At 67.9% G+C, this 66,054-nt stretch overlaps 4 protein-coding genes, 1 long non-coding RNA gene and 2 other non-coding genes across 10 annotated transcripts in view; 4 read left to right on the plus strand and 3 right to left on the minus strand.

Annotated features, from left to right (window-relative positions):
- Positions 1–3,685: 3,685 nt before the first annotated feature.
- On the minus strand, positions 3,686–28,190 carry KCNC3 (potassium voltage-gated channel subfamily C member 3). Of its 2 annotated transcripts, XM_044988867.1 has the most exons (6): positions 27,546–28,190; positions 16,999–17,938; positions 12,460–12,654; positions 9,617–9,725; positions 7,545–7,587; positions 3,742–3,807 (listed from the first exon to the last, which is right to left on the minus strand). In XM_044988867.1, the coding sequence occupies exons 1-4, from the start codon at positions 28,146–28,148 to the stop codon at positions 9,640–9,642; spliced, it is 1,824 nt and encodes a 607-aa protein (XP_044844802.1). In that variant the 5' UTR covers positions 28,149–28,190; the 3' UTR covers positions 3,742–3,807; positions 7,545–7,587; positions 9,617–9,639. The 2 variants fall into 2 exon arrangements, with proteins under 2 accessions (XP_044844804.1, XP_044844802.1); XM_044988869.1 differs by lacking the exons at positions 7,545–7,587; positions 9,617–9,725 and having other exon boundaries at positions 3,686–3,807.
- Positions 28,191–39,012: 10,822 nt separating this feature from the next.
- On the plus strand, positions 39,013–40,793 carry LOC123350029 (cilia- and flagella-associated protein 251-like). The gene is made up of 2 exons (XM_044988362.1): positions 39,013–40,507; positions 40,624–40,793. Exons 1-2 carry the CDS (start codon positions 39,328–39,330, stop codon positions 40,791–40,793), a joined length of 1,350 nt encoding a protein of 449 aa, XP_044844297.1. The 5' UTR covers positions 39,013–39,327.
- A 1,541-nt stretch (positions 40,794–42,334) lies between these two features.
- On the minus strand, positions 42,335–50,624 carry NAPSA (napsin A aspartic peptidase). The gene is made up of 10 exons (XM_044988363.1): positions 50,560–50,624; positions 49,652–49,796; positions 48,233–48,356; positions 47,659–47,777; positions 47,260–47,459; positions 46,086–46,205; positions 45,175–45,343; positions 44,686–44,784; positions 43,762–43,968; positions 42,335–42,475 (listed from the first exon to the last, which is right to left on the minus strand). The coding sequence occupies exons 1-10, from the start codon at positions 50,622–50,624 to the stop codon at positions 42,335–42,337; spliced, it is 1,389 nt and encodes a 462-aa protein (XP_044844298.1).
- A 2,314-nt stretch (positions 50,625–52,938) lies between these two features.
- On the minus strand, positions 52,939–62,134 carry LOC123349736 (protein kinase C and casein kinase substrate in neurons protein 2-like). The gene is made up of 10 exons (XM_044987901.1): positions 61,984–62,134; positions 60,097–60,164; positions 59,697–59,853; positions 58,707–58,942; positions 58,212–58,367; positions 57,469–57,644; positions 55,986–56,106; positions 55,227–55,327; positions 54,595–54,689; positions 52,939–53,275 (listed from the first exon to the last, which is right to left on the minus strand). Exons 2-10 carry the CDS (start codon positions 60,154–60,156, stop codon positions 53,163–53,165), a joined length of 1,215 nt encoding a protein of 404 aa, XP_044843836.1. The 5' UTR covers positions 60,157–60,164; positions 61,984–62,134; the 3' UTR covers positions 52,939–53,162.
- Positions 62,135–64,801: 2,667 nt separating this feature from the next.
- LOC123349738 overlaps positions 64,802–66,054 on the plus strand; it is a 1,709-nt gene continuing 456 nt past the window's right edge. Inside the window, exons 1-3 of one of the 3 annotated variants that reach the window (XR_006573629.1) lie at positions 64,802–64,952; positions 65,404–65,584; positions 65,848–65,957. This is a non-coding gene — a long non-coding RNA (uncharacterized LOC123349738). The remainder of the gene's footprint in view (positions 64,953–65,403; positions 65,585–65,847; positions 65,958–66,054) is intronic. The other 2 variants (XR_006573631.1, XR_006573630.1) reach the window with 2 other exon arrangements.
- On the plus strand, positions 65,250–65,340 carry LOC123350693. Its single transcript, XR_006573801.1, has one exon. It is a non-coding gene; the product is annotated as a small nucleolar RNA SNORD88 (small nucleolar RNA).
- Positions 65,659–65,749, plus strand: LOC123350692. Its single transcript, XR_006573800.1, has one exon. It is a non-coding gene; the product is annotated as a small nucleolar RNA SNORD88 (small nucleolar RNA).

A 66,054-nucleotide genomic window follows, 5' to 3' on the forward strand; every position in this document is an offset into this window, starting at 1 on the left:
GGAACCCCCCCCCGGCTCAGACTCGGTGCTGTTGCATAGTGTGACGGATGAATTTCCGGGGGGGGGTGTCCACCCTGCAAAGGGGTGGGGGGGGTCAGTCTCTCCCCAGCTCTAGGCCATGCAGCTGCTGGGGGAGGGGCTCCAACCGCTGTGGGGGGGGGCTGAGTGAGGAAGAGTAGAGCCAGGCGGGGGGGGGGCAGACGTGTGCCCCCCCACCTCAAACGGCTCCCCACAGCCCCCCCCCCCCGCATCCCCTCCCGCAGGGGAGGAGGGCAAACCAGGTGCTAAGGGACAGGGGACCCAGGATTTGCGGGGTCCGGCGCCGCCCCCCCCCAGACTGGGGTGGTGGTGGGAGGGTTGCATATAACACGAGCGGATTCACATGCAGACACATGCTGGCTGGCACAATGCAACTTGGAGATCAGCTGGGGGGGGGCGGGCGGTCCCGATCCTGCGCCTGCAGGGAGGAGCCCCCCCCTACACACACGCCGGTCCCACCTCCGGCCGCTGGGGCCCTCCGTTCCGCTGGTGCCGGCGTCCGGCCCTGGGGCGCAGCCGGGAGGGGTCACAGTGACGGGCCGCGCCAGGAGGGGGGCACGACCCCCGGGCAGGGGAGGAAGAGGAGGAGGAAGGGGTTGGGGGAGCCGGCAGCCCCCCCTTCACCCCACGCCGGCGCTCCTCCGTCCGTCCGACCCGACGGTCCGCGAAGTCTGTGCGTCCTGGGGCCGGCGGCATGCAGCCGGAGAGGCCAGCGTGGAGCTTATTGCTTGTGTGATCCATGGAAGATCCATGCAGGAGAGAACCAAGCGGGCGGGGGCTCCGGGGGGGTCCTCGAAGGAGCAGAGTCTGTGAGTCCAGAAACCGGAACAGAGGTTGTGTGTGTGGGGGGGGAGACAGACAGACTAACGGGGCGCACAGGGATGGACGGACAGAATGGTGCATATGGGGACGGACAGCCGGAGGGGTATGTATAGAGACAGACACCTGGAAGGGTGCATACGGGGACAGGCAGCTGGAGCGGGGTAGGTGAGGACAGACAGTCGGAGGGGGGTGTATGGGGACACACAGCCAGAGGGGGGTTGATGAGGACAGACAGACAGTCGGAGGGGGGTGCATGGGGACACGCAGCCGGAGGGGGGTAGGTGAGGACAGACAGTCGGAGGGGGATGTATGGAGACAGGCAGCCAGAGGGGCGCTGATGAGGACAGACAGTCGGAGGGATGTGTGTGGAGACAAGAGGCCGGAGGGGGGTAGGTGAGGACAGACAGTCGGAGGGGGGGGTGTATGGAGACACACAGCCGTAGGGGGGTAGGTGAGGACAGACTGACAGTTGGAGGGGGGTTGGGTCAGAGGGGGGTGTATGGAGACAGGCAGCCAGAGGACGGTTGATGAGGACAGACAGTCGGAGGGGGGTGTTTGGAGACACACAGCACGTGGGGGGGTAGTTGAGGACAGAGTCGGAGGGGGGTGTATGGGGACACACAGCCGGAGGGAGGTTGATGAGGAGAGACAGACAGTCAGAGGGGGGTGTATGGAGACACACAGCCGGTGGGGGGTTGATGAGGACAGACAGACAGTCGGAGGGGGGGTGTATGGGGACACACAGCTGGAGGGAGGTTGATGAGGACAGACAGACAGTCGGAGGGGGTGTATGGGGAGACACAGTCGGAGGGGGGTTGATGAGGACAGACAGACAGACAGTCGGAGAGGGGGGTGTATGGAGACACACAGCCGGAGGGAGGTAGGTGAGGACAGTTGGAGGGGGGTGTATGGGGACAGGCAGTCGGAGGGGGGTTGATGAGGACAGACAGACAGTCGGAGGGGGGTGTATGGAGACAGGCAGCCGGAGGAGGGTAGGTGAGGACAGTCGGAGGGGGGTGTATGGGGACAGGCAGTCAGAGGGGGGTTGATGAGGACAGACAGACAGACACAGTCGGAGAGGGGTGTATAAAGACACACAGCTGGAGGGGAGTAGGTGAGGACAGACAGACAGGCAGCCGGAGGGGGGTAGGTGAGGATAGTCGGAGGGGGGGTGTATGGGGACACACAGCCAGGGGGAGGTAGGTGAGGACAGACAGTTGGAGGGGGGGTGTATGGAGACACACAGCCGGAGGGGGGTTGACGAGGACAGACAGACAGTCGGAGGGGGTGTGTATGGGGACACACAGCTGGAGGGAGGGAGGTGAGGACAGACAGTTGGGGGGGGGTGTATGGAGACACACAGCCGGAGGGGGGTAGGTGAGGACAGACAGTCGGAGGGGGGGTGTATGGAGACACACAGCCGGAGGGAGGGAGGTGAGGACAGACAGTCGGAGGGGGGGTGTATGGAGACACACAGCCGGAGGGGGGTAGGTGAGGACAGACAGACAGACAGTCAGGGGGGGCGTGTATGGAGACACACCTCCGGATGGGGGTTGACGAGGACAGACAGTCGGAGGGGGGGTGTATGGAGACACACAGCCGGAGGGGGGTTGACGAGGACAGACAGACCGTCGGAGGGGGGGTGTATGGAGACACACAGCCGGAGGGGGGTAGGTGAGGACAGACAGACAGTCGGGGGGGCGTGTATGGAGACACACATCCGGATGGGGGTTGACGAGGACAGACAGTCGGAGGGGGGGTGTATGGAGACACACATCCGGAGGGGGGGTTGATGAGGACAGACAGACAGTCGGAGGGGGTGTGTATGGAGACACACAGCCGGAGGGAGGTAGGTGAGGACAGACAGTTGGAGGGGGGGTGTATGGAGACACACAGCCGGAGGGGGGTTGACGAGGACAGACAGACAGTCGGAGGGGGTGTGTATGGGGACACACAGCTGGAGGGGGGGTAGGTGAGGACAGACAGTCGGAGGGGGGGGTGTATGGAGACACACAGCCGGAGGGGGGTAGGTGAGGACAGACAGACAGTCGGGGGGGCGTGTATGGAGACACACATCCGGATGGGGGTTGACGAGGACAGATAGACAGTCGGAGGGGGGGTGTATGGAGACACACAGCCGGAGGGAGGGTGGTGAGGACAGACAGTCGGAGGGGGGGTGTATGGAGACACACAGCCGGAGGGGGGTTGACGAGGACAGACAGACAGTCGGAGGGGGGGTGTATGGAGACACACAGCCGGAGGGAGGGAGGTGAGGACAGACAGTCGGAGGGGGGGTGTATGGAGACACACAGCCGGAGGGGGGTTGACGAGGACAGACAGACAGTCGGAGGGGGGGTGTATGGAGACACACAGCCGGAGGGAGGGAGGTGAGGACAGACAGTCGGAGGGGGGGTGTATGGAGACACACAGCCGGACGGAGGGAACGGACCGAAGGACCCAGAGGTGCAGTGTGGGGCAGGGGGCTCCTGGTCCCCCCCCCTGCAGTATTTGGATTCTCAGAGCAAACCTCCCTCCCACCAAAAATACAAACTCTGCCGCCCCCGCAGCCCCAGGTCAGGCCTCTCCCCGGAGGGACCCAGGTGTCCTGCTCCGGGGGGGGCAGGGGCGGGACTCATGGATGTTCCAGAAAGTGCCGTGTAGCGTGTCCTGTAGCAGCCGAAGGGGGGACGGGACCCACGTTGCCCCCGGCGACGAAGCCCCCCTGGTTGCCCCCGGCGACGCCTCCTCTCTTCTGCCTTGTTCTTTTGCTTGTTCTTTTTTGCTTAAAAAGTCGGGGGGGGGGGCAGAGTCCGGGGCCCCCGGGCTATAGGATGGAGGGCAGGGGGGGGCGGGGGCGCCGGGGGGCGCCGGGCGAGCCCAGGGGGCTGGGGGCGGGCGAGAGGCGCAGCCCCACGATGCTGTTCAGACTCCGGGACTTCTCATAACCTTCGGGGGCACCGGTGGGGAGAGAGAGAGAGGGGGGGTGTGAGTGGGGGGTGAGGCACCCGCCCCCATGACCCACGGCAACCCCGACCCACGGCACCTCCCACCCTGTTATCCCCCGACCCACAGCACCCCCGACCCACTGCAACCCCGACCCACGGCAACCCCCGACCCACGGCACCCCTGACCCACAGCACCCCCAGCCTGTTATCCCCCGACCCATGGCACCCCCGACCCACGGCAACCCTGACCCACGGCACCTCCCACCCTGTTATCCCCCGACCCACAGCACCCCCGACCCACTGCAACCCTGACCCACGGCAACCCCAGCCTGTTATCCCCCGACCCACGGCAACCCCGACCCACGGCAACCCCTGACCCACGGCACCCCCAGCCTGTTATCCCCCGACCCACAGCACCCCCGACCCACTGCAACCCCGACTCACTGCAACCCCGACCCACGACACCCCTGACCCACAGCACCCCCAGCCTGTTATCCCCCGACCCACGGCAACCCCGACCCACGGCAACCCCCGACCCACAGCAACACTGACCCATGGCACCTCCCACCCTGTTATCCCCCGACCCACAGCACCCCCGACCCACTGCACCCCCAGCTTGTTATCCCCCGACCCACGGCAACCCCGACCCACGGCAACCCCTGACCCACGGCACCCCCAGCCTGTTATCCCCCAACCCACTGCAACTCCCGACCCACAGCAACCCTGACCCACGGCACCTCCCACCCTGTTATCCCCCGACCCACAGCACCCCCGACCCACTGCAACCCTGACCCACGGCAACCCCAGCCTGTTATCCCCCGACCCACGGCAACCCCGACCCACGGCAACCCCTGACCCACCGCACCCCCAGCCTGTTATCCCCCGACCCACAGCACCCCCGACCCACTGCAACCCCGACCCACTGCAACCCCGACCCACGGCAACGCCCGACCCACGGCACCCCTGACCCACAGCACCCCCAGCCTGTTATCCCCCGACCCACGGCAACCCCGACCCACGGCAGCCCCCGACCCACGGCAACACTGACCCATGGCACCTCCCACCCTGTTATCCCCCGACCCACAGCACCCCCGACCCACTGCACCCCCAGCTTGTTATCCCCCGACCCACGGCAACCCCTGACCCACGGCACCCCCAGCCTGTTATCCCCCAACCCACTGCAACTCCCGACCCACAGCAACCCCGACCCACGGCAACCCCCGACCCACGGCACCCCCAGCCTGTTATCCCCCGACCCACGGCAACCCCCGACCCACTGCACCCCCAGCGTGTTATCCCCCAACCCACGGCAACCCTGACCACTGCACCCCCAGCCTGTTATACCCCGACCCACAGCACCCCGCCCCACTGCAACCCCAGCGTGTTATCCCCCGACCCACGGCAACCCCCGACCCACAGCACCCCCGACCCACAGCACCCCCAGCCTGTTATCCCCCGACCCACGGCAACCCCCGACCCACAGCACCCCCAGCCTGTTATCCCCCGACCCACGGCAACCCTGACCCACGGCACCCCCAGCGTGTTATCCCCCGACCCACTGCAACCCCGACCCACGGCACCCCCAGCCTGTTTTCACCCGACCCATGGCTACCCCCGACCCACGGCTACCCCGACCCACGGCAACCCCCGACCCACAGCACCCCCAACCCACTGCACCCCCAGCCTGTTATCCCCCGACCCACATCACCCCCTACCCTCTGCACCCCCAGCCTGTTATCCCCTGACCCACTGCAACCCCGACCCACGGCACCCCCAGCCTGTTATCCCCCGACCAATGGCTACCCCCGACCCACGGCAACCCCCAGCCTGTTATCCCCCAACCCACTGCAACCCCCGACCCACAGCAACCCCGACCCACGGCAACCCCCGACCCACTGCACCCCCAGCCTGTTATCCCCCGATCCACGGCAACCCCCGACCCACGGCAACCCCCAGCCTGTTATCCCCCGACCCACGGCAACCCCCGACCCACAGCAACCCCGACCCACGGCAACCCCCGACCCATGGCACCCCCAGCCTGTTATCCCCCGACCCACGGCAACCCCCGACCCACGCCACCCCCCAGCTGTTATCCCCCGACCCACGGCAACCCCCGACCCACGGCACCCCCCAGCCTGTTATCCCCCGACCGCTGGCAACGCCATACCCACGGCACCCCCGTGCCTGTTATCCCCCGTCCCACTGGACCCCCCGACCCACGTCAACCCCCAGCCTGTTATCCCCCGACCCACGGCACCCCCGACCCACGGCAACCCCCAGCCTGTTATCCCCCGACCCACGGCACCCCCGACCCACGGCAACCCCCAGCCTGTTATCCCCCGACCCACGGCAACCCCCGACCCACAGCAACCCCGACCCATGGCAACCCCCGACCCACGGCACCCCCAACCTGTTATCCCCCGACCCATGGCAACCCCCAGCCTGTTATCCCCCGACCCACGGCAACTCTGACCCCCAGCACCCCCCAGCTTGTTATCCCCTGACCCATGGCACCCCTGACCCACGGCACCTCCCACCCTGTTATCCCCTGACCCACAGCACCCCTGATCCATGGCAACCCACAGTTCCCCCCGACCCACGGCAGCCCTGACCCCCAGCAATCCCCAGCCTGTTATCCCCCGACCCACAGCAACCCACAGCCACCAGGGGCCTGTTATCCCCCCACCCATGGCACTACACCCCCCCAAGGCCCCCATGACTCACAGTACCCCATGCCCCGAGCACCCCCCAACTCACAGCACCCTCTAATCCACAGCACCCCACACCCCAGGCAGCCTGTGACCCTCTGACCCCCACAACACCTAGGCCATGCCCCAAAAATACCACAGCAATCCACACGCCTGTGCACCCCCCAGCCCCTCCCCACTCACCTCCAGCCACTCAGCCCCAGCCCCCCAATGCAGCTCCTGTCACCCCCACCCCCGAGCATCCCCCAAATTGCAACTATCCTCCTCCAGTTGCCAGGAAGCTCTGCCCCACCCCCACTCTCCTCACGCCAGCGCCGGGCTGCGAGCGGGGCGGGGGGGGCGCCCGGGCCCCCAGCTCTCATCCGGTAACTCGTCCTCTTTCTCCCCTCCCCCCGCCCCAAAGGGTGTTTGGGGTGTCCCCCCCGAACCTCTCAGCCCAGCCAGCCACTGGAGAACCCAGGAGTCCTGGCTCTCAGCCCCCACCCCGGCTCTAACCCACCAGACCCCACCCCCCTCCCAGAGCTGGGGAGAGAACCCAGGAGAACCCCCTGCTCTACCCACTAGACCCCACCCCCAACCCCAGAGTCAGCCGCATCTCAGCGCTGTGCCAGGGATCGCCATATACTCAGCCAGGTGAGGGGTCCCCTTATAACCATCCCCTGCACCCCACCCCAGAGCCAGCCACATCTCAGCGCTGGGGGAGGGGTCCCCATATAATCGGCCCCCATGCCCCACCCAAGAGCCAGCTGCATCGCAGCGCTGGGGGAGGGGTCCCCATATAACCCGCCCCCGCGCCCCGCCCCAGAGCCAGGTTTTTGCCCCGGGCGAACAGTGGGAAGGGGCCCAGAAGCCCGTGTGAGCAGTGGGGGTGGGCGGTTAGTTCAGGCGCCCTAGGCTGGTGGGGTGGGTCGGGGGATATGGGCGGGGGACACACTGATCTGCTCAGAGTGGTGGCGGGGGCTTCTGGGAGGGAGATGAGGTTTTGTGGGGGGCGTCTGTGCCCCATGGGGCGCCGGGGCAGGGTACGTACCTGGCTGACGCAGCCGGGGCATTACAGGGGCACTGGGCGAACCCTACAAGACGTATGAAATGGGGTGTTAATTGAGGTCAAATATTGGAGCAGCCCAGGGTGAATACGAGGGGAGTCCTGAGCACCCCGCACTTGCACCCCCCACCATCATCCCCCAATACCCTGACCCTGAAACCCACCCCTCACCCCCCCTGCACTCGTCTTCCTGTCTCCCCCACTACTCCCTGCACCTCCCAGCCCGTGCCACCCCCATTCCCTGCACCCCATCTCTTCCCCTCCCGCCCGTGAGATGCCAACCCCAGCTCCGACCCGCCCCCCAGGAGGAATATGGAGACCTGCCACCCCCCATGTGACCTGCCCTTGGGCGTGGCCTCCGGCCTTGTCTCCCTTTGGGGTGGGGATGGTATTTTGATTGACCACTGCGTGTGCCTCGGTTTCCCCACAGGCCGCGTGGTCAGCGGGGGTGGGAAGAGGCTGTTTGCTCGCCGCACAGACCCAGGTGTGACCCACGGCGGCTGGATGGGGCCAGGGCCCCCCATGCCCAGGGAGGGGCCCAGAAGACAACGGCCCCCCCACTGCCCAGCCGGTTGGCACCCAGCAGCTAACGCCCGCGGGTGCCCCTGGGCAGGGAGCCGGGCGGGGGCGACCAGCTGGAGGACGAGGGGCCGGGGGGGGGGGTTGCTCCGTGTGGGGCTGGTGGGGGGAGCTGGGGGCACTGGCACTAAGGGGTCGGGGGGCTCTGGGCCCGACCCAGCCGGGCTTGGCTGTAATTTCTGTCCTCGGCGCTAACCCAGGACTCTCCGCGCTGCGCCCAGACCCCCAACAACCCCCCCACGGTCCCCCCCCGGCCGATTCACTCCTGAGCCCGGAGCTGGGGGGCCCGTCCGCCCCCGGGGCCCATCCCAGGGCACTCGCTGCGGGGGGCTCCCGGCCTGACCCCGGGGGGGGGGCTGCAGGCTCTGAGGGGGGGTCCCAGGGGGCAGGAAGCCGAGGGGCTCACCCCACTGAAAGCGACCCCCAGGGGCTGCAGGGGTCCCCCAGGGTCCAGGCCAGAGCTCTCTCCTTCTATCACAATGGGGGGTTCCAGGCATCGTCCCTGGGGGTCCCCAGCACCCCCCAACCCAGGGCAGGGACCCTTCGTATTCACCCACTGGGGGCTGGCCCCATATTTGCCTTGGAGATGGAGATGCAAAAGCAGCAGGTAAAAAGCAATGGACTGGGGGGTGGGGTGGGGGGGCGCTCGGGATGTGGGGGGGAGGCCCTGGCGAGGGGCGGGGCTTGTGAGAGTCTGGCGGGCGGGGGTGGGGCCTAGGGAACCAGGGGCAGGGCTTGTGGAATGTCCCGGGAAGGGGGTGGAGCCTAGCCGCCAGGGGGCGGGGCCTGTGGAATGTCCCAGCTAAGGGGCGGGGCCTGGGCGCAGTAGGGCGGGGACTGGGAAACCCCAGGCTGGGGAAGCACCAACCCCCAACCCCCAGCCCAGGGCTCAGTTAAAGGGCCAGTGTCCCTCACCACTCCCCCTTCCCCCGAACCATCCTCACCGCCTCCCCACTGCAACCCCGCTGCACCTCCCCCACTGCACCCTCCCCATTGCTCCCCCCCACTGGAAATTCTGACCCCCCAAGCGCAGCTGAGTGGCTGAGTTTTGGTAGGACCCACAGGAATGGGTCTGAGGGGATGGCTGGGGGTTTGGGGCGGGGGGGAATCAGCCAATCAGGAGGAAATGGGGAGTGGGGTATCAGGCAGGGGAGGGGATTGGGGCTACACGGGCGGGAGGGGGGATCCTAGGAGACCCCACTCCCCTCCCAGAGCCAGGATGGGACCCAGGAGTCCTGGCGGCCAGCTAGGCCTGGCTGTGTCTTTAGCCTCAGATGAAGATGGGGAGGGGGCTGGGGGGTGGCGGGGCTGGGGGGGTGCACGGGGCGGGGCAGGAGCAGCCGGGGCAGCTCAGATGACAAAGGGGGCAGGGGGCCCGGGGGTGTGTGCAGCGGGAGGACGTGGGGGATGGGCGGGGGTGCAGCACAGGATGCAGCAGGGGGGCCCCACGTGACCTGGGGGGGCAGGGGGTTACTCACCCTTCCCCAGCATGCCCTGCATTCTAGTGCTGGCTCCAGGAGGCGGCAGTGGCATTGAGGCCATGCAGGCACCAGGGGGCGGCGTCCGTGGCCGGCAAGCGCAGCGCGGCTATGGGGGGGCCCGGGCGGAGGGGGGGGGCACGGGCGGAGATGTGGAGGGGGGAGATAAACAGACAGAGACGCCACGTGAGGAGGAGGCGCTGACGGGGGAGGGGAAGGGACCCGCCACCCAATGTGCCCCCCCCAATGTGTCTGCTGGGTGCGTCGTCCCGGCCGGGCCCCCCCTGGTTCCCCCCGCTGCAACCCCACTGCACCCTCCCCCACTGCACCTTCCCCCGAACCATCCTCACTGCTCCCCCACTGCAACCCCGCTGCACCTCCCCATTGCACCCCACTGCACCCCCACGAACCATCCTCACTGCTCCCCCACTGCACCTCCCCCTGCTGCATCTCCCCCCACTGCACCCTCCCCGCTGCACCTTCCCCCGCTGCACCCTATTGCACCCTCCCCCAAACCATCCTCACTGCTCCTCCACTGCACCCCACTGCACCTTCCAACCACTGCACCCCCACTGCATCACCCTCCGCACCTTCCCCCGAACCATCCTCACTGCACCTTCCCCCGTTGCACCCCCGCTGCACCTTCCCCTTACTGCACCCTTCCCATTGCACCCCACTGCACCCTCCCCCACTGCACCTTCCCCAAACCATACTCACTGCAACCCCACTGTACCTCCCCCCCACTGCACCCTCCCCCACTGCACCCTCCACGAACCATCCTCACTGCTCCCCCACTGCACCTTCCCCTGCTGCACCTCCCCCACTGCACCTCCCCCCTGCTGCACCTCCCCCCCACTGCACCCTCCCCCACTGCACCTTCCCCTGAACCATCCTCACTGCTCCCCCACTGCACCCCACTGCACCTTCCAACCACTGCACCCCCACTGCAATCCCCACTTCATCACCCCCTGCACCTTCCCCGAACCAACCTCACTGCATCGTCCCCCCACTGCACCCCTTGCTACACCCCCACTGTACCTTCCTCGCAATGCAACCGCACTGCACCTTCCCCAAACCATCCCCCTGCACCTTCCCCCAAATCATCTTCACTGCCCCATCCACCGACAGCACAATCACTCACTGCACTTGCCTCTGATGGCACCATCTCCTACTGCACCCCACCATCCTCACTGCAAGGCCCCACTGCATCCCCTCCTTCACCCTCACTGCACTTTCCCCTCAACTTCCTCACTGCACCTTCCCTCCACTGCACCTCCCCACGGCTCCCCACTGCACGATTGCTCACTGCACCCCCCACTGCACCCCCACACCATCCTCACTGCACCTTCCCTCCACTACACCATCTCCTACTGCTCCCCCCAAAGCGCTCCCCATTGCACCATCCCCCACTGCACCGTTCCTCCACCACACCCCAGACGGCACCCCACAACAGCACCATCGCCTACTGCACCTTCCCCACACTGCACCCCCGCCACCGCACAATTCTCCCACTGCAGTCCCCACTGCACCACCACCTTCTGCTTCCCCGATGCCCCTTCCTCCCACTGTACCTCCCACTACACCCCCATCACCCCCCCCCCCAGTGCCTGCCCCATCCCACGACTCACCTGCTCCTCGGTGCCTAGCAGGGGGAGGATGGGGGGGGAGGGGTTTGATAGATTTATTGACTGGATGGGCTCTCAGCCCCCCCATTAGCCCTGGACCCCTCTTAGAGGTGGGGTTGGGAGGGGTCTGACCCAGGAGTGGGGTTCAAATGCTCCCCGCCCCCATCCCAAGCCCTTGTCTGGAGGGAGGGGCCTGGGCTCCTGCCTTCCTCAGCCCCCCTCCTCCTGGTCAGGGCTGTCACCCCCATCTGGGCCCACCCCATGGTCTGCCCCCTCCCGCAGGCCCCAGCAGCTGCTCCTAAGGAGGCTATGATGGTGTGACAAAGTGGGGGGTTTCTAGGTTTTTCCATGTTTCCCAGGGGGTTGCATGCGGAGGGGGTGGGACTCAGTGTCCCCGGGTGTTACGGGGTAACGAGGGGAGGGGGGAGGGAGTTTGTGGGCACAGAGGGCCGCAGAGGGAACTCGGGACCCCGGCCGCTGGCCTGGAGGATGGAGACCCCAGCGACTGGTGCCCTGGTGCCCCGGAGACCCGGCTCAGGAGTCGCAGCCGGTTCTGGCCGGGGGGAGGACAATGGGCTGCGGGGACGGGACCCCGGTGACCTGACCAGCCGGGTCCAGCCAGAGGGGCCAGAGGACGGGAGGGGAGAGGAGACCCAGGCCGTCCTGTTTCCCTGGAGAGAAGACAATGGACAGAGGGGGGCTTGGGGCCGGGGGTCTCGGATGCCCAGCTGGGAGCAGGGGGCTCGGGGCTGGAGGGGGGGGCAGGCAGAGCCCCCCTGGCTGCAGGGGGACTGGGACGTGCTGGGCTGAGGGGGGCCAGGCCTGAGGCTGGAGAGTTTCCTGTGCTGGGTTCAACGCTCAATAACCCTCCTGTGTTACGCTGGCTGAGTCGCTCCGGGCTAGAGAGCAGGGCGGGGGGCGGGGGGGCATCCGCCCCTTCGGGGGGGGGAGACCCCGGGGGTCCGAGCGAGGGGACTCCCCGAGGGGCCCACGGCAGAGACAGACGCGCTGAGGCTCAGAGAGGGGCGGCTGCAGGAGGTGGAGGGGCCGGACCACGAGGGAGAGCGGCCCCCCGAGAAGGGCTGTCGCACTGAAGGGGGCACCCCCCCCACGGACCGCACGGGGCCACGAGGGGGAGGGGGGCTGCAGAGGGAGCCAGGCTGCCCTGCGGGCTGGGCAGGGGAGGGGGGCTGCAGCGGGGGCCGGCCGGGGGGTCACCTTTGCGGATGTTGCCGTCGGGCGCCGGCCCGAACTCGCCGGCCGTCAGCAGGAAGCAGGCGCGGTCACGGCTGTAGCGTTCGTGGGCTGCGGGGGTGACGGGCGACTTCTCCTCGGGGGACAGGGCCTGGTCAATGGTGGGACAGTCCTCGTTGGCCAGCGCCGCCTTCGCCGCGTCGCCGTTCTGCTTGGAGTCTGCCAGAGACACAGCCCGGGTCAGGGGAGCCGAGACCCCTCCCCGGGGGAGAACCCAGGAGTCCGGGCTCCCAGCCCCCCCCTGCTCTAACCACTAGCTCCTACTCCCCTCCCAGGACCAGGGAGAGAACCCAGGAGTCCTGGCTCCCAGCCCCGCCCGCTCCCCTCCCAGAGCCAAGGAGAGAACCCAGGAGTCCTGGCTCCCAGCCCCCCTGCTCTAACCACTAGCCCCCATTCCCCTCCCAGGGCCAGGGAGAGAAATGGGCCCTCATCCCTCCGGACTGTTACCCAGGTAACGCAGGGTGGGTTGGTTACCTGGGTTACGGGGGGGTAACCGGGAATGGGTGATGGGTTACGGAGGGGGGATGGGACGGCCTCACATGCGCAGAGCCCCCCTCCCCCAGTGATGCCCTTCTGCTGCGGGGAGCCCCCTGAGCACCCCAAAAAAGACTCCAGCCCCCCCCCAGATGTTTTCATGTACCTGCTCTGCCTGCATCCAAGATTGTCCTCCCCTCCCAGAGAATGAACCCAGGCGTCCTGCCCCCCCCACTTCACCCCCATTCCTCTCCCAGAGCCTGGGAATGAACCCAGGCGTCCTGCCCCCCCCACTTCACCCCCATTCCTCTCCCAGAGCCTGGGAATGAACCCAGGTGTCCTGGGCCCCCCCCCCACTTCACCCCCATTCCTCTCCCAGAGCCTGGGAATGAACCCAGGCATCCTGCCCCCCCCCACTTCACCCCCATTCCTCTCCCAGAGCCTGGGAATGAACCCAGGCGTCCTGCCCCCCCCACTTCACCCCCATTCCTCTCCCAGAGCCTGGGAATGAACCCAGGAGTCCTGGCTCCCAGCCCTTCCCCCGGGGCCGTGCGGCACCATCTGCTCCTGTCCCCCCTCCCCCTCAAGTCCTCAGCGGGCCATATGCTCCTGCCCCAGAGCATTGTGGGAACGGGCTGCTGTGGCTGTGAGAGCCGAGCCCTGGCCCCTCCCCAGCACTGACAACCCCCCACCCCCACCGCCCGGCACGACCCCCAGACCCCCCTGGGACACAGTCATCGCCCTGTGCGGCCGTGTCACACGGCCTGACCCTCGGCACCTTCACAACAGCCAACACGCGACGCACTCCCCGTGCACACCCGTCGCGGCGCAGCGCACACCCCTGTGCACCGCCGGCACAGCGCACACCCAGCATAGCGCACACCCCTGTGCACCCCCGGCACAGCGCACACCCAGCATAGCGCACACCCCTGTGCACACCCAGCACAGCGCACGCCCCTGTGCACCGCCGGCACAGCGCACACCCAGCATAGCACACACCCCTGTGCACCCCCGGCACAGCGCACACCCAGCATAGCGCACACCCCTGTGCACCCCCGGCACAGCGCACACCCGGCATAGCGCACACCCCTGTGCACCCCCGGCACAGCGCACACCCAGCATAGCGCACACCCCTGTGCACCCCCAGCACAGCGCACGCCCCCACGCACGCCCGGCACAGCGCACCCCCTTGCGCACCCCGGCACAGTGCACAACCCTTGTGCGCACCCGGCACAGCGCACACCCAGCATAGCGCACACCCCTGTGCACACCCAGCACAGCACACACCCCTGTGCACACCCAGCACAGCGCACGCCCCTGTGCACCCCCGGCACAGCGCACACCCGGCATAGCGCACACCCCTGTGCACACCCAGCATAGCGCACACCCCTGTGCACCCCCGGCACAGCGCACACCCGGCATAGCGCACACCCCTGTGCACCCCCGGCACAGCGCACACCCAGCATAGCACACACCCCTGTGCACCCCCAGCACAGCGCACGCCCCCACGCACGCCCAGCACAGCGCACCCCCTTGCGCACCCCGGCACAGTGCACAACCCTTGTGCGCACCCGGCACAGCGCACACCCAGCATAGCGCACACCCCTGTGCACACCCAGCACAGTGCACACCCAGCATAGTGCACACCCCTGTGCACACCCGGCACAGCACACACCCATCACAGCGCACACACATGTGCACACCCATTACTGCGCACACCCAGCACAGTGCACACCCCTGTGCACACCCAGCACAGCATACACCCAGCATAGCGCATACCCCTGTGCACACCCATCGCCACGCACACCTGACGCAGTGCACGCCCGGCACAATGCACACCCATCATAGCGCACACCTCTGTGCACACCCAGCACAGTGCACACCCAGCATAGTGCACACCCCTGTGCACACCCGGCACAGCACACACCCATCACAGCGCACACACATGTGCACACCCATTACTGCGCACACCCAGCACAGTGCACACCCCTGTGCACACCCAGCACAGCATACACCCAGCATAGCGCACACCCCTGTGCACACCCGGCACAGCGCACACCCAGCATAGCACACACCCCTGTGCACACCTGGCACAGTGCACACCCCTGTGCACACCCAGCACAGTGCACCCCCCTGTGCACACCCATCACAGCGCACCCCCCTGTGCACACCCGGCACAGTGCACACCCCTGTGCACACCCATTGCTGCGCACACCCGGCACAGTGCACATCCAGCATAGCGCACACCTCCATGCACACCTGGCACAGCGCACACCCGGTACAGCGCACATCCAACATAGCGCAAACCCCTGTGCACACCCATCACCACGCACACCTGACACAGTGCAAGCCCGGCACAATGCACACCCATCATAGCGCACACCTCTGTGCACACCCAGCACAGTGCACACCCAGCATAGTGCACACCCCTGTGCACACCTGGCACAGCACACACCCAGCACAGCGCACACTCCCATGCACACCCATCACTGCGCACACCCGACACAGTGCACATGCAGTGCAGCGCACTCCCCTGTGCACACCCATTCCTGTGCACACCCAGCACAGCACACACCTGGCACAGCACACATCCCTGTGCACACCCATCGCTGCGCACACCTGACACAGTGCACAGTCCTGTGCACACCTGGCACAACGCACACTCAGCACAGCACCCCCCCCCATGCACACCCGACACAGCACACATGCTGTGGGGCAGGGCGTGGGTCTGGGATCCCTGCGGGACAGGGCACGGGGCTGGCATCACCATGGGGCAGGATGTGGGGCAGGGCACAGGGCTGGGATCCCCGTGGGGCAGGGCATGGGGCGGGGATTCCCTCAGGACAGGGTGTGGGGCTGGGATTCCCATGGGGCAGGGCATGGGGCCTGGATCCCTGCAGCACAGGGCATGGGGCTGGCATCACCGTGGGGCAGGGCGCGGGGCTGGCATCCCCATGGGGCAGGGCACGGGGCTGGGATTGCCGTGGGGCAGGGCAGGGCATGGGGCTGGCATCACCGTGGGGCAGGGCATGGGGCTGGCAACCTCACGGGGCAGGGCGCAGGGCAGGGCATGGGGCTGGCATCGCCGTGGGGCAGGACATGGGGCTGGCATCGCGGTGGGGCAGGGTGCAGGGAAGGGCGTGGGACTGGCATCGCCATGGGGCAAGGGGCAGGGCAGGGTGTGGGGCTGGCATCGCCACGGGGCAGGGCACAGGGCAGGGCACGGGACTAGTATTGCCATGGGGCAGGGCATGGGGCAGGGTGTGGGGCTGGCATCGCCATGGGGCAGGGTGCAGGGCAGGGCGCAGGGCTGGCATCACCATGGGGCAGGGCACAGGGCAGGGTGCGGGGCTGGCATTGCCATGGGGCAGGGCATGGGGCAGGGTGCGGGGCTGGCATCACCATGGGGCAGGGCACGGGGCTGGCATTGCCACAGGGCAGGGCACAGGGCTGGCATCGCCATGGGGCAGGGCATGGGGCAGGGTGCAGGGCTGGCATCGCCATGGGGCAGGGCGCAGGGCTGGCATTGCCGCGGGGCAGGGCATGGGGCTGGCATCCCTGCGGGGCAGGGCGCAGGGCAGGGCGCAGGGCTGGCATCGCCATGGGGCAGGGCACAGGGCAGGGTGAGGGGCTGGCATCGCCATGGGGCAGGGCACGGGGCTGGCATTGCCGCGGGGCAGGGCATGGGGCTGGCATCGCCGTGGGGCAGGGCATGGGGCAGGGTGTGGGGCTGGCATCCCCGCGGGGCAGAGCGCAGGGCAGGGCGCGGGGCTGGCATCCCCGTGGGGCAGGGCAAGGGGCTGGCATCGCCATGGGGCAGGGCATGGGGCAGGGCACGGGGCTGGCTTTGCTGTGGGGCAGGGCATGGGGCAGGGTGTGGGGCTGGCATCCCCGCGGGGCAGGGCGCAGGGCAGGGCGCAGGGCAGGGTGCGGGGCTGGCATCGCCATGGGACAGGGCGCGGGGCTGGCATCGCCATGGGGCAGGGCGCGGGGCTGGCATTGCCGCGGGGCAGGGCGCGGGGCCCCTACCTGCCCGGTTGATCTCGATGATCTCCTCCTGGGCCAGGGGGCAGGCGTCGGCGGCCGGGGGGCCGGGCCGGGGGCCGGGGGCTCCCTCGGGCTTGCAGTAGTTGGGCGAGCCGGGCTGGGGCGCCCGGGGGATGTGCTTGTTCTTCTTCTTGGGCAGTTTCTGCTTGGCCATGGCCAGGGAGTAGTACATGCCGAAGTTGTTGACGATGACGGGCACGGGCATGGCGATGGTCAGCACCCCGGCCAGGGCGCACAGCGCCCCCACCAGCATGCCGGACCAGGTCATGGGGTACATGTCCCCGTAGCCCAGCGTGGTCATGGTCACCACGGCCCACCAGAACCCGATGGGGATGTTCTTGAAGTAGGTGTGGTTGCTGCCCGTGATGTCGTTGGGGTCGGCCCCGATGCGCTCCGCGTAGTAGATCATGGTGGCGAAGATGAGGACGCCCAAGGCCAGGAAGATGATGAGGAGCAAGAACTCGTTGGTGCTGGCCCGGAGCGTGTGGCCGAGCACCCGCAGCCCCACGAAGTGCCGGGTCAGCTTGAAGATCCGCAGGATCCGCACGAAACGCACCACCCGGAGGAAGCCCAGCACGTCCTTGGCCGCCTTGGAGGAGAGGCCCCGCAAACCCACCTCCAGGTAGAAGGGCAGGATGGCCACGAAATCGATGATGTTGAGGCTGCTCTTGACGAACTCCAGCTTGTCCGGGCAGAAGCAGACGCGCATGAGGAACTCGAAGGTGAACCAGATCACGCAGGCCCCCTCCACGTAGGTGAGGAACGGCTCCGTCTCCACCTCCACCGCCACCTGGGTGGCCGTCCCGTTGGCCACCGCCACCGTCTCCGTCTTGTTGATGATGCGGTTGAAGGCCTCGTGCGTCTCCAGGCAGAAGGTGGTGATGGAGAGGAGGATGAAGAAGAGGGAGGCGAAGGCCACGTACTGGAGAGGGGGTGGGGGCGGGGCGAGGGGGCGGAGGGAGAGAGGGGTGGGGAGGGGGGGGCAAACACGGAGGATTGTTAGTCGCCCCGTTCTAGAAATCTCAACAACAACAAAAAACCCCAAAAACCTCCTGGAGAGGGGAGACCCCCAGCAAGATGGGGAGACCCCCATGTCCCAGCCCCAGAGCCAGCCAGTCCCCGCCCTGGGGCCGGATGGGAGCCGGCGCCCCCCAGAGGGACAGGACCCAGGCCCCATTCCCCGCCCCCCTGCCTGAGCCAGCCAGTCCCCGTCCTGGGGCCGGATGGGAGCCGGCGCCCCCCAGAGGGACAGGACCCAGGCCCCATTCCCCACCCCCCTCCCTGAGCCAGCCAGTCCCCGTCCTGGGGCCGGATGGGAGCCGGCGCCCCCCAGAGGGAAAGAACCCAGGAAGCCGGGATTCCTCCCCCCACCCTTTCCAATGGCTCCATTTATACCCAGAGGTCACCCTGGGCAGAGGGATCCAGGCAGTGGGAGCATTCGCACGTGGGGGGGGGAGGTTATGAGGGGGTTTGTGGGGTAACATGGAGCCCCCCCGAATTCCAATGGGAGGGGGCAACCCTCAGCGCCGCCCCCCAGTGAATGAGCACCAATATCTCTGCTTAAGACAGGGGAGACACCAAACAGCCGGGAGAGAACCCAGGCGTCCGGGCTCCCAGCGCTGATAATTGGGGAGATGATCAGAACTCAAGGCGGGAAGTGGGGTGGGGGCGTCACCGGCTCCGCGGCTGCTCCCCCCCCCCGGAAATAAGAGGAGGGCGCGAGGATCAGGCAGAACCGGGCCGCGTCGGGGGGGGGGGCGCACACGTGGCCGGGAGGGCTTCGGGGGGGGACACACGGGGGGGGGCTGCGGGGCCGGGAAGATCGAGGGGGGGGGCAGCCGTGGTGGGGGGCTGCGGGGGGACACACAGGTAGGTGCGGGGCCGGGAGGGGCTGCGGGGCCGGGGGGACACGGGGGGGCTGCGGGGGGGACACACGGGGGGGGCTGCGGGCCCGGGGGACACACGGGGGGGGCTGCGGGCCCGGGGGGACACGGGGGGGCTGCGGTGAGCGGATTGTGCCGAGTTTGCGGGATTCGCTGCTGCAGCGCTGCGGGGCCGGTCCAGCGCCCCCTGGTGGGCGACCAGCGCCTCTCCCGCCCCCGCCATGGGTCCGGGCGGCCCTGCTTCGGGGCCGGGGGGGGGGCGGGGGGGCACGTCTATAAATAAACCCCACAGCCCCAGAGCCCCGGCCCCCAGCACGGACGGGGGGGGTATCACGCTGCCCCACCCGGGAGTTTATCTGGTTGGATCCTAAAGAGCCCCCCACTGCGCCCCCTCCCAGCCCCCCAATCCCCCCACTGCGCCTCGCCCAGCCCCCCACTCCCCAGCCCCCCAATCCCCCCACTGTGCCCCTCCCAGCCCCCCGTTCCCCAGCCCCCCAATCCCCGCACTGCGCCCTGTCCCAGCCCCCCCCGCTCCCCAGTGTCCCTGGCCCCCCCACTGCGCCCCCTCCCAGCCTCCAGTCCTCCCTGTCCCGACTCCCCTCTGCACCCCTCCCCCCACTGCAGTCTTCTTCTATTGCAAGGCAGGCTGTGGCCTGTGTGCGTGTGCGCACGCACAACTGTGTGTTCCCGTGTTTGTGTGTGTCCTTTGCTGTGTGTCTGTGTTCACTGTTGTGTGTGTGCATGTGTGTCTGCGTCCATTCGTGTGTCCATGTGCGTCCATTTGTCTGTGTCCATCTGTGTGCATGTGTCCATGTGTGTGTCCGTGTGTGTGTCTGGGGGCGTGTCCATGTCTATCCATGTGTGTCTGGGTGCATGTGTGTGTCCCCGTGTGTGTGTGCGTGTGCGTGTCCATGTCTATCCATGTGTGTCTGTATGTGTCCACGTGTGTGTGTCTGTGTGCGTGTGTGTCCATGTCTATCTGTGTGTGTCCGTGCGTGTGTGCATATGTGTTCGTGTCCATCCATGTCTGCATGTGTCCATCTCGGTCCATGTGGGTCCGGGTCCGTGTGCACGGCTGTTACATTCCCTACACCCCTGCTCTGAGCCCAGCCCCTCGCTGGGGTGGCCGGTTTGTTTCCAGGCTCGGAAGGCTCGTGCGCCCGCCTGGCCCCCCAGCCGCCCAGGGCAGACGGGTCGGGAACGTGGCCCTAGACGCTGGCACCTTGCCTCCCGGGGCCCCCCTGGACCTGCCAGCTCCACCCCCCCACAGATACCCCCAGGGCGCTGGGCTGTCAGCCCTGACCACTGGCTGCGTGGGGGCGGCCTCAGAGAGGAGGCTGGAGCCGTGGGCGAGGGCGGCTGGTGCGGCCGAGGTCCCCGCTGGCAGATGTACCCGTCCATTGCCACACGCTGCCGGTACCCGCCGGGCAGGCGCTGGGCAGGGGACGGATCTGCACCGACGGCCTCAGCCAGAGCGCGGCGTGTTTCACAGGCGGGCGGGGTTAACTGCTCAGCTGACAAGTTATCCACCCGTCCGTCTACCTGCCTGTCCGTCCATCCACCCACCCCTCTACCCGTCCACCCGTCCGTCTACCTGCCTGTCCGTCCATCCACCTGCCCGTCCACCCGTCCGTCTACCTGCCTGTCCATCCATCCATCCATCCACCTGCCCGTCCACCCGTCCGTCTACCTGCCTGTCCGTCCATCCATCCATCCATCCACCTGCCCGTCCACCCGTCCGTCTACCTGCCTGTCCGTCCATCCACCCACCCCTCGACCCGTCCACCCGTCCGTCTACCTGCCTGTCCGTCCATCCACCTGCCCATCCACCCGTCCGTCTACCTGCCTGTCCATCCATCCACCCACCCCTCTACCCGTCCACCCGTCCGTCTACCTGCCTGTCCGTCCATCCACCTGCCCGTCCACCCGTCCGTCTACCTGCCTGTCCGTCCATCCATCCATCCACCTGCCCGTCCACCCGTCCGTCTACCTGCCTGTCCGTCCATCCATCCATCCACCTGCCCGTCCACCCGTCCGTCTACCTGCCTGTCCGTCCATCCACCTGCCCGTCCACCCGTCCGTCTACCTGCCTGTCTGTCCATCCACCTGCCCGTCCACCCGTCCGTCTACCTGCCTGTCCGTCCATCCACCCACCCCTCTACCCGTCCACCCGTCCGTCTACCTGCCTGTCCGTCCATCCACCTGCCCGTCCACCCGTCCGTCTACCTGCCTGTCCATCCATCCATCCATCCACCTGCCCGTCCACCCGTCCGTCTACCTGCCTGTCCGTCCATCCATCCATCCATCCACCTGCCCGTCCACCCGTCCGTCTACCTGCCTGTCCGTCCATCCACCCACCCCTCTACCCGTCCACCCGTCCGTCTACCTGCCTGTCCGTCCATCCACCTGCCCGTCCACCCGTCCGTCTACCTGCCTGTCCGTCCATCCATCCATCCACCTGCCCGTCCACCCGTCCGTCTACCTGCCTGTCCGTCCATCCACCCACCCCTCTATCCGTCCACCTACCTGCCTGTCCGTCCATCCATCCATCCACCTGCCCGTCCACCCGTCCGTCTACCTGCCTGTCCGTCCATTCATCCATCCACCTGCCCGTCCCCCCGTCCGTCTACCTGCCTGTCCGTCCATCCACCTGCCCGTCCCCCCGTCCGTCTACCTGCCTGTCCGTCCATCCACCTGCCCGTCCACACGTCCGTCTACCTGCCTGTCCGTCCATCCACCTGCCCGTCGACCCGTCCGTCTACCTGCCTGTCCGTCCATCCATCCATCCACCTGCCCGTCCACCCGTCCGTCTACCTGCCTGTCCGTCCATCCACCCACCCCTCTACCCGTCCACCCGTCCGTCTACCTGCCTGTCCGTCCATCCACCTGCCCGTCCACCCGTCCGTCTCCCTGCCTGTCCGTCCATCCATCCATCCACCTGCCCGTCCACCCGTCCGTCTACCTGCCTGTCCGTCCATCCACCCACCCCTCTACCCGTCCACCTACCTGCCTGTCCGTCCATCCATCCATCCACCTGCCCGTCCACCCGTCCGTCTACCTGCCTGTCCGTCCATTCATCCATCCACCTGCCCATCCCCCCGTCCGTCTACCTGCCTGTCCGTCCATCCACCTGCCCGTCCCCCCGTCCGTCTACCTGCCTGTCCGTCCATCCACCTGCCCGTCAACCCGTCCGTCTACCTGCCTGTCCGTCCATCCACCTGCCCGTCCACCCGTCCGTCTACCTGCCTGTCCGTCGATCCAACGGCCGCTCTACCGTTCCTCCTACCTGCCTGTCCGTCCATCCATCCATCCACCTGCCCGTCCTCCCGTCCATTTACCTGCCTGTCCGTCCATCCACCCTCTTACCCGTCCACCGTCCGTCTACCTGCCTGTCCGTCCATCCATCTATCCACCTGCCCGTCCACCCGTCCGTCTACCTGCCTGTCCGTCCATCCACCCCCCCTCTACCCGTCCACCCGTCCGTCTACCTGCCTGTCCATCCATCCATCCATCCACCTGCCCATCCACCCGTCCGTCTACCTGCCTGTCCGTCCATCCACCCCTCTACCCGTCCACCCGTCCGTCTACCTGCCTGTCTGTCCATCCATCCATCCACCTGCCCGTCCACCCGTCCATCTACCTGCCTGTCCGTCCATCCATCCATCCACCTGCCTGTCCACCCGTCCGTCTACCTGCCTGTCCGTCCATTCATCTATCCACCTGCCCGTCCACCCGTCCGTCTACCTGCCTGTCCGTCCATCCACCTCTCTACCCGTCCACCCATCTGTCTACCTGCCTGTCCGTCCATCCATCCATCCACCTGCCCGTCCACCCGTCCGTCTACCTGCCTGTCCATCCATCCATCCATCCACCTGCCTGTCCACCCGTCCGTCTACCTGCCTGTCCCTCCATCCACCCACTCCTCTACCCGTCCACCCGTCCATCTACCTGCCTGTCCGTCCATCCATCCATCCACCTGCCCGTCCACCCGACCGTCCATCCACCCGCCCCTCTACCCACTCATCCATCCACTCCACTACCCGTCCACCCGTCCGTCCACCTGCCCATCCACCCATCCATCCATCCACCCGCCCCTCTACCTGTCCACTTATCTGTCTACCTGCCCGTCCACCCGTCCATCCATCCACCCCACTACCCATCCAGCCATCTGTCTACCTGCCCATCCACCTGCTCCTCTACATGTCCACCTGTCCGTCTATCTGCCTGTCCACCCGTCCATCCATCCACCCGCCCCTCTATCAGTCCATCTACCCGTTCGTCCATCCATCCACCCACCCCTCTACCCATCCACCTGTCCGTCTACCTGCCTGCCCGTCCACCCGTCCATCCATCCACCCATCTGTCAACCTGCCCATCCACCTGCCCCTCTACCCATCCACCCATCCGTCTACCTGCCTAGAAACCTGTCCATCCATCCATTCACCCCACTACCCATCCACCCATCAATTCATCCATCCATCCATCCATCCACCCAACCCACTACCGTCCATCCATCCGTCCATCCATTCCACTACCTGTCCACCCGTCTATCTGTCCATCCACCCCACTACCCATCCACCCACCCTTCTACCCATCCATCCATCCACCCACCCACCCCTCTACCCATCTGTCCACCCACCCTGTCCACCCCGCCCTTCTAGCTGTTCATCCATCCACTTGCCCCCCTACCCATCCATCCATCCATCCATCCATCCAATCCGTCCACCCGCCTCGCTACCCATCCCTCTGCCCACCCTCCCTGCTGCCCCTCCATCTGTCCTCCCATCCCACTACCCACCTCTTCGTCCACCTGCTCCTCTACCCATCCACCCGTCCGTCCACCCACCCCTCTACCCGTCCATCTGCCCCTCTACCCATCCCTCCATTCACCCACCCCTCTAGCCACCCTTCCATTCACTCGTCTCTCTATCCATCCGTCTGTCCATCCGCCCTCCGTCCACCCACCCCTCTGCCCATCCATTTGTCCACTTGCCCGGCTACCTGTTCGTCCACCCTGCTATCCGTCCACCCACCCCTCTGTCCTTCCAGCCGCACCTCTGCCCTTCCCCCATTCATCCATCCATCTGCCCCTCAATCTGTCCATCTGTCCCTCCCTCCGTCCGTCCATCTGCCCCTCCCCCGCCCCCTCCCTCCGTCCATCTGCCACTCACTCCCTCTCTCCCTCCTTGTCCTTGGACCAAGTCACTAGAGGAGAGGGGCCCAGTGGGGAGTCCCGCATTTCATCCCCCCCCCCTTGGCGATAACTTTTCTCCCCCCCCCCCACCAGCAGCAGCTGACGGGGCAAGGAGCGGGGGTCACCCTGTGCATCTGGCAGCACCGGCTGCACTAGGGCACCGCTGGGTGGGTGGGGGGGCTGAGGTGCATCCTGGAGGGGGGGGGGCATGGCAAGCTGGGCTGGATGCAGACTGCAGTGCGGTCCCCCCACGCCCGACCCGCTGCCTCTGCAGAACCAGCCCAGCGCAGAGCCAGCGCCAGCCACTGTCCTCAAAGTGATCCTGAGCTGGGGGGGGGGAACGGGGCCGAGCTGGGGGTGCAGAGGGTGGGACAGGCTGTGCTGGGGGTGCGGGGGGGCTGGGACAGGGATGCAGGGGGTACAGGGGGGCTGGGACATGGCGGTGGGGGGTTGCAGGGGGGCTGGGATAGGGCTGTGCTGGGAGTGCAGGGGGAGGCTGGGACAGGGATGTGGGGGGTGAAGGGGGCTGGGACAGGGCTGCAGGGGGTGCAGGGGGGCTGGGACAGGGCTGTGGGGGGGTTGCAGGGGGGCTGGGTCAGGGCTGCAGGGGGTACAGGGGGGCTGGGGCAGGGCTGCGGGGGGTGAAGGGGGCTGGGACAGGGGGTAAACGGGGGCTGACGCAGGGCTGCAGGGGGTACAGGGGGGCTGGGGCAGGGCTGCGGGGGGTGCAGGGGGGCTGGGACAGGGCTGTGGGGGGTTTGCAGGGGGCTGGGACAGGGCTGTGGGGGTGTCCAGGGGGGCTGGGACAGGGCTGCGGGGGGTGCAGGGGGCTGGGACAGGGCTGTGGGGGGGTTGCAGGGGGCTGGGACAGGGCTGTGGGGGGGTACAGGGGGGCTGGGTCAGGGCTGCGGGGGGTGCAGGGGGGCTGGGTCAGGGCTGCGGGAGGTTCAGGTGGGATGGTAAAGGGCTGGAGGGGGGTTGCAGGTGGGCTGGGTCAGGGCTGAGGGGGGTGCAGGAGCGCTGGGTCAGAGGTGTGGGGAGATACGGGGGGGCTGGGACAGGGCTATGGGGGGGTTGCAGGGGGGCTGGGTCAGGGCTGTGGGGGGGGGTGCAGGGGGCTGGGACAGGGCTGTGGGGGGGTGCAGGGGGGCTGGGTCAGGGCTGCAGGGGGTACAGGGGGGCTGGGTCAGGGCTGAGGGGGGTGCAGGGGGGCTGGGACAGGGCTGCGGGGGGTGCAGGGGGGCTGGGTCAGGGCTGTGGGGAGATACGGGGGGGCTGGGACAGGCCTATGGGGCGTAGCAGGGGAGATGGGACAGGGCTTGCGGGGGGAGCAGGGGGGCTGGGTCAGGGCTGCGGGGGGTGCAGGGGGGCTGGGGCAGGGCTGCGGGGGGTTGCAGGGGGGCTGGGACAGGGCTGCGGGGGGGGAGCAGGGGGCTGGGTCAGGGCTGCGGGGGGTGCAGGGGGGCTGGGACAGGGGCTGCGGGGGGTGCAGGGGGGCTGGGACAGGGCTGCGGGGGGTGCAGGGGGGCTGGGTCAGGGCTGCTGGGGGTGCAGGGGGGCTGGGTAAGGGCTGGGGAGATACGGGGGGGCTGGGACAGGGGCTGCGGGGGGTGCAGGGGGGCTGGGACAGGGCTGCGGGGGGTGCAGGGGGGCTGGGTCAGGGCTGAGGGGGGTGCAGGGGGGCTGGGTCAGGGCTGTGGGGAGATACGGGGGGGCTGGGTCAGGGCTGTGGGGAGATACGGGGGGGCTGGGACAGGGCTGCAGGGGGTGCAGGGGGGCTGGGACAGGGCTGCGGGGGGTGCAGGGGGGCTGGGTCAGGGCTGTGGGGAGATACGGGGGGGCTGGGTCAGGGCTGTGGGGAGATACGGGGGGGCTGGGACAGGGCTATGGGGGGGTTGCAGGGGGGCTGGGTCAGGGCTGCGGGGGGTGCAGGGGGGCTGGGACAGGGCTGCGGGGGGGGGGCTGGACCCCGGTTGCAGGGGAACCTGGGGCAGCTGCACGGGGGATCGCAGGGGGCTGGGGGCTGGGGCGGCGGGGGAGGGGTAAGCAGGGGGAGGATGGGCCGTAAGCTGATTGTCTCCCCGCCAGGGGTCAGGCTGGGCATGTCGCCCCCTGCTGGGGGTCGGGTCCCCCCCGAAGATCCCAGCCCCTCACCCCAGGTATTAGCCTAGCAGCCCCCCCACACCCCTGCCAGTCGCACACTCAGTCCCTTCCACACTTGCTCTCGCACGCTCACTTTATTTCCTCTTTGCACATGCACCCTGTGGTGCCCCCTGTTCTTTGCCACCACCGCTGGCTTCTCTTACACACCCAGCTCTCCCCCTCCTCGCACACACCCGACCCCTCACACACTCACACACCACATCTCCTGCACAGGCACAGCCCTTGCACACTCCTCTGTGCACACTTGAAAGAACCCTTGCACGCACTGCATTGCACACGCATGCTGACCTTGACACGCACACTTTGATGCTCATAGTGACACTTGCACCATTCCCTCACATTCACACTAGTTTTGGTACACACATAGCTGCATGCTCACATTGACCTTTGCACGATTCCCTTGCACACTCACATGGACTTTGGTGCACACACACTTGCATGGTCACACTGATCCTTGTGTTATCACCCCGGTGCACATCCTTGCACCCTAACACTGATCATTGCACTATTCCCTCATACACTCTCATTGTCCCTGGCATATCTACCCTTGCACACTTATGCTGACACTTGCAATATCTTTTTGCGCACTCAAAATGACCCTTCTACTATTCCCTCACACACTCACACTGACCATGCCACACACACCCTTGCACACTCACAGTGACCCTTGCACTAATCCCCCATGCACTCACATTGGATGTGGCACACATACCTTCGCATGCTCACACAAATGTGCACTACCCTTTTGCACACTCAGAATGAGCCTTCCACTATCCCCATCACACACTCACACTGACCATGCCACACACACCCTTGCACACTCAATTGGTCACTTGCACTATTCCCTTGCGCTCACATTGGTCATGGCACACATACCCTTGCACACTCACACTGACCCTTGCACGATTCCCTCATGCACTCATATTGGCTGCGGCACGCATACCCTCGCACACTCACACTGGCCCTTGCACTATTCCCTCATGCACTCATATTGGCTGCGGCACGCATACCCTCGCACACTCACACTGGCCCTTGCACTATTCGTGCGCACAGCTACAATGACCCTTGCACGACCCCCTCACACCCTTACATTGAGGCTGGCATGCACACACACGCCCTGGCACGCTCCCGGTGCCCCGTGCCCAATCCTCATGCACCCTCCCTCTGACCCAGCCCCCATCCCCATGCCCACTCAAGCCGGCCTTCGCCCCCCCCGTCCAAGCAGGGCACCGTCCCCTTGCCCGGGCCCAGCGCGACCTCAGCTCGCGCGCCCCCCCCCACCCCCTTACCCTGGCCATCTTGGAGGAGTACGGGTCCTCAAAGAGCGCCCAGAGCTTGGGCTGCCAGCGGCGCCACCAGCCGGCCTGGCGCCCGTCCTCCTGCAGGCAGAGCCGCTTGAGGTCGCCGGCGGCGTCCTCCTCGTCCTGGGCCTCGGGGGCCTCGAAGCTGTCGAGCGCCTCCTCGGCGTCCCGGTGCTGCCGGTAGTTCATCCAGCAGCAGGCCTCCACGTCGGTCTCGTCGATCCCCCAGAAGGCCAGCTCCTCCTCGAAGAGCGGCCCGCAGACGTCGGCCGGGCAGTGCAGCTTGCCGGTGCGGTAGTAGTTGAGGACGTAGGCGAAGACCTGCGGGTGGCGGTCGAAGAAGAACTCGTCGGCGGCCGGGTCGTAGTCGAAGTTGCTGCAGGCGTCGGGCTCGGTGAGCCAGGCCAGGCGGGTGCCGGGCAGGGTCTGCAGGGTGCTGCGGTAGGTCTCGTGCCGCACCCCCCCCACGTTAATCACGATCTTCTCGCTTTCCTCGTGCCGGCCCATGTCCCCCCTGGGGCATGACTTGGCTGGCGCCTGGCTGCCCGGCTTGCGCCCGCGGAAGGAGGAGACGCACACTGAGCTGAGCATTGGGGGGGCGGGCACGGCGCGCCCCCCGGCACGCGGCGGGGGGAGGGGAGGGGGCGGTCAGATCAGGGCGCTCCGCGGGGAGGCGTCATCGCAGGCCCGCCTCCGCTGGCCCCGGCGGGGGGGGGGGGTGCAGGACCGAGGTGGGGGGGTCGGGATCCCGGACCGGGGGGGGGTGCTGGAGTTTGGAGAGAGGCAGAGAAGCCGGCAGGCAGCAGGCGCTGAGAGAGAGAGAGAGAGACAAGTGGAGCAAGGTTAGTGCGGGCTCCATCCCTCCGCCGAGCCTCCGTCCTTCCGTCCCTCCATCCCTCCGCCAAGACTTTCCCATTCCCTCCTTCCCTCCATCCCTCTGCTGAGCCTCCGTCCTTCCATCCCTCCGTCCCTCCATCCTTCCGCCAAGACTTTCCCATTCCCTCCATCCCTCCATCCCTCTGCTGAGCCTCCGTCCTTCCGTCCCTCCATCCCTCCATCCCTCCGCCGAGCCTCCGTCCTTCCGTCCCTCCGTCCCTCTGCCAAGACTTTCCCATTCCCTCCTTCCCTCCATCCCTCTGCTGAGCCTCAGTCCCTCCATCCCTCCGTCCCTCCATCCCTCTGCCGAGCCTCCGTCCTTCCGTCCCTCCATCCCTCCGCCAAGACTTTCCCATTCCCTCCTTCCCTCCATCCCTCTGCTGAGCCTCCGTCCTTCCATCCCTCCGTCCCTCCATCCCTATGCCGAGCCTCTGTCCTTCCATTCCTCCGTCCCTCCATCCCTCCACCGAGCCTCCATCCTTCCGCCGAGCTTCCGTCCCTCCATCCCTCCGCCAAGACTTTCCCATTCCCTCCTTTCCTCCATCCCTCTGCTGAGCCTCAGTCCCTCCATCCCTCCGTCCCTCCATCCCTATGCCGAGCCTCAGTCCCTCCATCCCTCCGTCCCTCCATCCCTATGCCGAGCCTCCGTCCTTCCATCCCTCCGTCCCTCCATCCCTCCGCCAAGACTTTCCCATTCCCTCCTTTCCTCCATCCCTCTGCTGAGCCTCAGTCCCTCCATCCCTCCGTCCCTCCATCCCTATGCCGAGCCTCTGTCCTTCCATTCCTCCATCCCTCCACCGAGACTCCATCCCTCCGTCCCTCCATCCCTATGCCGAGCCTCCGTCCTTCCATCCCTCCGTCCCTCCATCCCTCCGCCAAGACTTTCCCATTCCCTCCTTCCCTCCATCCCTCCGCCGAGCCTCCATCCTTCTGCCGAGCTTCCGTCCCTCCATCCCTCCGCCAAGACTTTCCCATTCCCTCCTTTCCTCCATCTCTCCATCCCTCTGCTGAACCTTTCCCATTCCCCATTCCCTCCATCCCTCTGTCCCCTCTATTCCTCCATCCGTCCACTGAGTGTTTCCCGTTCCCTCCATCCGTCCTCCGAGCCTGTCCCGTTCCCTCCGTCCCTGCACTTTCTCTCTTTCTTTTCCTTTCCAGAGTGTGTTTGGGTTTCAGATCAGGGACCCTCCCCCCAAACAGACCCCCCCAACTCTCCCTGCTCCTGCCCCCCCCGTCTCTGTATCTGCCCCTGTTCCCCTGCTCCCCCCCCGTCACAGCCCGTCCTGTCCCCCTCGACCCCTGGGGTCCCGGCTGGGGTCTGCAGGTGCTGCAGGGACCCGGCTGGGGGAGGGGACTTTGGGGCTGGGGACGGGGGGGGGGCGCTGCCCTCCCCTCGAGGGGCTCTGCACTCAGCGGGAGGGGGGGTTCGGAGCCTGCAGTCACCCCCCCCCCGCTCTAGCTGACAAAGCTCAGCTTTCACCTGGGGGGGGCTGCTTCCCTTGCCCTCCCCCCAACTTTTGCTGCAAACTCGCTGCAGCCCCCCCTCCCCGCGTCCTTCCCGGGGACTCTTGTGTAACTGAGGCTAGCGGCTCCCCCCCCCCCCGCCCCGCGAGCGACTGGGAACGAGGTATAAATACCTCACGGGGCTCGCAGGGCCCCCCCCCCAGCAAGGCTGCTAAGCTGCCCCCCAATGCAACTCCCCCCCCCGGCCTGAATCCCTCCCCCCGCCTCAGGTGAGTGCAGCAAGGGCAGGCGCACGCGGGGGAGGGGGGGGGCTGGGAGCCGGGACAGCTGCCTCAGCAGATCTGGTGGGGGGGGGGAGTGAAGCCCCCCCCGCACTTAGAACCTGCCGCAGCTGGGCTGTGGGGGGCTATGGGACAGCTGAGAGCGGGGGGGGGGTGTCCTGAGGTGGGGGGGCTCTGGGGCTGGGGGGGATCCTGGGGGAGCACTGTGGGACTGGTGCAGGGGGTGCATGCTAAGGGGGGGGCTGGGTGTGGGGGGGGTGGGGGGTGCCCCAAAGGGGGGTCTCTGGGGCTGGGTGTGAGCTTTCCGGTGGGGGGCTGGGGGGCATTCCAGGGGGCTGGAGGTGGGGGGGTGTCTCAGGCTGAGTGGGAGGGTTCGGGGGAGCTGGAGGTGTGTGAGGGTTCTGGGGGGTCTTGGGTTGGAGGTGGGGGTTCTGGGGGGTGGGGATGGCAGTGGGGGTCAGGGGGTCTGGATGTGGGGGGTTTGGGGGGGCTGGGGGAAGTCCCGGGGGGGTGGGGCTGGATGTGGGGGGGGCTGGGGGGCTGGGGGGGGGATCCCGAAGGCTGCCGGAGCACAGAGCTCCCCCCGTTCTGCCCCCTCCCTTCTGTCAATTGCCCCAGTGTGTGGATGTGCCCCCTGGCCCCTGAGCTGAGTGGTGGGTGCGGCGGGGGGGGGCAGGACCCCCAGGCAGCCCAGCCCCGGGGGTCCGGACAGGCTCTGCTCAGGGAACCTCCCAGGGGAGGCCTCCAGGAACTCGCTGACTCTGTGTGTGTGTGTGTGTGTGTGTGTCTGTGTACACTCTGCATGTGTGTGCGCTCTGTGTGTGTGTGTCTGTGTGTACACTCTGCATGTGTGTGCGCTGTGAATGTGTGTGTCTGTGTGTACACTCTGCATGTGTGTGCGCTGTGAATGTGTGTGTCTGTGTGTGTGTACACTCTGCATGTGTGCGCTGTGTGTGTGTGTGTCTGTGTGTGTGTACACTCTGCATGTGTGTGTGCTGTGAATGTGTGTGTGTGTGTACACTCTGCATGTGTGTGCGCTGTGAATGTGTGTGTCTGTGTGTACACTCTGCATGTGTGTGCGCTGTGAATGTGTGTGTCTGTGTGTACACTCTGCATGTGTGTGCGCTGTGAATGTGTGTGTCTGTGTGTACACTCTGCATGTGTGTGCGCTGTGAGTGTGTGTGTCTGTGTGTACACTCTGCATGTGTGTGCGCTGTGAATGTGTGTGTCTGTGTGTGTGTACACTCTGCATGTGTGTGTCTGTGTGTGTGTACACTCTGCATGTGTGTGTGCTGTGAGTGTGTGTGTCTGTGTGTGTGTACACTCTGCATGTGTGTGCACTGTGAGTGTGTGTGTCTGTGTGTGTGTACACTCTGCATGTGTGTACGCTGTGAGTGTGTGTGTCTGTGTGTGTGTACACTCTGCATGTGTGTGCGCTGTGAGTGTGTGTGTCTGTGTGTACACTCTGCATGTGTGTGCGCTGTGAGTGTGTGTGTGTCTGTGTGTACACTCTGCATGTGTGTGTGCTGTGAGTGTGTGTGTCTGTGTGTGTGTACACTCTGCATGTGTGTGCGCTGTGAGTGTGTGTGTCTGTGTGTACACTCTGCATGTGTATGCGCTGTGAGTGTGTGTGTTTGTGTGTACACTCTGCATGTGTGTACGCTGTGAGTGTGTGTGTCTGTGTGTGTGTACACTCTGCATGTGTGTGCGCTGTGTGTGTTTGTACACTCTGCATGTGTGTGCGCTGTGAGTGTGTGTGTGTGCGCTGTGAGTGTGTGTGTGTCTGTGTGTACACTCTGCATGTGTGTGCGCTGTGAGTGTGTGTGTGTGTACACTCTGCATGTGTGTGCGCTGTGAGTGTGTGTGTGTGTTGGTGTGTGCATGTGGGGAGGGGTTGTGTGTGCATGTGGGTGAGCTGGTGTGTGTGTGTATGTGCTGGTGTGTGCATGCTGTGTGTGTGTCCGTTGATGTATGTGCTCTGTGTGTGTGTATGTGCTGGTGTGTGTTCGCTGTGTGTGTGCACGCTGTGTGTGTGTCCGTTGGTGCATGTGCTCAGCGTATGTAGTCTGTTTGCATGTGCATTCTGTGTGCATGTGTATGTGCTGGTGTGTGTGTGCGGTTGTGTGTGCTTTGTGTGTGTTCACTGGGTGTGCACATTCCCTCTCTGGGTTTCTTTCTCTCTCCTGGGGTCCCACTTCTGTGTCTGAAATCATCAGCATCCCAGAGCCCCCCCGATACACACCGCCCAACACACACACACACACATACACACACACTGACACAGACACCCCAACACACACACCCTGACACAGACACACACACCGACACATGCACACTGACACCAACACACACACACACACACACCACAACGCATACACACACACCCCGACACTCCCCCAACACACACAAACACACCTTGACACACATGCCCCGACACACACACACACACACACTGACAGACACACCCCAACACCCCAACACAGACACACACCCAACACACACACATACCTTGAAACACATGCCCCGACACACACACACACACACACACTGACAGACACACCCCAACACCCTATCACATACACACACACCCCAACACACACACCCTGACACACACACACATTAACATCCCCAACGCATACACACACACACACTGACACATGCACTCCAACACCCCAACACACACTGACACAGAAACCCCCAACACACACACCGTGACACACACGCCCTGACACACACTCACACACATACACCAACATCCCCAACACATACACACACAGTGACACATGCACACACACACTAACACACCTGACACACACACACACCCCAACATCCCCAACACATACACACTGACACCGACACACCCCCCCGACACACACTGACACCCACACACACCAACACACACACACACACAGACATCCCCCCAACACACACACTGACACACACACTGACACACACAATCTGTCCAAGGCTGAGGACCCCCCCCCAATCCAGAGATACTCAGTCAATTCCTGGGGGTGTGGGGGGTGCCGCCTCCAGGCCAGGCTCCCCCCCCCCCGCGCCTGCTGAGCCAGGAGCTCCTGACATCCCCCCTCCCTCCACGCAGACACCTGTCATCGATCCCCCACCCCCCAGGCCCCCCCCTCCCCCTCCATCCCCCCTCCCCTCTGCAGCCTCCAGCCCCCCGCAACCCCCCCTCCCCCAGCTGATACTCACTTGTCAGTCAACGCCCCCCCCCGGGATTTTGGGGGGGCGGCTCCACCACGTCCCGGGGTGTGTGTGGGGGGGGGGGGCGGGGCCGGGCCGCGGCGGGGGCTGGAGAGGGGCGGGCGGAGGGGGGCGAAGGCGGCCGGATCCTGCTGGCGGGGCCCGATCCTGGCGCTGGCTCCCTCCCCCCCCCCCGCGGCGAAGCTGGAGATGCGGATCCGGCTGCTGCTGCTGGGACTGCGGACCCGGCTATGACATCACCGCCCGTAAGGTGGAGCCTGGCCATTCCGGGGGGGCGGGGGGGGGGGCTGGAGCCTGCAACGGGCTGGGCTCGGATCTGCCCCCCCCCCGGCACGAGAGGTCAGTGGGGCGCTGGGGGGGGGGCGCACGGGGCGGCTGCTGGGGGGGGGGGAGCACGGTCAGTAACAGCAACCCCCCCCTTACGCTATGGGGGCGGCGGCGGGGGGGGGCGCTGGGCCAGTTAATGTGGGGCCCTTGCTTTGAATGCGGAGCCACCTTAAAGACCCTGCAAAGAAATTGGGGGGGAGTCGCTGGGGGGATGGGGAGTCGCTGGGGGAAGGGGGGAGTCGCTGGAGGGAAAGGGGGGGCGCGGGGAGGGAAGAGGTGGGGGAGTCGCGGGGGGGATGGGGGGTCGCTGGAGGGAAAGGGGGGGCGCTGGGGGGGAGAGGTGGGGGAGTCGCTGGGGGGATGGGGAGTCGCTGGAGGGAAAGGGGGGCGCTGGGGGGGAGAGGTGGGGGAGTCGCTGGGGGGATGGGGAGTCGCTGGGGGGATGGGGAGTCGCTGGGGGAAAGGGGGAGTCACTGGGGGAAGGGGGGGCGCTGGGAGGAGACTGATGGGGGATAATGGGGACCACACAGACCGGCAGGGGGACAGGATCGGGGTTGGGGGGACAGCAAGTGGCTGCATTAACCCCGTGGGGTCAGGGGGGGGAGCTGCGGGGAGGAGCCAGATGGACCCCATCTAACCCCTTCCCCCGGCCGGCTACGCAGACCAACCCAAACCCACACGTTTCACACATGGACCAGCATCGTGCACACGCTGGTGACACGCACACCTGGGGAGCGCACGCGTGCAAAGCCACGTCGCTCTCACACGCGTGTGCAAACATGGGTCGCGCACAGGTAACCCACATACACACCCACAGCCTCTCGCAGCTGCTCAGGTCCTACCCCTCAAACTGCCCCTAACCGGGCTGGTAACTGGGGGGCCCGGGGTTGGGGGCCCCTGGATGTCACTAGTTACCCCTCCCGCCCCCAGCTGGGCAGAGCTCTGGGGGGTGACGGGGGCTCCTGGGCTGATAATTCATACAGGCCGAGCCCCCCCCCCCTTTGTGGATCTTTCGGGATTAATTTGGGGGCTCCTGAAGATTGGGGGGAAATGTGCCCTATGCCCCCCCCGCCAGGTCTCCCCCTCCACAGACTCACCGCCTGCCCCCTGGGGGCCCTGTTCCCAAACATTCACCCCATCCCCCCCAAATCAGAGTAACCCCTCCCCCCCACCTGTCGCACTCAGCAGCCTGTGCTGGGGGGTCCCATGGTGATGGGGCCGGGCCAAGCAGCTCCTGTTCCAGGCCACGCCCCCCCCACCCCCCTTCATTGTTGGGATTCAGAAATGCAGGAGAAAAGAATAGCAGGCCAGGGCAACTGATGTGGGCGCTACATGGGGATAGAGACCAGGAGAGGGGGGAGGGGCTCTATCCTGGGATAGAGACTGGGGGAGGGGCTCTACATGGGGATAGAGGCTGGGGGAGGGGGAGGGGCTCTACACAGGGACAGAAACCAGAGGAGGGGCTTTACATGGGGATAGTGACTGGGGGAGGGGCTCTACAGAGGAATAGAGACTGGAGGAGAGGGGAGGGGCTCTACACAGGGATAGAGACCAGGGGGGGCTCTTCACAGGGATAGTGACTGGGGGAGGGGCTCTACACAGGGATAGAGACAGGGGGAGGGGGGAGGGGCTCTACATGGGGATAGAGACCGGGGGGGGCTCTACACGGGGATAGTGACTGGGGGAGGGGGAAGGGGCGCTACATGGGGATAGAGACCGGGGGGGGGGCTCTACACGGGGATAGAGACTGGGGGAGGGGGGAGGGGCTCTACATGGGGATAGAGACCGGGGGGGGCTCTACACGGGGATAGTGACTGGGGGAGGGGCTCTACACAGAGATAGAGACCGGCGGGTCTACACGGGGATAGAGACCGGGGGAGGGGCTCGACATGGGGATAGAGACTGGGGGAGGGGCTCTACACAGGGATAGTGACTGGGGGAGGGGGAAGGGGCGCTAAACGGGGATAGAGACCGGGGGGGGCTCTACACGGGGATAGTGACTGGGGGAGGCGGTAGGTGCACTACACGGGGATAGAAACCGGGGGGGGCTCTACACGGGGATAGTGACTGGGGGAGGGGCTCTACACAGGGATAGAGACCGGGGGGGGCTCTACACGGGGATAGTGACTGGGGGAGGGGGGAGGGGCTCTACACGGGGATAGTGACTGGGGGAGGGGGCAGGGGTGCTACACGGGGATAGTGACTGGGGGGGGCTTTACACAAGGATAGTGACTGGGGGAGGGGGCAGGGGCTCTACAACCCAAGCTCACAGCTTCTCAGCCCCGAAGGCCCCACATGCCCCGAATTCTCTGCCCCTTTGACCTGGAGCCAGCCCAGCTCCCCTCCCCCTCCCCCCCCCCGCTCCTTCCCAGGCCGGCTCCGGCCTGCAGCAACCCCCCCCTTCACCTGCCCTGGGGGGAGCGGCCGAACTGGGGGTCCTGGCGTCTCTCGTGCTGGGGCAGGTTTTCTGCAGGAAAGGGGGGATGGGGGTTCACAGAGCCCCTGGCTTGGGGGGATGGGGACCAGCTAGGGGGAGGGGGTGGGGGTGGGGGTTTGCAGAGATGGCTGGATTAGAAGGGGATGGGACGGGGATACCCAGGGGGACCCTCAAAACCCCTGAGTCCCTGCCTCCCCCAATCCAGTGGCATGGCCTGACCTCTGCATCCCCAACCCCCTACCTCCCCCAGCCCCCCGCCTGCCCCCAAAACCCAGCCCCCGCCTGCTCCCCCAACTCCCTACCCCCAACCCCCCAGGCCCCCGCCTGCCCCAAACCCCCAGCCTCCTGCCCTGCCCAGCAATGAAGACCAGTCAGGCCCCTGGTAGCCAGTGCTGTTTACTGACGGCTTGGTGCAGCTGGAGAATCAGTGTGGGGGTGGAGGTGCGGGTGATGGGGGAGGGGGCTGGCTGATGGGGGGAGCCCGCCAAAGTCAGCAGAAGCCGGGTTACGAACCAGCGGGAATTTTCGGAAGCGGGAATTCTGACGGTTTTGTGTGAAGACGGTGCGTGCCTCAGTTTCCCCGACAACGTCAGGCCCTGCCGTGGAGCGGAGGCCGGCTCCCCGTCCGGCCCGGGAACGTGGCAAAGGCCCAGTGCTCGTGGGACCGTGTGGTGCCACAAACCGACGCCAGCCCAGAGCGACGGACACCCCGACCCCTCCTCGGAGGCCGGGAAGGTTTTGGAGGGGCCGGGCCAGTACGTCACTGCACCGGGGTGTGATGATACCGGTGGCCAGAGGAGAGACGGGGGGAGGGCGTCTCTGGCCGGCCCAGGGGGCAGCAGAAAGTCCCGCTGCCGACCGAGCTGCTCCATGGTGACGTGTTAGCGTGTAGCCACGGAGCCGCCCGACCCGAGCCTGGGGCCTCTCTGGGTAGTGCCGGGCAGGGCTGCGGAGCCGGGTGTCTGCGCAGGGCTCGGACGTGGCCTGGAGTCACGGGGTGACGCTCCGGGACTGCTCCCTACGCAGCCAGGCGGGACTCGGGGGGGGGGGCTCTCTGTGAGCAGACTGGCCCCCGGCAAGACACTCACGCGGCTTCCACCTTCCTGGGTCTGACCCCGGAGCATCCAGCATCCCCGTCCCCCCGTGCGCTTCCCGCAGCGAGTGCGCCGGGGGGGCCAGAGGGTCCTGCCCCCCCACTCCGCAGCCAGACGTCACTCTCCGCCGGCCGGTAACACAGAAGGTTTATTAGCTGACAGGAACAGCCCAAAACTGAGCTTGTGGGTACAGAAACAGGACCCCTCAGTCAGGTCCCTCTTGGGGCAGGGAGGCCAGAGCCCCATCTGCCCCCCCTCCATTTCCCCAGCCGGCTCCAAACTGAAACCCCCTCCAGCCGCCTCCCCCAGCCCCCCACCCTGCTCCTCCCCCAGCTGCTCAGACGTTAAGGCCTCACCCCAAAGCAACCCCTCCTCCCTCTCTGACCACTAGACCCCACTTCCCTCCCAGAGCTGGGGAGAGAACCCAGGAGTCCTGGTTCCAGCCCCCCCCCGCTCTAACCACTAGACCCCCCCTCCCCTCCCCTCCCAGAGAGAACCCAGGAGTCCTGGCTCCAGCATCACTCCCCCCCCCCGCTTTGACCACTAGATCCCACTCCCCTCCCAGAGAGAACCCAGGAGTCCTGGGTCCAAGCCCCCCTGCTCTGACCACTAGACCCCACTCCCCTCCCAGAGCCAGGGAGAGAACCCAGGAGTCCTAGGTCCCAGCCCCCCTGCTCTAACCACTAGACCCCACTCCCCTCCCAGAGAGAACCCAGGAGTCCTGGGTCCCAGCCTCCCTGCTCTACCCACTAGACCCCACTCCCCTCCCAGAGCCAGGGAGAGAACCCAGGAGTCCTGGTGTGACAACATGGGAATGTTTTTAATGTTTTCTTTGAATACCGTGTGTGTGCCTCAGTTTCCCCTATGCATTTCTCGAGTGTCTAGGGGGGTGTGATTGTTGCAGAGCCCTAGGGGGGCCAGTGTGACGCCCTGTCTTCTGGCAACTGATGGCCTGGGCCCCTCCCTTGTGAAGTTGCCAACTAAAGGTGTTAAAAAACAAAGAGATCAGGTGACCTCCTGGCCCGGGAAAGAGACAAAGGGAGAATTCTAGACCCCACTCCCCTCCTGTCGGCTGAATAAACCTGCTGTGTTACTGGCTGCCTGAGAGTCGTGGTGACCCGCAGGGACCTTGTCTCCCCCAAACTCTGTGACACCTGGTTCCCAGTCTCCCCCCCCCTGCTCTAACCACTAGTCCCCACTCCCCTCCCAGAGCCAGGGAGAGAACCCAGGGGTCCTGGCTCCCAGCTGAGACAGAGAAGGGAGTAGGGAGCATTAACCTGATCATGGTGCAGGGGAGTTTCACTAGTTTATTGTTTTCTGCTAACACGGGGTGTGCCTCAGTTTCCCCGGGTGCTGCACCAGTACTAGGTGGGGACGGGAAACAAGGGGGTGACGTCGCTGCGGGATGATACCTGACGGCCAGCGGGGAAAGGGCGGCGGTTTCCCTGTAACCTGAGCCCAGGAGGGGGCAGGGGCCAGGGGACACCTTCTCCTGGACAAAGGCTGGAGGAGGGGCCGGGGGTGTGGCTGGGCGAAACTGCTGGAGGGGTTTCAGTTTGGAGCCGGCTGGGGAGGCCCAGAACCTGGATCTGGGGTCCCCACCCCCCAAGAGGGACCTGACTGAGGGGTCCTGTTTCTTGTACCCACAAGCTCTGGGTTTGGGGCTGTTCCTGTCGGCTAATAAACCCTCTGTGTTCCCAGCCGGCTGAGAGTCACGGTGCATCTGGGGGGTGCAGGGCCCCGACTCCCCCACACTCCGGGACAACTGGTGGCAGAGCTGGGATCTGCACCCCGTGGACGGAGCATCCTGCAGTGAGCGACAGGGGAGCAGGAAAACGAAGGGGGGTTGACGAGGACCAGGCCTGCTGAAGGCTCAGAGCGGAGCCAGGCTGAACGCCTGGGGGTGGGGGCCCAGCGAGAAGGGTCCCCCCGGCGAGCGGTTCCAGGGGCGGAGGAGTCGGCCCTGGGGGAGAGGTGGTGACCTGGAGAAGGGTGGGACAGTCGGGTTCTTCCTGGGAACCGTGGGGAGCTGAGAGCGCCCAGGCCTGCGAGTGTCCAGCGGGGAGATGTATCAGCAGCGCCTTACGGGGGAGCTGGGGGAGCTGTGCCGGCAGAGGCGGCTGCGCATTGGGAAGCTCACCAAAGCCCAGCTGATCGCCCAGCTGCAGGAGGACGATGTCCCTGTCTCCGAGGGAAGCCGCCCGGCAGATGCAGGCTGGGCACCGGCGTCTGTCCCGGCTGGGAGGGGTCAGACTGATCCCAAGGGCACCCCAGGGCCCCTCCGACCTGTGCCTAGGGGCGGGGCTGGAAGGAGCCAGGCGAACCCTGGGGGCACCGTGACCCCCGCGTCCAGCAGGGGATCCTCACGACCAAGCTCCCCATCGCTGGAGCTGAGGCGGCTGGAATGGGAGAGGGAGTTAAAACTGAAGGAGCCGGCGGATGAGGAGAAGGAGCCAGTGGCTGAGGGGAAGGAGCCGGAGGCTGAGGAGAAGGAGCCAGAGGCTGAGAAGGAGCCGGCGGATGTGGAGAAGGAGCCAGAGGCTGAGAAGGAGCCGGAGGCTGAGGAGAAGGAGCCAGAGGCTGAGAAGGAGCCGGCGGATGTGGAGAAGGAGCCGGCGGATGAGGGGAAGGAGCCAGAGGCTGAGAAGGAGCCGGCGGATGTGGAGAAGGAGCCAGAGGCTGAGAAGGAGCCAGAGGCTGAGGAGAAGGAGCCAGAGGCTGAGAAGGAGCCGGCGGATGAGGGGAAGGAGCCAGAGGCTGAGAAGAAGGAGCCGGCGGATGAAGAGAAGGAGCTGGAGGATGAGGAGAAGGAGCCGGAGGCTGAGGGGAAGGAGCCGGCGGATGAGGAGAAGGAGCTGGAGGATGAGGGGAAGGAGCGGGAGGATGAGGAGAAGGAGCTGGCGGATGAGGAGAAGGGGAAGGGGCCGGCGGATGAGGGGAAGGAGCTGGAGAATGGGGAGAAGGAACCGGTGGATGAGGGGAAGGAGCCGGCGGATGAGGAGAAGGAGCCGGCGGATGAGGAGAAGGAGCGGGAGGATGAGGGGAAGGAGCCAGTGGATAAGGAGCAGGAGGATGAGGGGAAGGAGCCAGAGGATGGGGAGAAGGAGCCTGAGGAGAAGGAGCCAGAGGCTGAGGAGCAGCATGAGCTGGAGCTGGCCAGGCCGAGGAGCAGAGAGCCCCCGGCTGCTGTGAGCGAGGGGGGACCCAGGACTGCCTGGAGCTTTGATCGGCGCATCCTGTCCCGGTGTGAGGAAGGGCAGGACGCAGATGAATTCCTGACGGCTTTGAGGAGGCCTGCGAGCTGCACAGGGTTGACCCTGCAGACAGGCTCCGGTTTCTCACCCCCTTACTGGACCCCAAAGCCGTGGGGATGCACAGCCGAATGGAAGGGGCGGAGGCAGAGGACTATGAACTGTTCAAACAGGCCCTGCTCCGCGGGTTGGGGCTGACGCCCGAGGCGAACCGGGAAAAGATCCGGGGTCTGCGTAAAACCCCCGAGGTCCCGTATCTGGAACTGGCCCTCCGCATGTAGGGCTACGCCAGCAAGTGGGCAGATGGGGCCCAGACGAAGGGGGACCTGGTTAAACGGCTGGTACTGGAGCAGCTGTACGAGCGGTGCCCACCCGACCTGAGGCTGTGGTTGAAGCACCAAAAGCCGGAGAACCCGCGACACGCAGGGCGGCTGGCCGACGAGTTTGTGAAGAGCCGGTCGGGGGGTGGCAGGGAGGAGCCCCAAAGCAACAGACCCACCACGATGCAGAGAGAGAGTCACCCTGGGACCTCCCAATGGGGGAATATGGAGAACCCCCTCCCAAGGGGAACCTCCGGCCTCAGCCCCTCCGCCCGGCTCGAGGGGACCCACGGGACGTGACTTGTTATCGCTGTGGGCAGAGAGGCCACATCCGGACCCAGTGCCCCAGGCTGACGGACAGACTGAGCAGACCCAACCCACAGCGGGTTCACCGGGCTAGGGACGAGGGGCCGGCTCCCCAGGCAGGGGGGGCTGGCAGCTTCCCAACTGCTCGGGAGGGGGGAGTGCCCCAGGCCAGCTCCTCAGTTGACAGGGGGGCTGTCCCTGCGGAGCGAGTGCCTTGTTCCCCTGGAGGTGGATGGGAGGAAGGTCACTGGGTACTGGAACACGGGCGCTGAGGTGACGCTGGCCCGGCCCGAGGTGGTGGCCCCAGATCGTGTGATGCCTGATACCTACCTGACCCTGATGGGGGTGGGCGGGACCCCATTCAAGGTGCCCGTGGCGAGGGTACACCTGAAATGGGGGGCCAAGGAGGGCCCTAAGGACGTGGGGGTGCACCACCATTTGCCCACGGAGGTGTTGATGGGGGGGACCTAGAGGATTGGCCAAGCAACCCCCAGAACGCCCTAGTCATGAGCCGTAGCCAGAGCCGGCGAGGGGCACTGCGCCCTGACACCGGGGAGGGTATCTCACTGGAGGCGCAGGACCGTACCCTGGTGGGGAGAGGGTGCCAAGGGACACGGCTCAAGGAGGCTGCGGCCTCAGACCCAGCCAGCGAGAGGGAGCCGGTCCCCGTCCCTTCCCCAGCTGCTGAGTTCCAGGCCGCGGTGCAGAAAGATCCCTCCTTGCGGAAGCTCAGGGACCTGGCCGACCTCAGCGCGGCACAGGCCCTGGGGGGAGGTTGCCAGGAGAAGTTCCTGTGGGAGAAAGGGTTCCTGTACCGGGAATGGGCTCCCCCAGGGGACGTGGAGTCGTGGAGGATCCAGAGGCAGCTGGTGGCACCCTGGAAGTATCGCCACAAGCTCCTGTACCTGGCCCATGACATCCCCCCCAGGGCACCAGGGAATCCGGCGCACCAGGCAGAGGCTGCTACAGAACTTTTACTGGCCTGGGGTCTTTACTACAGTCCAACGATATTGCCGAACCTGTGACCCCTGTCAGCGGGCGGGGAAGGCCAGGGACAAGGGGAAAGCTGCTTTCGGACCTTTGCCCATCATAGAAGAACCTTTCCAGAAGGTGGCCATAGACATGGTGGGACCTCTCAGCAAGGCGACCCGGTCAGGGAAGAAATACATCCTGGTGGTGGTGGATTTCGCTACGCGCTACCCCGAGGCGGTGGCCTTGTCCTCTATCGAGGCCGACACCGTGGCGGACGCGGTGCTGACCATCTTCAGCCGAGTGGGGTTCCCCAAGGAAGCCTTGACAGAGCAGGGATCCAACTTCATGCCGGCCCTGCTCCGGTGCTTGTGGGAGAAATGTGGGGTCCAGCTCACCTGGGCCTCAGCCCATGACCCCCAGTCCAACGGGCTGGTGGAGAGGTTCAACGGGACGCTAAAGATGCTGCTGAAAACCTTTATGGACCAGCACCCGCAGGACTGGGACAAGTATTTACCCCACCTGCTGTTCGCGTACAGGGAGGTGCCCCAGGAGTCTACCGGGTTTTCACCTTTCGAACTGTTGTACGGCAGGAGGGTGAGGGGGCCCCTGGACCCGATGAGAAACGAATGGGAGGGGAAGGCCGCTCCCGATGGACAATCAGTGGTGGAGAACGTCCTGACCTTCCGGGAAAGACTGGCCGAGCTCATGGGCCCGGCCAAGGAGAATCTGGCCCGAGCCCAGAAGAAGCAGAAGGTCTGGTGGGCCCGCGCCTTCGCCACCAGGGACCAAGTGATGGTTCTCATCCCCGTGAGGAAAAACAAACTCCAGGCTGCCTGGCAAGGCCCTTTCAAGGTTGTCAAGCAGCTAAATGAGGTAAAGTATGTGGTGGAGCTGTGGAACCGGGCGCACCACCGCCGCCGGGTGTACCATGTCAACGTGATGAAGCCGTGTGTGAGCACTGGGAGGAGCAGGGAGATGACCCGTTAGAAGATCTGTTCCCTGAGACAGGAGCTGGCTCCCCCCTGGAAGCAATTCCCCTCTCGGATCGGCAAACCCCTGCCCCGCAAGCTGAGACGGGGCCTGCCTCGGTTTCCCTGGGGTGCTGACCAAAACTAGCTGGGGATGGGATGGGATCATTCGCTGGGGGATGATACCTGATGGCCGGCGTGTAAGGGATGGCAGCTGCCCTGCGTAACCTGAAGGTGGGGGGGAGGTGACACCTGGACAAAGGCTGGAGGAGGGGCCGGGGTGGGGTGGCTGGGGGAGGCAGGAGGAAGGGGTTTCAGTTTGGGGCTGGCTGGGGAAATGGGGGGGAGGCCAAGAACCAGGATCTGGGGTCCCCACCCCCCAAGAGGGACCTGACTGAGGGGTCCTGTTTCCTGTACCCACAAGCTCTGTTTTGGGCTGTTCCTGTCGGCTAATAAACCTTCTGTGTTACCGGCTGGCTGAGAGTCCCGGTGCAACGCAGGAAGTGAGGGGTGCAGGGCCCTGACTCCCCCACATTCCGTGACACCAGCCCCCCCCACCCCCGCTCTAAGCACTAGACCCCCCCCGTCCCGGAGCTGTGGGTGGAACCCAGGTGTCCTGAGGCCCCGGTGTGTGTCGTGGGCTGGGGGGTGCTCAGGGTTGGGGGGTGGGTTTTGGGGCTCGCCATGGTGCTGGGTGGGGGCGTCTCTTGCGGTGTCGGGGGAGGGGGCGACTTGGCCCGTGCCAGCCCCACGCGGTCCCGGTCCCGGTCGAACACCGTGTAGTACTGGCCCAGGAAGACGTCCCCCAAGATCCAGAGGGGGCCGGCAGGGGGGGGCACGTCCAGGGCCATGAACCCGCTGACGCAGATGGAGAGGCCCAGCTGCGTCACCTGGGGGGGGAGATGGGGGAGGGGGTCAGGCCGGGCCTAGGACGGACCCTGTGGGGCCAGCACGGCACCCCCTGGCCCCCTTCTCCCCCATGGGCCCATTCCATCCCACGCCCCCCTCCGCCCCCAGGCCCAGCGCCCCCCAGAACTGCCTCCCTGCCCCCCATGGTCCCATGCCCCCTCACCCGTGAGCCCCGTGTCACCCCCTGGCCCCCCTTGCCCCAATGGGCCCATCCGACGCCCCCCTCCGCCCCCAGGCCCCGCGCCTCCCAGCACTGTCCCCCTTCCCCCCATGGACCCAGCACCCCCCCAGCACTGCCCCCTTCTCCCCATGGGGCCCCCGCCCCCCATGGGCCCAGTGCCCCCCCAGCACTGCCCCCCGCCCCCCATGGACCCAGCACCCCCCCAGCACTGCCCCCTTTCCCCCCATGGGCCCCCGCCCCCCATGGGCCCAGTGCCCCCCCAGCACTGCCCCCCGCCCCCCATGGACCCAGCACCCCCCCAGCACTGTCCCCTTCTCCCCATGGGGCCCCCGCCCCCCATGGGCCCAGTGCCCCCCCAGCACTGCCCCCCGCCCCCCTTGGGCCCAGCACCCTCCAGCATGACACCCCCCTTTCCCCCCATGCCCCTGCCCAAGTCACAGCACCCCTCAGGCCAGACAATCCCCGCAGCAGCCCCCAGCCCGCCATGGGCCCAGCCTCGCCCCCGGGGGGGCCTCACCTTCAGCACGTACTGCTCCCCCGTCAGGCTGAAGGGCTTCCCACCCAGCACGAAGGAGACCTCGGGCAGGCCTGAGAGCTGGTCGCAATCCAGCAGGTACTGGGGGAGAGCGCGGGGGGTGGGAGGGTGTTAGACAGCCCCCCCCACCAGAGCCAGCAGGGGGCGCAGCATGCACGAGAACCCAGGAGTCCTGCCCCCCCCCGCTCTAACCACTAGCTCCCACTCCCCTCCCAGAGCCAGGGAGAGAACCCAGGAGTCCTGCCTGGCTCCCAGCCCCCCCCCTGCTCTAACCACTAGACCCCGGTCCCCTCCCAGAGCCAGGCAGCGAACCCTGGAGTCCTGGCTCCCCGCCCCCCCCCCCCCGCTCTAACCACCAGACCCCGCTCCCCACCCAGAGCTGGGGGGAGAACCCAGGCGTCCCGGCTCCCAGCCCCCCCGGCTCTAACCCCTAGGCGCCTTGGCTAGAACCCAGGCGTCCGGCCCCCTTACCTGCCCATTGAGGGCGCGGAAGGGTCCCAGGGCCTTGTGCAGCGTCTTGATCTCCTTGCTGGGGCCTGCGATGAGGGAGGTGCCGGTGTCCACAATGGCCTGGCAGCCCCCCCGGCAGAGAGACGGCTTCTTGCACTGGTGCCCCCCCCGGGCCTTCTTCACCCGGATCCTGCGGAGAGGGGAGGCCGGGAGGGGGGTCAAGGGGAGGATGGGGGTACAGGGGGTGGCTGGATGAGGGTTCAAGGGTGGGCTTCGGGGGGTTGAGTGTAGGGGTCCGGGCCTGGTTTTCGGGACCGAGCAGGGGTGGTTTGGGGGGCCAGGGGGGATCAGGGGTCCCAGGGGGGTCGGGTGGAGCTCTATGGGGGTCCAGGAGTAATTCTGGGGGGGTTGGGGGCATTGTGGGGGGTCAGGGGAGCTGTCTGTTGGGTGGAGGTCAAGGGGCCTGTGGGTCAGGTGTGGGTCCAGGGCTGTACTGAGGGCTGGGGGGGGGGTGTCCAGGGGTTCTGGGGGTTGGGGGACCCTTGGGGGTTCTGGGAGTGAGGTGGGGGTCCAGGTGGTTGGGGAGGGTCCAGAGGCTCGGGGGGGTCAAAGGGCTCATGGGGCGGTTCTGGGGGGTGCAGAGGGTTGGGGAGGTCCAGGGGGGAGCTGAGGGTCAGGTGGGGGCCCAGGGGGTCAAGGAGAATCCAGAGGCTTGGGGATATTGGGAATCTGGGGGGTTTAGGGAGATCCTGGGGGTGGGGAGGTCTGGGTGGGGGGGTTTCTGGGAATCAGATGGAGGTTTTGGGGGGGTCCAAGGGCTTGGGGTGGGTACTGAGGACTGGGAGGGGTCCCGGGGAGTCCAGAGAGTTGGGGAGGTCTGGGCGGTTCCAGGGGGGCTCCAGAGGCTTTAGGGGGGTCCGGGGGGTACTCACCTGTCCACCTTGACCTGCCAGTAGGCCTTGCGGGACACGGGCACATAATGCAGCTCCCCCTGGTACAGCCCCGGGTCCGTGCCCCCCAGCAGCAGCTCGCCCCCGTCCTCCGCCGAGCCCCTGCAACCGGGGTGAGAGAGAGTGGGGGGCTGGGGATCTCAGGCAGGAGGGGGCGGGGGGCTGGCTGGGGAACTCAGGTGCTGGGGGGCTTTGGGGTCCAGGTGCCGGGGATCTGAGGACACCGCGGGGCTCAGGGGTCCGGGCGCTGGGGGTTCAAGCACACCGGGTGGCTCTGGGGTCTGGGCGCTGGGGGGCTTGGGGGTCGAAGGACACTGAGGGACTCAGGGGTCTGGGGGCTCTGGGGTCTGGGTGCTGGTGGGCTCTGGGGTCAAAGGACACCGAGGGACTCGGGGTCTGGGGGCTCTGGGGGGCTCTGGGGTCGAAGGACACTGAGGGACTCGGGGTCTGGGGGCTCAGGGGTCGAAGGGCACCGAGGGACTCGGGGTCCGGGCACCGGTGGCTCTGGGGTCTGGGGGGCTCAGGGGTCGAAGGGCGCCGGAGGCTCTGGGCGCTGGGGGGCTCTGGGGTCGAAGGGCGCCGAGGGACGCAGGGCGCCGGGGGCTCTGGGGTCTGGGGGGCAAGGGGGTCGAGGGGCGCCGGGGGCTCTGGGGTCTGGGGGGCTCAGGGGTCGAAGGGCGCCGGGGGCTCTGGCGCTGGGGGGCTCTGGGGTCGAAGGGCGCCGAGGGATGCAGGGCGCCGGGGGCTCTGGGGTCTGGGGGGCTCAGGGGTCGAAGGGCGCCGGGGGCTCTGGGGTCTGGGGGGCTCAGGGGTCGAAGGGCGCCGGGGGCTCTGGCGCTGGGGGGCTCGGAGGTCGAAGGGCGCCGGGGGCTCTGGGCGCTGGGGGGCTCTGGGGTCGAAGGGCGCCGGGGGCTCTGGGCGCTGGGGGGCTCTGGGGTCGAAGGGCGCCGGGGGCTCTGGGCGCTGGGGGGCTCTGGGGTCGAAGGGCGCCGGGGGCTCTGGGCGCTGGGGGGCTCTGGGGTCGAAGGGCGCCGAGGGACGCAGGGCGCCGGGGGCGCTGGGGGGCTCTGGGGTCGAAGGGTGCCGGGGGCTCTGGGCGCTGGGGGGCTCTGGGGTCGAAGGGCGCCGGGGGACGCAGGGCGCCGGGGGCTCTGACCTGCGGAGGTGGAAGGAGAAGACGTTCTGGTCCAGCAGCCCCTGCGCCATCATGCTGTCGAAGACGGGGGTGACCCCGCGCACCGAGAGGCCGGGGTACCCCATCCCCAGGATCCCGTCGAACTTGGCTGCCACGAACACCAGCCCCGGCAGCTCCACGGCCTCGGCGAACGTCTGGTTCTCCACTGTCAGGTTGGACACCTGGGAGCAGAGCTGGGCTGGAACCCAGGAGTCCTGGCTCCTGGCCCCTCCCGCCCCAACCACTAGATCCCCAATCCCCTCCCTGAGCCAGGGAGAGAACCCAGGCGTCCTGGCTCCCAACCCCCCCTGTTCCAACCACTAGACCCCACTCCCCTCCCTGAGCCGGGGAGAGAACCCAGGCGTCCGGGCCCCCACTCACGGTGATCGTGTCCTGGCTGAGGAAACCCTTCAGGCTGCCGCTCCCATAGTGGATGGAGAACTTGGTGTGGTTGCGTTTGTGGGTGCAGGAGAAGAGCGAGTAGTAGTGAGTGTGCACCCCTGGGGGGAGAGGGGGGGTCAGGAGAGACAGACACAGCCCCCCTGACAGAGCCCCCCCAACAGAGCCCCCTGGGTGGAGAGGGGGGGTCAGGAGAGACAGACACAGCCCCCCTGACAGAGCCCCCCCCAAACAGAGCCCCCTGGGCGGAGAGGGGGTTCAGGAGAGACAGACAGGCCCCCCGACAGCCCCCCAGGACGGGAGGGGGGGCCAGGAGAGACAGACACAGCTCCCCCCCAAGAGAGCCCCCGTGCACCCCTGGGGAGAGGGGGACAGGACGGACACAGCCCCCCCGACTGAGCCCCCCTGGGGAGAGCGGGGACAGGACCGACACAGCCCCCCCGACTGAGCCCCCCTGGGGGGAGAGGGGGGACAGGACAGATGGACACAGCCCCCCCGACTGAGCCCCCCTGGGGAGAGGGGGGACAGGACGGGCCCCCCCAGCCCCCCCACTCACAGCACGCCAGGTGCAGGAGGCAGCAGCTGGCCGAAGGCACCCACAGGTCGGACGAGCCCGTGTCGAAGACGACGCTGAACCGCTGGGGGGGCGTCCCGACCCCGATCTCCCCATAGTACTGGGCCTGGGGGGGTCAGCGCCGGGGGTCAGCGCCCAGCCCTGGCCCCCCAGCGCCCCCACTCCCTCCCAGCCCCCCAGCCACAGCCCCCCAGCGCCCCTGCCCCCTCCCAGCCCCCCACCCCTGGCCCCACAGAGCCCCCGCCCACTCCCAGCGCCCCAGCCACAGCCCCACAGAGCCCCCGCCCCCTCCCAGCACCCCAGAGCCGTCCCCTGCCCCCCAGCCACAGCCCCACAGAGCCCCCGCCCACTCCCATCCCCACAGAGCCGTCCCCTGCCCCCCAGCCACAGCCCCCCAGTGCCCCCGCCCACTCCCTGCCCCCCAGCCCTGGCCCCGCAGCGCCCCCACTCCCTCCCAGCCCCCCAGCCACCGCCCCCCAGTGCCCCCGCCCACTCCCAGCCCCCCAGCCACAGCCCCACAGAGCACCTGCCCCCACCCATCCCCCCAGTGCCGTCACCTGCCCCCCAGCCACAGCCCCCCACTGCCCCCGCCCACTCCCTGCCCCCCAGCCCTGGCCCAACAGAGCCCCGGCCCACTCCCAGCCCCCCAGTGCCGTCACCTGCCCCCCAGCCACAGCCCCCCAGCACCCCCGCCCACTCCCTGCCCCCCAGCCCTGGCCCCACAGTGCCCCCGCCCACTCCCAGCCCCCCAGTACCATCACCTGCCCCAGAGCCCCTGCCCACCCCCAGCCCCCCAGTGCCATCCCCTGCCCCCCAGCCCTGGCCCCCCACCGCCCCCACCCCCACCCAGCCCCCCAGTGCCGTCCCCTGCCCCCCAGCCACAGCCCCCCTGCGCCCCCGCCCACTCCCATCCCTCCAGTGCCGTCCCCTGCCCCCCAGCCACAGCCCCACAGAGCCCCCGCCCCCACCCAGCCCCCCAGTGCCGTCCCCTGCCCCCCAGCCCCGGCCCCACAGAGCCCCCGCCCCCACCCAGCCCCCCAGTGCTGTCCCCTGCCCCCCAGCCCACAGCCCCACAGAGCCCCCGCCCCCTCCCATCCCTCCAGAGCCGTCCCCTGCCCCAGCGCCCCCGCCCACCCCCAGCCCCCCAGTGCCGTCCCCACAGAGCCCCTGCTCTCCCCCAGCCCCGGCCCCCCAGTGCCACAGCCCCCTCCCAGCCCCCCAGTGCCATCCCCTGTCCCACAGACTCCTCCCAGCCCCCAAAACCTCCCCCAGCATCAGCCTCTTCCCCACAAACTACCCCCCAGCACAGCCCCCTGCCCCCCACATCCTCTCCCCACTCCCCTTCAGCGCAGCCCCCCCAGGCTGAGCAGCCCCAGGGCTGGGTTCGGGGGGGTCACTCACGTCCATGTAATTGTGCAGACGCAGGGGGGCAGCTGAGCGGCTGTGGGGCCCCCTGCCCTGTCCCCTGCCAGCCCCCAGGTCGGCAATGGGGAGCCCCCTCCCACCGAACCGGCTCCGGACTGAAGGGAACTTCCGCAGGGGGATCCTGTCGGAGAAAGGGGGGGGTCGGTGCAGGGAAACCACGGGACCCCCCCCCCGAGACCCCCCCGAATCCCCCCTGAGCCAGCCAGTCCCTGCCCCGGGGCCGGGTGGGAGCAGTGGAGGTACCAGTCTCACGCAGGGGCCTGGAACTGGCCGGACTGGTCGGGGGACTGGCTGGGTGGGGCAAGCTCAGAAATCCCCATAGTGTGTGGGGCACCTGGAGCCTTTGATCTGCTGTGCCAGGCAGCCCCTGCCCACGCTGGCTCCTGCGTCATCCCAGCCGTGACCCAGCTCACCCCCTCCCTCCCTCGGCGGGGAGAGAACCCAGGTGTCCTAGTTCCCAGCCACCAGTTCTAACCACTAGACTCCCCTCCCAGAGCCAGGGAGAGAACCCAGGAGTCCTGGCTCCCAGCCCCCCCTGCTCTAACCACTAGACCCCGCTCCCCTCCCAGAGCCAGGGAGAGAACCCAGGAGTCCTGGCTCCCAGCCCCCCCTGCTCTAACCACTAGACCCCACTCCCCTCCCAGAGCCAGGGAGAGAACCCAGGAGTCCTGGCTCCCAGCCCCCCCCCTAACCACTAGACCTCACTCCCCTCCCAGAGCCAGGGAGAGAACCCAGGCGTCCGGGCTCCCAACCCCCCCTGCTCTAACCACTAGACCCCACTCCCCTCCCAGAGCCAGGGAGAGAACCCAGGAGTCCTGGCTCCCACCCCCCCGCAACCATTCCCCTCCCCTCTCAGACAGGACCCAGGCGTCCGGGGCCCTCACCGGATCAGTGCCTGGGTGCTGAGCGCCAGCAGCAGCAGGAGGGCGGCCCAGCCCGGGGCCCCCATCGTGTCCGGTGCGACGGCGGCTGTCAGTCCGTCTGGCCCCAGGCCCGGCAGCCGCCTCCTCCCACTGGCTGGGTCACCTGGGGTGCAGCGCCTGATTGGCCGGGAGCCCCTGGGGCTCAGGCTCAGATTGGCCCAGGCCTCCTGGGGTGCAGCACCCCATTGGCCCTGGCTCTGCCAGCGAGGCAGCCGTGGGCGGGGTGTCACCGGGGCGCCCCACGGCCTGGCTGGGGGCGGGAGCTGGGCGCTGGGCCTGGCGGGGGGGGAAGTCCTGCCCCTCGGCCCCCCTCAAACCCTGCCCCCTTCCCCACAGCCCCATAGACTCACAGCCCCCAGCCTGCACCATAACCCTCCCCACCCCCACAGCCCCACAGACCTCCCCCCTCCCCCTCACTGCCCCATAACCCTCCCCACAGCCCCCAGTCTGCACCATAACCCTCCCCACCCCCACAGCCCTACAGACCTCCCCACAGCCCCCAGCCTGCACCATAACCCTCCCCACAGCCCCACAGACCTCCCCCAGCCCCCAGCCTGCCCCATAACCCTCCCCACAGCCCCACAGACCTCCCCACAGCCCCCAGCCTGCATCATAACCCTCCCCACAGCCCCATAGACCTCCCCCCTCCCCCCCACTGCCCCATAGCCCTCCCCACAGCCCCCATACTGCACCATAACCCTCCCCCTCCCCGCCCTAGAACGCTCACCATACCCCTCCCCACAGCCCCATAGACCTCCCCACAGCCCCCAGCCTGCACCATAACCCTCCCCACCCCACAGCCCCATATAACTCCCCACAGCCCCATAGACCTCCCCCCTCCCCCCCACTGCCCCATAGCCCTCCCCACAGCCCCCAACCTGCACCATAACCCTCCCCCTCCCCCTGCTGCCCTATAACCCTCCCCACAGCCCCCTTCCCCACAGCTCTATAGACCCACAGCCCTCCCCACAGCCCCCAGCCTGCACCATAACCCTCCCCACCCCCACAGCCCCATAGACCTCCCCACAGCCCCCAGCCTGCACCATAACCCTCCCCACCCCCACAGCCCCATAGAACTCCCCACAGCCCCATAGACCTCCCCCCTCCCCCCCACTGCCCCATAGCCCTCCCCACAGCCCCCAACCTGCACCATAACCCTCCCCCTCCCCCTGCTGCCCTATCACCCTCCCCATAGCCCTCCCCACAGCCCCATAGACCTCCCCACAGCCCCCAGCCTGCACCATAACCCTCCCCACCCCCACAGACCTCCCCCTCCCCCTCACTGCCCCATAACCCTCCCCACAGCCCCCAGCCTGCACCATAACCCTCTCCCTCCCCCTGCTGCCCTATAACCCTCCCCACAGACCTCCCCACAGCCCCATAGACCTCCCCACAGCCCCCAACCTGCACCATAACCCTCCCCACCCCCACCGCCCCATAGAACTCCCCACAGCCCCATAGACCTCCCCCCTCCCCCTCACTGCCCCATAACCCTCCCCCCAGCCCCCATCCTGCACCATAACCCTCCCCCTCCCCCTGCTGCCTTATAACCCTCCTCACAGCCCCATAGCCCTCCCCACAGCCCCCTTCCCCACAGCTCTATAGACCCACAGCCCTCCCCCCAGCCCCCAACCTGCACCATACCCTCCCACAGCCCCATAGCCCTCCCCACAGCCCCCAACCTGCACCATAACCCTCCACACACCCACAGCCCCCAACCTACACCATAGCCTTCCCCACCCCCACAGCCCTATAACCTCACTCCCCATAGCCCCATAGCCATCGCCACAGCCCCCAACCTGCACCATAACCCTCCCCCTGCAGCCCTATAACCCTCCCTTTCCCCTTCCCCACAGCCCCTCCCTGCACCATAACCCTCCCCACAGCTCCATAACCCTCCCCCTCCCCCACTGCCCCATAATCCTCCCTACAGCCCCATACCCGTCCCCTCCCCCACAGCACCATAACTCTCCCCCTCCCCCACTGCCCCATAACCCTCCCCACAGCCCCATAACTCTCCCTGCCCCCTCCCTGAAGCCCCCCAACCTGCACCATAACCCTCCCTATAGCCCCCTTGGCCCATCTACCCTGCCCCCTCTACTGCCCCCCACATCTGTCTGCCCCTCACTCCCGACCTGCAGCCCCCTGCTAGCCCAGTCCTGCCCCCCCCCCGGCTCTGCTGGTGCCCCTGCAGCGAGGCGCATTGGGGAGTGGGGGGTCCGGGAGGGGTTGCACGTCAGGGATGGACTCAGACTCTGGAGGGGGTGTTAAGAGTTTATTGTTGTTTCTGTAGGAGCCGAGGGTGCCCCAGACACGGGGGACCTGGGGGGGGGGATCATAGATGGAGTCTGGGGGCGGGTGGGTGGGTCACCTGCTATCAGGACTCCCCTGAGATCTCTCCCCCAACAGCCCCGCTGGGCAGATGGGCCTGTGGATGGGGGCCACTTGGGGAAAGGGGGGGCGGGCTGTTGGGGGGGGGGCTGGGCAGGGCCCCCCCTTCCCATCCCTGCCGCAGCGGACGGTGGGTGGCGGGGTGCAGCCCCCCGCGGAGAGGGGCTCCGAGGTCAGGGCACCGGCTGCACGTAGTTGGCAGGGTACAGCCCCACGCGCCCCCCGTCCGTCACCCCCTTGCACCAGCCCTGGGGGTCCTGCTCCTCCAGCTTCGTCAGCTCCTCCCCTGCAAGGACAGGCAGCGCGTTAGGGGCTGGGGGGGCTCATTGGGTCTGCTCGGGGCGGGGTGAGGTCAGGGGGGCAGTCAGTGGGGATTGGGTCCATCGGGGAGGGGTCTGTTGGGGGATAGGCTCAGTGGGGTGGGGATCCGTTAAGGGGCATGGGGTCCATGGGGGGGGTAGGGGGGATCCATTGGGGGCAGTGCGGGGTGGGGTCTGTCGGGGAGTGGGGTATGTGTGTGGGGGGGTCCAGCGGGGGGGGTGTCTTGGGTCTGTCAGCAGATGGGCAGTGGAGCATGGTTGGGGGTCCATTCAGGGGGGATGGGGTCTGTTGGGGGAGGGGGGTATGTGGGGTGGGGGTGGGCTGTGTCAGGGGAAGGGCTCGGTGTGGGAGTCCGGGGGGGGTGTCAGGGTCCAGCTGGGGGATGGGCTGGGGGACTCGGAGGGAGGGCAGGGGGCAGGGCCCAGGCGGAGGATGGGCTATGGGGCTCGGGGGGGGGGGGGGCAGGGCCCAGGAGGGGGGTGGGCTGTGGGGCTCAGGGGGGCAGGGCGGCAGGGCCCAGCCGGGCGATGGGCTGGGGGGCTCAGGGGGGGGCAGGGACCAGCCGGGGGATGGGCTGGGGGACTCGGGGGGGGGGGCCGGGCCCAGCCGGGGGATGGGCTGTGGGGCTCATGGGGGCAGGGCCCAGCCGGGGGATGGGCTGTGGGGCTCATGGGGGCAGGGCCCAGGCGGAGGATGGGCTATGGGGCTCGGGGGGGGGGCAGGGCCCAGCCGGGGGATGGGCTGTGGGGCTCATGGGGGCAGGGCGGCAGAGCCCAGCCGGGAGATGGGCTGGGGGGCTCGGGGGGGCAGGGCCCAGCCGGGGGAGGGGCTGGGAGGCTCGGGGGGGGGGCAGGGCCCAGCCGGGGGATGGGCTGGGAGGCTGGGGGGGGCAGGGCCCAGCCGGGGGATGGGCTGTGGGGCTCATGGGGGCAGGGCGGCAGAGCCCAGCCGGGGGAGGGGCTGGGGGGCTCAGGGGGGGCAGGGCCCAGCCGGGGGAGGGGCTGGGCGGATCGGGGGGGCCGGGCCCAGCGGGGGGATGGGCTGGGGGGCTCGGGGGGGCAGGGCCCAGCCGGGGGAGGGGCTGGGGGGCTCAGGGGGGGCAGGGCCCAGCCGGGGGAGGGGCTGGGGGGCTCGGGGGGGCAGGGCCCAGCCGGGGGATGGGCTGGGGGGCTCGGGGGGGCAGGGCCCAGCCGGGGGATGGGCTGGGGGGCTCGGGGGGGCAGGGCCCAGCCGGGGGAGGGGCTGGGGGGATTGGGGGGCAGGGCCCCCCCGGGGGTCACTCACCCGCGGTGAAGCTCAGCTCGTCCGGCTCCTGCCCGGCGTAGTCGTAAATGGCCCGAACCCGCTGGCCCAGAACCGGCGCCGGCACCTCGGCCGCACTGCGGGGGCAGGGGAGGGGGTGAGACGGGGCGGAGCTCCTGGGGGACACGCCCACACCCGAGCCCCCCCCGGGCCCCGAAGGGCCCCCCCGAGAATATCGTATTCTGTAGGGTTGCAACGCTCTGCCCCAGGCCCCCTGAACCCTCTGGGGGCCCTGCTGGGGGGGGGCAGGCTTTGCCGGGAGATTGGGGTCTCCCGGGGGGGCGGGGCTGGTGGGTCATCGTAGGTGTCCTGGGGGTTGTTGCCATCCCAAGGGGGCTGTGGGCAGCAAAGGAGGCAGGGTCCCCCTGGCTCCCCCTGCCCGCCTGCCCCCCCCACCTGCCCCCCCCCTCCTCACCTGCCCCCCTGCCTGCCCCCCACCCTGCTCACCTGCCCCCCCGCCTGCCCCCCGCCCTGCTCACCTGTCCCCCCGCCTGCACCCCACCGCTCGCCTGCCCCCCCACCCTCCTCACCTGCCCCCCCGCCTGCCCCCCCGCCCTGCTCACCTGCCCCCCCGCCTGCCCCCCCCGCCCTGCTCGCCTGCCTCCCCCGCTCACCTGCCCGGGGCCAGGCGGATGCTCTGCAGCGGCACTTTCTCCTCCCCCTGGCCCGGGGGTGGCACCTTGGGGCTCGGCTGCTCCCACTCCGGGCTCCACGCCTGTGGGGGTGGAAATGGGGGCTCAGCTCTGGGGGGCTCCCAGCCGGACCCATACTGGCTTGGGGGGTGGGGGGAGCTCTGGGGGGTCCCATGTAGATGGGCCCAGAGCTGGATCTGCCGAACTGGGCTCGGTGGGGGGTGATGAAATGGGGATTTTCCCTTGCTGTGTCCTGTGTGTCCTGCTGTTCTGCATGGAGGCCGTGTGTGCCTCAGTTTCCCTGGGTGCTGCACCAGGGTCTAGGTGGTGGGGATATGGGCCAGGCAGCTGGAAGCGAGTCAGTCTCGGGGGGCTTGGGGGAGGGGCAGGGCCATGGCTCTGGGCTCCCCGACCCCCAAGATGGACTCACTGATTTCTGTGCTAACGAGCTCTGCCCTACGCTGTGATGCTGGCGGGTCTGTGTTCCCGGCCGGCGGAGAGTCACGTCTGGCTGCGGAGGGGGGGGGCAGGACCCTCTGGCTCCCCCAGCCCCCGCCCCCGGCGCACTCGCTGCGGGGAGCGCGTGGGGGGACGGGGATGCTGGATGCTCCGGGGTCAGACCCAGGAAGGTGGAAGCCGCGTGAGCATTGGGGGGGGGGCTCACAGAGAGGCCCCCCCCCCCGAGTCCTGCCTGGCTTCCTACGGGCATCGCCCCCGTGACTCCGTGACAGGGGGTCTCACCTCGAACTCGGGCCATGCCATGGCCATGCCGGGCCCGCGCTGGCGGCGCCACCAGTCCAGGTCCTGGCGGGCGCTGATGTCGCTGATGGCCTGGCGGAGCTGGGTCTGCGCAGCCTGCACCCTGCGGGGGGGGGGGGGGGGAAGAGGGGTATCAGCTCCCCCAACGGGGGGGGGTTGTCTGAGTCCAACACCCCCCCCCAACCCAGCCTCCTTCATCCCCCCAACTCCTCCCCTGCACTCCCACGCCTGGCCTGGGATGGGCGGGGGGGTCCAGCCAATGGGGGAGGGGTGTCTCTCTTACCCAGGTTGGGTGGGGGGGTCCAGCCGACGGGGGGGGACCTCTCTTACTCGGGGGGGGGGCTCTAGCCAGCGGGGGAGGGGTCTCTCTTACCCGGGGGGGGCTCCTGCCAGCGGAGGAGGAGTCTCTCTTACCTGGGGTGGGCGGGGAGGTCCAGCTGGTGGGGGAGGGGTCTCTCTTACCCGGGGTGGGCGGGGGGATCCAGCCAGCGGGGGAGGGGTGTCTCCCTTACCTGGGGTGGGCGGGGGGGTCCATCCAGTGGGGGGAGGGGTCTCTCTTACCCGGGGTGGGCGGTGGGGTCCAGCCAGCGGGGGGAGGGGTGTCTCTCTTACCCGGGGTGGGCGGGGGGGTCCACCCCGCGGGGAAGGCGGGACCCTCTTAACCGGGGGGGGCGGGGGGGGTCCAGCCGGCGGGGGAGGGGTGTCTCTCTTACCCGGGGTGGGCGGGGGGGTCCATCCAGCGGGGGAGGGGTGTCTCTCTTACCCGGGGTGGGCGGTGGGTACCACCCGGCGGGGGAGGGGTGTCTCTCTTACGCGGGGTGGGCGGGGGGTCCAGCCAGAGGGGGAGGGGTGTCTCCCTTACCTGGGGTGGGCGGGGGGTCCATCCAGCGGGGGAGGGGTGTCTCTCTTACCCGGGGTGGGCGGTGGGGTCCAGCCGGCGGGGGAGGGGTGTCTCTCTTACCCGGGGGGGGCGGGGGGGTCCAGCCGGCGGGGGAGGGGCGTCTCTCTTACCCGGGGTGGGCGGGGGGGTCCAGCCGGCGGGGGAGGGGCGTCTCTCTTAACCGGGGTGGGCGGGGGGGTCCAGCCGGCGGGGGAGGGGTGTCTCTCTTACCCGGGGTGGGCGGGGGGGTCCAGCCGGCGGGGGAGGGGCGTCTCTCTTAACCGGGGTGGGCGGGGGGGGGGTCCAGCCAGCGGGGGGAGGGGTGTCTCTAAAACCCGGGGGGGGAGGCGGGGTCCAGCCGGCCGGGGAGGGGTGTCTCTCTTACCCGGGGTGGGCGGGGGGGGGCCAGCCGGGGGGGGAGGGGTGACTCGCGTACCCGGGGTGGGCAGGGGGTCCAGCCGGCGGGGGAGGGGTGTCTCTCTTAACCGGGGTGGGCGGGGGGGGTCCAGCCGGCGGGGGAGGGGTGTCTCTCTTACCCGGGGTGGGCAGGGGGTCCAGCCGGCGGGGGAGGGGTGTCTCTCTTACCCGGGGTGGGCGGTGGGGTCCAGCCGGCGCTGCAGAGCCGCCAAGGCCTCCTTGAGGAACTCGATGCGTCTCTGCTCGAACTCTTGGCCCTGCTCGAAGACCGACTCCATCTCCTCCACGTAGCGCGGGCTGGCCCGGCTCAGCTCCGCCAGCGCCTGCTCGTAGTGCTGCCGCTCCTGGGGGGCAGGGCCGTCAGGGGGGCACCGGGGGCGGGGCAGCCCCAAGGCCAGGAGGAGAACGCGCCTCCCTGGGACCCGGGGGAGGCTCTGTGCCGGGGCGGGGCGGGCGGGCGGGGGGGGTGGGAGCCCAGCAGTCTGGACAAACGAGGAGGGCGGGGGGGGGGGGGTTCGTTAACCAGGCGGGGGAATGTTCTGCAATCAGTTGGAGGAACACGGCGGGTGCCTCAGTTTCCCCTGTGAGTTGCACTGTGCCCTGCGGGTGGCGCAGGGCTGGTTACTCCCTGCAGGGGCCCAGAGATGCAGCTGGGACCCGCGCCGGGTGTCTGGGGCCTGGCCCCGGAGACCCAATCACCTGGACATTGGCTACCTGGCAACTAACGGCCGGGGAGGGGTGGCCGGCCGGATCTGAGCAGCCAGGAAGCAAAGGATGGGGGGAAGCCGTGGGGCTGACCCTGGCGGAAGAGCGGGACCCCTGGGGGTCCGACCCACGGACGGGAGCCTCCCCGAGGCTGCCCAAGGCTGGACCCGGTGCCGGGAGAGGGGGCCACGGCCGGGCGCGCTCACCTTGTGCGTCTCCAGGGTGTGGCGCTGCCGTTCCTCCCGCAGGGCGCGCTGGCGGTCGGGGGCCAGGGGGGGCCCCCCCGGGGCCAGCTGCTCCCGCCCCGCGGCCGCGTGCTCCTTGCGGCAGGCCCGGTGGTACGAGGCTTTGGCCTTCTCCACCTGGGGGAGGGGTGAAACCAGGGGCTGCAACCGGGGCTGGGACCCCCAGGGCCTCTGACCCCCCCCGCACTCCGCAACCCCCGCTGACTCCCACCCCGTGGACCCCAGTGACCCCCCACGACCCTCCCTGATCCCCATAGCCGCCCCCGGCAACCTCCGCCCAGTGCCCCCCGTGCAGTGCCCCCCACTCTGAATGCACCCCCCATACACTGGGCCCCCATGTGCCCTCCTGCCCCGCCCCCCAGGAGTACCCCACCCCCTGCCCCGCCCCCCCGGGCAGCACCCCCGCAGCGTGGCGCCCCACCCCCTGCCCCCCACGAGCTCCCCCGCAGCACCCACCTTGCGCAGGCGCCGGGCCCAGGGTTTCTGGGCCCGCCGGAAGCCGCTCTCCAGCTCGCGGGCCTCGCGGAAGCCGCCCAGCAGCTTGCGGTGGTAGTTGTCCCGCTGCCAGCCCCGCAGGCGAGCCAGCTCCTCCGCCAGCAGCGCCCGCTGCGTGTCCCGGTGCAGCCGGCCCAGCCGCTCCGTGGTGTCCAGGAAGGCCTGCCAGGCCCGGCGCACCGAGCCGTACAGGGGGCCTGCGGGAGAGCGGAGATGGGGCGCCGGGCTGCAGGGGGTGGGGCGGGAGGCTCGGTAGGGGGTGCCCTGCTGCAGGGGGGTGGGGCGGGGGGCTCGGTAGGGGCACCGGGCTGCAGCGGGTGGGGCGGGGGGCTCGGTAGGGGGTGCCCTGCTGCAGGGGGGGGGGCTGGGGGCTCGGTAGGGGCGCCGGGCTGCAGGGGGGTGGGCTGGGGGTCTCCGTAGGGGGTGCCCGGCTGCAGGGGGGGGGGGGCTCTGTAGGGGGCGCCATGCTGGAGGGGGTGGGGCAGGGGCTCAGTAGAAGGTACTAGGGTGCAGGGGGGTGGGGTGGGGGGCTCAGTAGGGGGCGCCAGGCTGCAGGGGGGTGGGTTGGGGGCTCGTTGGGGAGTGCTGGGTTGCAGGGGGGTGGGATGGAGGGCTCAGTAGGGGGTGCCACGCTGGAGTGGGGTGGGGCAGGGGGCTCAGTGTGGGGTGCTGGGTTGCAGGGGGGTGGGTTGGGGGTTTGGTGGGGGGCGCCGTGCTGCGGGAGGGTAGGACGGGGGGCTCGGTGGGGGGCGCCACGCTGGAGGGGGGTGGGGTGGGGGGCTCGGTAGGGGGCGCCAGGCTGCGGGAGGGTGGGACGGGGGGCTTGGTGGGGGGCGCCACGCTGGAGGGGGGTGGGGGGGGGCTCGGTAGGGGGTGCCCTACTGCAGGGAGGTGGGGCGGGGGGCTCGGTGGGGGGCGCCACGCAGCAGGGGTCACGGGGTGGGGACTCACTCGCATCCACCAGGGGGCGCCACTTCTGCACCCAGGCCCCCATGTGCCGGGCGTAGCTGCCTTCGATTCGCGCCCGGTCCCGGAAGCAGCCGACCAGCTGGTCGCAGACCTGGGACCCCTCCTCCAGCCGCCGCACCGTGCGCTGGTACCGGTTCGGCTGGGGGGGGGCAGACATGGGGGGGTCAGGCGCAGCTGGAGCCCCCCCCACCAATTCACCCCCCCATCCCATGTTGCCCCTATGCCGGGGGGGTGTGGTGTGTGGGTGGTGCAACCTTCCCCTACGCTGACCCCCCCAAACCCTGGGACCCCCCATCTCCACCCCCCAGCCGCAGAGCCAGCCCCACCCAGAACCCAAGTGCAGGGACCGAGCCCCCCTCCCGTGGCCCCCGCAGCCGCTCACCATCCAGAAGCTGTCGCTGGGGGGCTCGTCCCCGGCCACCTCACTGTAGATCTCCGACATGGTCCAACCTGCGAAGGGGGGGAACGGGTGGGGGGTGAGATCTACCTGGACAGTCCCTTCCCCAGCCCTCCAGGGACCCCCACCCCGAGCCTGACCCCCCTCCTGGGACCCCTCCCACTTGGGCCCCCACAGTAAGACTAGCGTCCCCTTCCCAAGCACCCCCACAATGACCTTCTCTCCCCACGGCCAAACCTCCCGCCCCCCTCCCCAGTCAGTGAGTCGGAGCCCCACGGCCCTGCTGCAGCCCCACAGCAAACCCCCAGCTGCACAGGGAACCCCAGACCACGCTCCAGGCCCACACGCCCCCCACCCCCCATCCCCTCGGCCGGTACCTTGTGGGGCTGGCGCTGCCCGGGGCCCAGCAGAGCCCGGCTGCAGCGCGGGGCGGCTGGGGGTGGGGGGGTGTCGGGCGCTGATGTGGAGCCGGGCGGCGCAGGGAACATGTGTTAGCAGTTAGGGAAGATGGAGCCGCGCCACAGAGCAGCTCCAGCCAGCAGGCCGATGGGGCGGCTCCTGCATCGGGTCCCCCCCCGCCCGCCTGTCACCGGGGGGGGCTGTCAGGGCGGTACCAGGGTCAGGGGCACCCTGCTTCCACCATCGCCCGCCTTCCCAGGAGCCTCCCCCACCTCGCTAGGGGTCACCACGGGGCCACTAGGGGCTACCGTGGCATTGCCAAGGGCTGCACCGGGGTCGCTAGGGGTCGCCGTGGCATTCCCAAGGGCTTTGCTGGCATCGCTAGGGGTCACCATGACACTGCCAAGGGCCTTGCTGGTGTCACTAGGGGTCGCCGTGGTGTCGCTCGGGGCTACCATGACACTGCCAAGGGCCTTGCTGGCATCGCTAGGGGTCGCCGTGGTGTCGCTCGGGGCTACCGTGACAGTGCCAAGGGCCTTGCTGGCGTCGCTAAGGGTCGCCATGACACTGCCAAGGGCCTTGCTGGCATCGCTAGGGGTCGTCGTGGCGTCTCCTTCCATGGCAGCCAGGCCCGGATGCGGGGACCCAAGTCCCTGCCTTAGTGGGATAGGCCTTGCTCTTTTTTTTGGGTGGGGGGAGATGCTGGCTCCACATGGGGGCTGCTCCCCTCCCCTCGCAGCAGGGCAAGTGTCTCGGGCGCCCCTATAAGACCTGGGCCCTCGGGCACCGGGACTGGGGCTGCCTGGAAACGCTCCCCCCTCCCCATGGGCCTCTGCTCTGGACCCCCAGGGATCTGCCCCCCTGCTCTTCCCTCTCCCCTCCCTGGAGTCTGCCCCCCCCCCCCCGCCCGCCGCCAGGACCAGGGTTGACTCAGGGTGAGAAACTGGAAAAAAATTAAGGGGAGGGGGTAGGGACAGAGAACAGGCCTGTCCCCTCCCCTCAGCCCCCCTCTGGCCCTGCCCCCCTCCTTCCCCCCCCTCCCCCCGCTCCTGGCATCTGCGCCTGGATTTTCCAGCCACTTGCCCGGGCCAGGAAGAAGGGAAAATAATGGCAGAAGGGAAAACTGGGGGGGCCAGGACCCGCCATGACCCTGGGGGGGGCAGCAACGGGGGAAGGGCCATGGGTGAGTTTCTCCCCCATCCTGGCTGCTCCCTCCCAACCCTGGTTTCCCCCCTCTCTTCTCTGCCCCCACCGCCTCTCCCCACCCCATGGAAACCCCTCCTCTCTCTCAGCAGCTGTGCAGACGCGTCTCCCAACCCACCAGCCCCCCCCCCGCCCTGTCCTCATCCCCCCTCTGCCCACCCCAATTCCCATCCCCCCCGTCCTCCCCCACACCCCACTCCTCCCTACTGGGACATGGGGGGGCGGCGCTGGTGGGGGGCTCCCAGCCCACTTCCCCTGCCTTTCACTCACCCCTTCCTCTCTCTGGGTGTCTCTCCCTCTCTGCACTGCAGCTCCAGGATTCCTGGGCAGGGAATGTCAGATTTCAGGGGGAGGGGGCTGGGGGCTCCCGACACACATGGGACGTTAACCCCTTCAGCACCCCGCACAGCTCAGAGGGCCTGACTGGACACTGCTGTGGGGAAGCTTGCAGCGCTGGGGTCCCCACATAGAGGCACTGCTGTGGGGAAGGTCGCAGCGCTGGGGTCCCCGTCTGGAGGCACTGCTGTGGGGAAGCTCGCAGCACTGGGGTCCCCGCCTAGAGGCACTGCTGTGGGGAAGCTTGCAGCACCGGGGTCCCCTCCTGGAGGCACTGCTGTGGGGAAGCTCGCAGCACTGGGGTCCCCGCCTAGAGGCACTGCTGTGACGAAGCTCGCAGTGCTGGGGTCCCCGGCTTGGGGGCACTGCTGTGGGGAAGCTCGCAGCGCTGGGGACACTGGCCTGAGGGCACTGCTGGGGGGAAGCTCACAGTGCCAGGGTCCCCGGCTTGGGGGCACTGCTGTGGGGAAGCTTGCAGTGCCGGGGTCCCCGGCTTGAGGGCACTGCTGCGGGGAAGCTCGCAGCACTGCAAAGCTCTCACACACACGTCACCACTCCCGACATGCCCCGGCCGCCCCACCCCGAGCGAGCGGGGCGCAGGCCAGGCAGTTCAGCGCCTGACAGCTGTGGCAGCTGTTCCCCTGGGTTATTTCCAGGCAGCCTGGACGGAGGCATAGCTCCCCCCACCCCCGCTGCCATGGGGCTGCTCGGGGCCCAGAGCCAGACGTCCCCAGGGACAGACGTGGGGCTGGGACATCCCGTGCCAGGCAGAGCTGTAAAAATAACCAGCCCGGCCCCCGCAGCCAGCCCCGCCCAGGCCCGGCTCGGCCAGGGATATTTCTGGCTCCTGGGCCCGGTGTCTTCTTTCCAGGGCTAGAAGCAATTCAAGGAGAAGGACCCCCGGGGGCTGGGGCCAGGCTCAGGGCTGGGGGTGCCGAGGGGCTGGGATCTAGGTTGCTGGGATACAATGGGGGAGACAGGCCCATGTCTCAGTTCAGGGGGTTCCTGGGGGATGGGATATAGCGGGGGAGACAGGCCCATGTCTCAGTTCAGGAGGTTCCTGGGGGTGGGGTTGTTGCGGGGGAGGGGGACAGGGACGTGTCTCAGTTCTGGGGGTTCCTGGGGGATGGGATATAGCGGGGGAGGGGGGACAGGGACGTGTCTCAGTTCTGGGGGTTCCTGGGGGATGGGATATAGCGGGGGAGACAGGCCCATGGCACAGTTAAGGGGGTTCCTGGGGGATGGGAGATATCGGGGGAGAGGCACAGGGACGTCTCTCAGTTCTGGGGGTTCCTGGGGGATGGGATATAGCGGGGGAGGGACAGGGACGTGTCTCAGTTCTGGGGGTTCCTGGGGGATGGGATATAGCGGGGGAGGGACAGGGACGTGTCTCCGTAATGGGGGTTCCTGGGGGATGGGATATAGCGGGGGAGGGGGACAGGGACGTGTCTCAGTTCTGGGGGTTCCTGGGGGATGGGATATAGCGGGTGAGGGGGGACAGGACGTGTCAGGTCTGGGGGTTCCTGGGGGATGGGATATAGCGGGGGGGGACAGGGACGTGTCTCAGTTCTGGGGGTTCCTGGGGGATGGGATATAGCGGGGGAGGGACTGGGCCATGTCTCAGTTCTGGGGGTTCCTGGGGGATGGGATATAGCGGGGGAGGGACAGGGACGTGTCTCCGTTCTGGGGATTCCTGGGGGATGGGATATAGCGGGGGAGGGGGGACAGGGACATGTCTCAGTTCTGGGGGTTCCTGGGGGATGGGATATAGCGGGAGGGGGACAGGAACGTGTCTCCGTTCTGGGGGTTCCCGGGGGCAGGGATATAGCGGGGGGGGGACGGGGCCGTGTCTGGGTGCTGGGGGTTCCCGGGGGATGGGATATAGCGGGGGGGGGGGACGGGGCCGTGTCTGGGTGCTGGGGGTTCCCGGGGGCAGGGATATAGCAGGGGGGGACAGGGACGTGTCTCTGTTCTGTGGGTTCCTGGGGGATGGGATATAGCGGGGGAGGGGGACAGGGATGTGTCTCAGTTCTGGGGGTTCCTGGGGGATGGGATATAGCGGGGGAGGGACAGGGACGTGTCTCAGTTCTGGGGGTTCCTGGGGGATGGGATGTAGCGGGGGAGGGGGACAGGGACGTGTCTCAGTTCTGGGGGTTCCTGGGGGATGGGATGTAGCGGGGGAGGGGGACAGGGACGTGTCTCAGTTCTGGGGGTTCCTGGGGGATGGGATATAGCGGGGGAGGGGGGACAGGGACGTGTCTCAGTTCTGGGGGTTCCTGGGGGATGGGATATAGCGGGGGAGGGACAGGGACGTGTCTCAGTTCTGGGGGTTCCTGGGGGATGGGATATAGCGGGGGGGGGACAGGGACGTGTCTCCGTTCTGGGGATTCCTGCTCCCCCCACCCCACCACGGCCTCTCCCCCGCCCCTTCTCAGGCTCCTCCCCCACTTTAGGCTCCTCCCCACTCCCAGGCCCTGCCCCTCCCCCTTCCTAGGCCCCACCCCCTCCCTAGACCCCTCTTAGGTCCCGCCCCTTCTGCATCCCCACCCCATTCCTAGGCCCCGCCCCCTCTCCGTTCCTAGTCCCGCTCCCCACTCCCGGGCCCTCCCATCACCCTATTCCTGGGCCCCGCCCCCGGAGGGCTGCCCCTCCAGGTGCCTGTCCCGCTCTCGCACAGAGATACCCCCTCCCCTCCCGCCGCTTCCCTCTAGGGCTCTCCTCCTCCCCCTTCCCCACAGCCCCCTCCCCGCGCCGGGAGAGGAGAGGCGAGGTCCTGGCCTTTTCCGTCAGGCTTCCAGCGGGCAGCCCCGGCCCGGGGTCCTCGCGGGGAGCTTTAAATACCGAGGCCCCAGCACAGACCGCGCCACGTGGAGCAGAGCGGGGCTGGTTGGGGCCACGTGCGGGTGAGCGGTGCGGGGCGCCCGGGAGGGATTGGGGGGAGGCGCCCTGGGGAGGGAGGGATTTGGGGGGAGCTGGGGAGGGATAGATGGGGGGAATGGGGGGGATCCAGGGGGGAGGAAGTTGGGGGCGGTGGCCAGGGGCGGGACAGTTAATGGGGGGAGCCCTGGGGTCAGGGAGTGATAGGAGAAGTGGGGTGACCTGGAGATGGGGGGTGAGCGGGGAGGCTTGGGGGAAGGGAATGGTGGTATTGGGGAGGGTTGGGGGTGGCGGGGGGGGCTGGGTTTGTACTGGCGGGGCTGGGTACCCGATGATGTCAGCACTGGGCTCCGAACTCCTATGAGGATATCGGTGCCTCCTGGGGACTTGACACCCTGGGGGACTGAGGGGGCTGGACTTGGGAGGGGGAGCAAGGTTGGGGTGGGGGTGCCCTGCTAATGCTCCTCTCTTTTCTAGCTGCTCAGCAGTGACCCTGCCATGGACGAGTGGTGGGGTGCCCAGGCGGGGCTGCCGTCCCTGGGGAGACCCCCGCCCACACACACACCGTGATCTGACCTGGGGGAGGCTGGAGGAATGGAGCTGCGATACTGCCCTGCAGAGACCCATGCTCACTGGAGTGCAGTGAGCCCCCTGGCTGGTAGGTATTGGGCTGATGCTGCCCTGTGCCCCCATAGAACCCAAATTCTGGGGAACCCCAGCCTGGGACAGGGGGGTCCCCAATGATGTCAGCACTGGGCTCTGAACTCCAGTGACGAAATCAGTGCCTCCTGGGGACTTGACACCCTGGGAGACTGAGGGGGCTCTGGGGGGGGGGCAGTGCACCCCTCCTTCCAGCTTCACCCTGTTCTGGGGGCTCTGAGCTGGGGTGCATTGCTGACTGTGGGTCTGCTCTTCCACCAGGTGCTGTGCAGTGACCATGGGGTGGTGCTGGTGGTGTGGGGGTAAAAATTCCCCAAGACTGTGACCTGCCCCACACTTCTGCAAGGACCTCCCTGGAGCCCCCCAGACTGGTGAGTATCAGAGGTGGGGGGAAGCAGCCTAGGTCCCACCCCCCCCCAAATGCTATGAGGTGTGGGGGAGGGATATTGGGAGCAGCTGGGGGTGGGG

Source organism: Mauremys mutica, chromosome 15 (assembly GCF_020497125.1).
Source record: "Mauremys mutica isolate MM-2020 ecotype Southern chromosome 15, ASM2049712v1, whole genome shotgun sequence".
Lineage (NCBI taxonomy): Eukaryota > Metazoa > Chordata > Testudines > Geoemydidae > Mauremys > Mauremys mutica.

Excerpts from the sequence above, each read along its gene's own strand:
- LOC123350029 (XM_044988362.1), top strand. The coding sequence starts at position 39,328 with ATGTATCAGCAGCGCCTTACGGGGGAGCTGGGGGAGCTGTGCCGGCAG. Across the intron at positions 40,508-40,623 it reads TCGGCGCATCCTGTCCCGGT|CCGTGGGGATGCACAGCCGA; the intron begins GTGAGGAAGGGC and ends TGGACCCCAAAG.
- NAPSA (XM_044988363.1), bottom strand. The coding sequence starts at position 50,624 with ATGGGGGCCCCGGGCTGGGCCGCCCTCCTGCTGCTGCTGGCGCTCAGC. Across the intron at positions 49,797-50,559 it reads AGCACCCAGGCACTGATCCG|GATCCCCCTGCGGAAGTTCC; the intron begins GTGAGGGCCCCG and ends TTTCTCCGACAG. Across the intron at positions 43,969-44,685 it reads GGGAGCAGTACGTGCTGAAG|GTGACGCAGCTGGGCCTCTC; the intron begins GTGAGGCCCCCC and ends CTCCCCCCCCAG.
- KCNC3 (XM_044988869.1), bottom strand. The coding sequence starts at position 28,148 with ATGCTCAGCTCAGTGTGCGTCTCCTCCTTCCGCGGGCGCAAGCCGGGC. Across the intron at positions 17,939-27,545 it reads ACTCCTCCAAGATGGCCAGG|TACGTGGCCTTCGCCTCCCT; the intron begins GTAAGGGGGTGG and ends CCCCCTCTCCAG. Across the intron at positions 12,655-16,998 it reads CATCGAGATCAACCGGGCAG|ACTCCAAGCAGAACGGCGAC; the intron begins GTAGGGGCCCCG and ends TGTCTCTGGCAG.
- LOC123349736 (XM_044987901.1), bottom strand. The coding sequence starts at position 60,156 with ATGTCGGAGATCTACAGTGAGGTGGCCGGGGACGAGCCCCCCAGCGAC. Across the intron at positions 59,854-60,096 it reads CCAGCGACAGCTTCTGGATG|CCGAACCGGTACCAGCGCAC; the intron begins GTGAGCGGCTGC and ends GCCCCCCCCCAG. Across the intron at positions 57,645-58,211 it reads ACACCCTGGAGACGCACAAG|GAGCGGCAGCACTACGAGCA; the intron begins GTGAGCGCGCCC and ends CCTGCCCCCCAG.